General features: G+C 50.2%; 3 long non-coding RNA genes across 4 annotated transcripts; all 3 read right to left on the minus strand.

Moving 5' to 3' along the window:
- Positions 1 to 27,838: 27,838 nt before the first annotated feature.
- LOC123392192 lies at positions 27,839 to 30,143 on the minus strand. The gene is made up of 2 exons (XR_006606904.1): positions 29,223 to 30,143; positions 27,839 to 28,459 (listed from the first exon to the last, which is right to left on the minus strand). It is a non-coding gene; the product is annotated as an uncharacterized LOC123392192 (long non-coding RNA).
- Positions 30,144 to 42,105: 11,962 nt separating this feature from the next.
- LOC123392175 lies at positions 42,106 to 47,232 on the minus strand. 2 transcript variants are annotated; one of them, XR_006606879.1, is made up of 3 exons: positions 46,813 to 47,232; positions 45,134 to 45,195; positions 42,106 to 44,171 (listed from the first exon to the last, which is right to left on the minus strand). It is a non-coding gene; the product is annotated as an uncharacterized LOC123392175 (long non-coding RNA). The 2 variants fall into 2 exon arrangements; XR_006606878.1 differs by having other exon boundaries at positions 45,134 to 47,232.
- A 3,951-nt stretch (positions 47,233 to 51,183) lies between these two features.
- On the minus strand, positions 51,184 to 53,890 carry LOC106005570. Its single transcript, XR_001179019.2, has 3 exons — positions 53,582 to 53,890; positions 52,767 to 52,911; positions 51,184 to 51,704 (listed from the first exon to the last, which is right to left on the minus strand). It is a non-coding gene; the product is annotated as an uncharacterized LOC106005570 (long non-coding RNA).
- Positions 53,891 to 61,716: the final 7,826 nt, after the last annotated feature.

A 61,716-nucleotide genomic window follows, 5' to 3' on the forward strand; every position in this document is an offset into this window, starting at 1 on the left:
GGATAAAGAACTCCTGTATACTTCACGAGTGAATTGCATACTTTGTGAATTACATCACACTAAAACAGTTTACTGAAAATAACCTAGAACAAAAATTGAAGATGTTGCCTGCCAGGTTAGGTAAGAGACACTGGCAAGTGAGAAATAAGGACAGAAGACTTGAGTTCTAACTAGGCAAGTGAAATTTCCGACTTTGCTCCAAACAACACTAAGTGATCATCTTTCTTTAATTTTTCTTCCCTAGTCGCCTGGCTGAGCATCCCCCTGGTACCAGCTCTGTGCTCACATGCTATTAAAAATTTAAAAGAGGGGGCTCCTGGGTGGCTCAGTCAGTTCAGATCTGCCTTTGGCTCAGGTCATGATCTCAGGGTCCTCGGATTGAGCCCTGCATTGGGCTTCCTGCTCAGCGGGGGAGCCTGCTTCTCCCTCTCCCTGCTGCTCCCCCTGCTTGTGCTCTCTCTCACTCTCTCTCTTTCTCTGTCAAAAAAGTAAATAAAAATTTTTTTAAAAAATCTAAAAGAACAACAACAACAAAAAAAATCTAAAAGAGGTGTGGTGCCTGGGTGGCTGTCGGTTGAGCCTCTGCCTTTGGCTCAGGTCATGATCCCAGGGTCCTGGGATGGAGCTCCGCATCGGGCTCTCTGCTCGATGGAGAGCCAGCTTCCCCCTCTCTCTCTGCCTGCTGCTCTGCCTACTTGGGATCTCTCTCTCTCTGTCAAATAAATAAATAAAATCTTCTTTAAATAAATAAATAGATAGATAGATAAAAATCTGAAAGAGTTTACTATGTAAAGGGTCTCCTCTTAGCTGTGAAGTCATCGTGTGGAAGACAACCAGAGCACCTGCCTACAGCCAGTCGGGGCCAGGTCTCTGGGGGAAATTGGTGAGCATAAGGACTACACTGGCTTGAAGGTAAGGAGGAAGACTTTAGTCTTCAAAGATTTCCTGGCCGAACACCAAATTCATCCAAAGTATATACATGTCTAAGTGAAATGGTGCTGTGAAAATATTGGTTCAAAACAAGCCATTTATTACATCTTCTGGCTACATCGCAGCCCCTAGGCTGCTGCTTTATGGAAAGTCTCAAGCTACTGTTGGCTCTGCTGCTTAGGGCCAGCCCAGTCAGCCCCAAAGCCCTAAAATGAGAAGAGCCCTTGGCCCCAATCTGCCCCAGGGGAGAGACTGACTCCACCTGGAGATCTTAGGAAGGGACCTGGGAGTAGCCGGGGTGGGGACAGCAGGGAGAGACCTTAAACCCTCGGTACACACACATCCCAGAACCTCATCCTTAAGCATCTTCCTTCCCAGCCAGGTCAGGCCACCATCCTGGGGCTACTCCCTCACCCCTGCCCAGCCAGCCCAGGGCCTCACCCACTCCTTGGAAGAACACAAAAGGGAAGATTGCCAGCAGCAGGACCAGGAGCAGGAACTTAGCCATCTCCCTCTGGGATGGCAGCAAGATGCACAGGCTGGCTTAAACAGGGAGCAGAGTGACCTGGAAGGGCTAGGTCAGATTGTTCTATAGCCTGGATTTGACTGCTTTCAAGCTGTGGGCAGAAGCTTCCTTTTATATGCCCACCAGTGTTGTAGTTGGCCCGGCCCTTACGATTGCAAAATAGCCTTCAGCAACAACCATCAGGGAATTTTGAATTTTTTTGAAAAAAAAAAAAAAAAAAAAAAAAAGGTTGATTACTTACAAGACCTGGACAGGACACGACATACCTGGTGCTGCACAGTGAGGGTGGGCATGGGGGAGGCAAGTGCCCACACGTGTCTGCTTTTATCGGGGTTGACTGTTGGGCTTAGGGTTTTGTGGGCTCAGTCTATTAGTCTATTAGTAAATTTAAAACATAAGAATGGGAGTTAAAGTCCAGGAAGAGGGGGGTAAAAACAGTGGCACAAATGGTCAGTTATCAAAATCAACCAAGTTCTCTTTTTTTAACATTTTTTCATTTGAATTCAATTAATTAACATATAATGTATTATTGGTTTCAGAAGTACAGGTCTGCGATTCCTCAGTCTTATATAATACCCAGTGCTCATTCCATCAGGTGCCCTCCTTAATCTCCATCACCCAGTTACCATCCCCGCACCCCCATCCCCTCCAGCAACCCACAGTTTGTTTCCTGAGATTTAGAGTCTCTTGTGTTTTGTCTCCCTCTCTGATTTCATCTTGTTTTATTTTTTCCGTTCTTCCTTGATGACCCTGTTGTGTTTCCTAAATTCCACATATCACTGAGATCATATGATATTTATCTTTCTGCAATGACTTATTTCACTTAGCGTAAAACCCTCCAGTTCCATCCACCTCATTACAAGGCAAGTTTCATTTTTATGGCTGCATAGTATTCCATTGTATGTAGGTGTGTGTGTGTGTGTGTTGTGTATACACACATACACATTGTATATATATTGTATGTATATATACATTGTATATATATCATTCGTGTGTGTGTGTGTGTGTGTGTATACACAATGTGTGTGTGTGTGTGTGTGTGTGTGTGTGTGTGTATCAGATCTCCTTTATCCATTCATCTGTCAATGGATATCTGGGCTCTTTCCACAGTTTGGCTATTGCAGACATTGCTGCTATAAAAACTGGGATGCACGTGCCCCTTCGGATCACTACATTTGTATCTTTAGGATAAATACTCAGTAGTGTGATTGCTGGGTCGTAGAGCAGCTCTATTTTCAACTTTTTAAGGAACCTCCATGCTGTTTTCCAGAGTGGCTGCACCAGCTTGCATTCCCACCAACAGTGTAGGAGGGTTCCCCTTTCTCCTCATCCTCACCAACACCTGTGATTTCCTGACTTGTTAATTTTAGCCATTCTGACTGGTGTGAGGTGGTATCTTACTGTGATTTTGATTTGTAGTTCCCTGATGCCCAGTGATGTTGAGCATTTTTTCATGTATCTGTTGGTCATTTGGATGTCTGCTTTGGAGAAATGTCTGTTCGAGTCATCTGCCCATTTCTTTATTGGATTTTTTGTTCTTTGGGTATTGAGTTTTATAAGTTCTTTATAGATTGTGGATACTAGCCCTTTATCTGATAAGACATTTGCAAATATCTTCCCCCATTCTGTCAGTTGTCTTTTGATTTTGTTAACTGTTTCCTTTGCTGTGCAAAAGCTTTTATCTTGATGAAATCCCAATAGTTCATTTTTGCTTGTTTCCCTTGCCTTTGGAGATGTGTCTAGCAAGAAGTTGCTGTGGCTGAGGTCACAGAAGTTGCTGCCTGTGTGTCCTCTAGGATTTTGATAGATTCCTGCCTCACACTGAGGTCTTTCATCCATTTTGAGTCTATTTTCATGTGTTGTGTAAGGAAATGGTCCAGTTTCATTCTTCTGTATGTGGCTGTCGCATTTTCCCAACACCATTTGTTGAAGAGACTGTCTTTTTTCCATTGGAGATTCTTTCCTGCTTTGTCGAAGATTAGTTGACCATAGAGTTGAGGGTCCATTTGTGGGTTCTCTATTCTGTTCCATTGATCTGTGTGTCTGTCTTTGTGCCAGTACCATACTGTCTTGATGATTAGAGCTTTGTGATAGAGCTTGAAGTCTGGAATTGTGATGCCACCAGCTTTGCTTTTCTTTTTCAACATTCCCCTGGCTATTCAGGGTCCTTTCTGGCTCCATACAAATTTTAGGATTATTTGTTCCAGCTCTGTGAAAAAAGTTGATGGTATTTTGATAAGGATTGCATGTGTAGATTGGCTCTAGGTAGCATAGACATTTTTACAATATTTGCTCTTCCAATCATTTCTTTGTGTCTTCCTCAATTCCTTTCATGAGCATTTTATAGTTTTCTGGGTATAGATCCTTTGCCTCTTTGGCTAGGTTTATTCCTAGGTAACTTATGGTTTTGGGTGCAATTATAAGTGGGATTGACTCCTTAATTTCTCTTTCTTCTTTCTTGTTGTTGGTGTATAGAAATGCAACTGATTTCTGTGCATTGATTTTATATCCTGACACTTTGCTGGATTCCTGTATGAGTTTTAGCAATCTTGGGGTGGAGTCGTTGGGGTTTTCCACATGGAGTATCATGTCATGAGAGTTTGACTTCTTCCTTGCTGATTCGAATGCCTTTTATTTCTCTTTGCTGTCTGATTGCTAAAGCTATGGCTTCTAGTACCATGTGGAACAGCAGTGAAAATCAGCCAAGATCTCTGACACAGAAGAGTCTCAGTGGAGGCAAGAGGCCAGGCTCCTTATCTAGTGTGTGGCTGGCTACGTGTTCATTCCAGATGAAATGCCTCATTGAAATGGATGCCTTGGCCATCAAAGTTTAAGTCAGGGACTTGAGTAACAACAACAACAACAAAAATTATAAATAAATAAATAAAAATTAAAACAAAAAAACCCAGAAAAACAAACATGATGTTATATGCCAATTATATCTCAATTTTTTACAATAATTTTAAAAGAAAATGGGGAAAACAAATGTAAACAAATGAGAGCTGCCAAAGAGCAACTTTGTTTTCCCGTGCATTGTTTTACTGAAGTCTCGCTGTTCTGTGCCAGCTTGAAGAGTGTCACGGGGATGATGCCTCACATGATACTGGGAAGGGATGCGGTATCACCTGGGGAACTGAGGTAAAGAGAGTGGGACACAGAAAATAATGATCTGGTCAGATCTCCCCGTGGAAACTCATGCTCTCCAACATCCTGCCAGTGCTTCCTAAGGGGAGGATGGTGGAATTCTTGTCTGATGTTGTACCTGTTCTGTGGTTGGCAATAAACAGGTTTTTTGTTGTTGTTGTTTTTAAGATTTTGGGGATGCGGCACCACTGGAAATTGTCCACAGTGGCTCTGTCATGACAGTGAAATACAATGACGGTGGTAACTGACTGCAAAGCCCCACCTGTGGCTCTGGGATCAGCCAGGAATCAGGAAGAGACCTCACAGACCAGCAAAAGGCGTGATCACCTCACACAGGAATCTACCACCCCAGATCCCTGGCTGGCCTTCCTACATCCGCTCTTCAGGTCCAGTGTCCTCAACAGCATCCTGTCCCATCTCTCCCTCAGGGGCACCGGAAGTCACGTGACATGGTGGAATGGGCTGAGTGGCACATGCCTGTTCCTGAACGATATGTTATGGATGTTTCTTGGCTTTTTTTTGGGGGGGTGGAGTCTTCAGAAGTCCACTAGAGGTTGAGAGCTTGACAGATGTCACATACTCAACCTATCTGAGCCCATGAGGGCCTCCCTCCATATTCCTCAAGTTGGGAAAGAGCTAATAGTCCTAATTCATGACTTCAGTCCAAGCTTACTTACTGAATTATTCCTTTTACTCCCAACATGCTCCAGTCCAGAGGATAAATTATGTGACCAGGCTAGTCAGAGGTCACCAGGCAGAGTCTCTGCCCCAGGGCAGGAACCCCCTCCTCTGCCCCATCCACACAGTCGCCTTCCAGAACTACCACACTTCCAGGCCCACCCCAGTCCTTGTTGGATCTCCCCCACAACGTGTCTAGGCCGAGACCCAACACGGCAGTGCCCCGGCCAGAGCACAGACTCAGAAATCGGCCCCAGGCGGGGTGGAAGCCTCATTCCAGCACCCACTGGCTATGAGAGTTTGGCTAGTTATGAATCTAGTTTCCTCACTGAGTTTCCTCACTGAGGAAATAGGAACTATAATAGCACTTACGTCATGAGGTTATTGGGTCAATTCTTCGCATGAAACTTGTGTTCAGTTATTCACTAGAGAACCCAGTTAAGGAAAATTTAATTTTAAAGCTGGTGCTAGGAAATATCACAAGCTTAGAGTTCATGATGCCTGGTGTCCGCCTGTGAGGGCAGCAGTCCTGACTTCACCCCTGCATACACACACGCTGACACATATACCCTTCCCCGTGGTCAGCCCCCTCCCTTCCCCCCACCAGCGCACACAGGCCACAGCTACCTTGCCTCTCCCAAAGGCAGACCCTGTCCCTGACCCACCAGCTCCCACCACGTCCATGCTCTACCTCGGGAACCTGCTGCCACTGTCCAGACCAATGACAGGTCACAGCGGCAAGAACAGGAATTACTTGGGGCACCTGGGTGGCTCAGTGGGTTAAGCCTCTGCCTTCAGCTTGGGTCATGATTCTAGGGTCCTCAGATTGAGCCCCGCATAGGGCTCTCTGCTCAGCGGGGAGCCTGCTTCCCTCTCTCTGCCTGCCTCTCTCCCTACTTGTGATCTCTCTCTCTGTTAAATAAATAAATAAAATAAAAATTATTAAAAAAAAAAAAAAAGAACAGGAATTACTTGATAAAGCAGTGAACAAGCTGTCCCCCTACCCCCACCACTGGCCCCACAGAGATTCCCAAATCACTACTGTGAACACGCATCTTCTTCCCACGCGTCTCTTGTGGATTCCGGGCACTTTCATCCATGACGTGCCACACAGTCTGATGGAAGGGCCGCTTATCCTGGAATGTTGATTATGAAACCCATATGGATTAACCTCCTGGACCCAGCCCCTAAATCTCTCTGGTCCGACTTGCCCTGCTCCCTCCCAGCACCCTCCCCCACTGCCGGCACTTTCCTCTCCACCACCAAAGGGGACCACGAATGCACGCCAGCCATTCTTCACTCCTCAATCACTGCTCAGCAGCCAAGACATGTCCTGTGCAATGCAGGCTTGGGGCGGGGAGAATGCTATGTGGTGGTGAAGGGCAGGCCTCCGGGGCAGAAAGCACTGGGGAAATCGGACTTTGAGTCTTTGTGTCCATTTCTCAGATAACATCACTGTAAACTTTCTTTCTGTTGTACCAGAGTCGGCATGAGCCCACCAGAGCTGCTCTAGTGAGAGAGCTGGGGAGGAGGCAGTCTCGTCTGCGATCCTTGTCAGAGCTCCCAAACTTCTCTTCCCCAGCTCCCTCCCCACACAGACACACCCCTTGCCCTCCCTCACCCCACCACGAGGTCCTCAGCCTGGCCACATGGGGAGGATTCCTCTGTTCTCTACCTTGGCCCCACTGTAGCCAACACTCTCTACGTTTTGTGCCACCTGTGGCTGGATGTGTAGCTGGTTGTGGGAGGTGAGGAGATGAATAACTAGAAGGAGATCGGTCAGAAATTCTTCCTAGGGGACAAGCAACCAAGAGCCTAAAGAATCTTGACTGTCTGATTTGGTCTCCCAGCTCACAGGAGCACATAGCCTCTGCTGTCCTATCTTGGAAAAGAGAAGTGTTCCAAGAGAACTCCTCAGTTCTGAGGACCTTTGCTCAAATCTCCCTCCCCTAGAGTCACTATCTGTTAAAGACCCATGCTGTTGCCCCTGCCTATTCATATGTTGAAGACCCAACCCAGCCCGGGTAGGTATTTTGGAGATGGGCCTTTGTGAGGTAATTAGGTTTAGATGAAGTCAGGAGGCTAGAGCCTCCATGATGGGATTAGCACCCTTGGAAGAGGAGACCCCAGAGAGCCTACAGGTGGTCTACTTGGAAAATTTCTTGTTGGTCCTTCTCTCACTCACACTCAGTCTAAGGGTTCTGTTCTCTGTTCCCTGGAGTTCTGGTCCATTGGAATCTGCAACTCTACCCCTTCCTGGTGCTCCTCCTGCCTTCCTGACCATTATCTCTCACTCCGTCTTAGTCTTCTTCACCGCTGACATTGACACCACTTGACACTGACATTTCCTGGGGTTTCTTCTTTAGTGTGTTTCTCACACAGTTTTTCTTACAGAATTTACCAGAGGAAAAAAAAACCCCAATTAACTCTCATAATGATGATCATCAAATGCTGTTGGGATGCACTCAACCATCTACTGTACAGGTTGAAGGTCTAGAGTCTTTTATCCATGGTCCTGACATTTTTCTGGATCCTCAGATCTCTCTATCAGGCTTCTTGGTGCCATTGCCACCTGGCTTTCCCTCTGGCCCACCATATTCACCATGTCCACAGAGAACACCTCGCCCTCCTGTGCAGACGGCTTTCCCCACCAAATTCCCAGTCTAAATGCCTCCAGTTATATCCAAACTGGAAATCTAGGAGTTTGTTCTGCCCACCCCCTACCCAAACGCCATCCAGCCTATCTGTAAGACTTCACCCGCCAAAGGTTTTGTAAATCTGCTATCTTCTTCCCATCTCTACTAAAACAGCTTGGCACACAAAGTAACCAATGGCCTTCCGCCTACGTCCTCTCCAGACCCTCTCCCACTCTTTATTGTTCTTACTTTATCCTTGAGTAATTCTGAACAGCTTGTGGTTGCCCACCTACTCCTTGCCCAGCTCCAAGTCTTTGATCTTACAGTATCTTTTTTCTAGAATGTTGCCACCCACTCTTTCCTTCAGCTGGCTCTAAATAATCCTCATACAATTCACCCAACAAGCATCTCTTAGAAACCTGTAACCCCTAGATGAGCTTCGGTGCCCCTGATCTGTGCTCCCATAGCATCTCACGTTTACCTTTGTTCCAACACATACCATGTTGTAATGAAGTTGTGTCAGACTTCCTAACTGAAAGACAAGAATGTATCTTACTGCTCAGAGAGTTCTAGCATTCACAGGATAGCTGGCAGTAAATACCCAGAAAGGTATAGAGGGAAACTGTGAGGTCTTCATTCATTCCAGACACAGTGTGGACACGTCTTACAGATTATCCTTTTGGAAAGGACCTTACCCCTTGGAAATGTCTATTGAATGAAAAGCTACTCTTTATAGCTCATCAAAACTCCCCTGCAAGAGTTCATCTAAAATGCAGAACTAGGGGCACCTCAGTGGCTCTGTTGGTTAAGCATCTGCCTTCAGCTCAGCTCATGATCTCTAGGTCCTGGGATCAAGCCCCAAATCAGGCTTCCTGCTCAGCAGGGAGTCTGCTTCTCTTGCTCTCTCTATGTCTCTCCTTCTGCCTTCCCCACCACTCATTCTCTCTCTCTCAAATAGATAAAATCTTTTAAAAAATAATAAAATAAAGTAAAATAAAATAAACAACTAGAATAAGACTCAGACCTAACATCCTGGCACAGCTAAGGGATGAATTTGGAACCACATCTGGAGCTCTTCATTCCTCTCTTAAGAGATAAAGAAAAGAATAAACGTGAATACAGTGACTGTAGTAGACTCTTCTATGCCCTTCCTTACTTGTAATTTTTAGAGGGAGGGTAGTTAAAAGCCAGCAATTGAATTAATTTGTTGGCTACTTCCTACCTCCTTTTGTTCCCCAAAGAGAGCCCAAGTCAGATGACTCTGGGCCCTTCACAAACCCTCTGAATGGCACCAGAGCACGGAATGTCATTACCTCGCCCAGGGGACAGGCGTGCTTTCTCACGGTTAAGGTGAGTAGTATGTTTCTCTTTTTGCTCTTCCCCCCAATCCAGCTCTACAAAGGGCTCAAATCTCTTAGTTCCAAGATCCCTTGTTCACAACTCTCTCAGACAAAAATGTGCAGGCAAAGCACTCCATATTAATTCATTTTGGTGAATAGCTCTGCTTAACACTCTCTAATTTGTTTTTTCAGGTACCGAGAAAACAATCTCACTGTTAATACCATGTGATCTCTCGGCCCATCCTCTAATCACGTTGTCCAGACAGCAAAACCCAGTGTCTGTTTAATGCCTGAGATGTGCTCTTGAGCCATTTTCTTTTACTTCACTCCATTCACCATTTTTTATGCTCCCGTTTATTGAGTATTTTTGTAGGCCAGGCAATGTGTTAAGCACTTCCCATGCACTGCGAGGAATCGCCCTCCCCCCGAGCTCATTGTGACTTGCATCTCCCCCGATCCTTTAAACCTCTACACAAGTGTTGCCTTCTGGGGATGTTTAACTTAAACATTGCAACTCCCATTCCTTTCCTCAGAATTCCTTATGCTGGATTTTTTTTTCCTAAAATGCATTTTGTTATTAATTTGTTTATCGTCTATCTCTTCTCGTTATGATATAACTTCCATGAAGGCAAGGTCTTTGTTTTGATGCTTTGTTTTTTGTTTGAGTTTTTTGAGAGGTCCTTTCTTTTCCATGTCTGAATCCCCGGCACTTAAGATAATACCTGTGATGTAGTAAATATTCGGTGTTTGTGGAACACATGAAGGATCACCGCAGTCGCATGAAGTTCACGGGTGAGATAACTGAGGTCGTAGATGATAAACGACTTGCCAAACAGCTCCTGGAGCCAGCGTTCCATGTCTGTGTCAGCACAGCCCAAGCTTCTCTCCACCACATACACTCCCTCGGCAACTCGTGTCCCTCTGCTACGTCATGTGTGTCTCTTCCCTGCTCCTTTCCAATTCTCCATTTCTTTTCTTTCCTTTCTACTTCCATATCTCTCTTCCCCATTCAGCTTTTTACTCCTCTGAATTCTACTTCTCCTGACTTCCTCTGTTTGAACCACTATCCCCCTCTACCTCTCTATTCAAGGAGGTTCCAAAATGTGATTCTGTAAGCTAGTTCAAAAGCAATTCATGCTGATGAATTAGTCCTCACTAAATACAAGTGAGATTTTATTTATTTATTTGACAGAAAGAGAGAGAATACAAGCAAGGGGAGCAGCAGGCAGAGGAGAGGGAGAAGCAGGCTCACCAAGCCAGGAGCCCGATGTAGGGTTGGATCCCAGGATCCCGGGACCACGACCTGGGCAGAAGGCAGATGCTTAACCGACCGAGCCACCCAGGTGCCCCCAAAAGACAGGTTTCTATGTCATTTTTACAGGGCTTTTTAACAGAATAGTAACCATTGTTTAAAGGTATCCAATGTTTGATTAGATCGCCATCCCAACAGAGATTTAACATCTCCCCTGTTGTTGGACATCTAGATTGTTTCCAATTTTTTGTGGATAAAAGAAATGTTATAATAGAGTTCTTTTGCATATAAAAACCCGGGAATGAAACACGCATGTGATTTTAGAAAGTCACACTGGGTGAGTGAGGTCAACCTCATGGGGGTGTAAGACCATCCTCCTTTCTATCCCACTTTTGGAACTGTGATTAGAGGTCCATCCACAAGCAAAAGCGCCTACGTAGGTGTTGTGGGATCTAGAACAACATGTCAAGAGACCTGGGAGGCGCCATCCACCTGTGCGTCTGGTAACAGGCAGACAGACTTCACTGAAGGCTGCAGAACCCACGGAGCCAGCGAACTTGCCCAGACCCATTTTCCCCCTGATCGGGGGGAAGTCTAGGAAGCTTTGACCTGGAGAGATCAGCCTGAGAGTTCAGCCCTATGTAGGGAAGATTCTAGCACTTCACTGGTTCCAAAAGAATTAAAGTATGAGTTTGGTTACAGCAGAGGCAACATTAAGAAACATTCCCAGCATCACCCTTCCCCTCCCAGGGAAACACTGCCTGGGGCTGATCTATCAGACAGTGGCAACCTCCCATGGAGGGTATAGGGGACCCGTGAGTGAGTGCCTAGCTACCTTAGTTGTGAGGACACAGCTGAAGAAACCCAGTTCTCTTCATCAGCATCCAGACACAGAGGTGGGACCTCCATGACTTGGAGAAGTACGAGGATATTGGGAAAGAGTCGGCTAGGAATTTCAAAAGATAATAAAGAGATCGTACTCAGTAGGCAGTCCATCCCCGAGCCTCTGTGAGTACCGTACCTGGAGACGTCTTCGGTGAGTCCATGGGTATCCCTAATGGCCCAGGTGCTCAGCCAACACCTCCCACCACTCTGCGGCTGGCTCCTTGTATTCAGTGCTCCAGCACATGGGGAAAACGGATTAGAAAAGAGGCTTTGGGGGACTCCTGGGTGGCTCAGTCAGCTAAGCAGCTGCCTTCCGCTCAGATCACCATCCCAGAGTCCTGGGATGGAGTCCTGCATCCAACTCATTGCTCAGCGGGGAACCTGCTTCTCCCTCTGCCTGCCATTTCCCCTGCTTGTTCTCCCTTGCTCTCTCAGAAAGAAAGAAAGAAATCCAAGCTTTGATTTAAGGGTGAAGAAGAAACCACAAACATGAGTTATAGCACCACCTTCTGGAAACCAAAACAGAGGTTCCCAGCAGCTAACCTGAGGAATTGGAAGAACCAGAGAAGACACAGAAACTTAAGAATTCTGTATTAGAGTGCAAGAAAAGTGGAAAAGATTACCACTACAAAGACAGAAAAGTCCATATAATGACAGCATTGAATAGAATGCACCATCCAAAGGTCATTAACAACCATTTAAGGAGATGTTTGCTACTTCAGATATGAAAGCAGCAATGCAGAACTACAAGGAACATGAAAAAAATCAAGGAAACACATCATCACAAAATAAAATAGTAATTTCGTAATAACCAAGCTCAAAGCCATAAAATTTTATGATCTGATAGAAGAATCCAAAATTGCTGTTTTGAAGAAACCCAACAAATTAAAAACTCAGAAAGACGATTCAATTAAATGTCAAAAAACACATGATCAAACTCCAATTTTTACAAAGAGATAAAAAACCATTTTAAAATAACAGAAAAATAAACAGATTTGAGAGCTGAAGAATTCAATGAATGAAATAAGAAATGTCACAAAGAGCACCTGCAGTGATCAGAACAAACAGAAGACAGAAGAAGTGAGTTAGAGGATAGGAATTTTGAAATCACCCTATTAGAGGCAAAGAAAAAAAGAGAAAGAAAGAAAGAGAGAGTGGGAGGGGAGGAAGGAAGACCAAAGAAAGCTAATATGATCTATAGGACTCCATCTAAAGGACAAATATGAAAATAATTGGATTTCCAAAAGAGAAGAAAAGGAAAATTTCTCATCTCAAGCCACTGATCCCTTCTTTAGGAGCCACCAATATTTCAAATTTTCTGTGTATCCTACAAAACATATTCTGTATATTTACTAACAGGCTTATAGATCCCCACTTTTTTTTTTAAGATTTTATTTATTCATTTGACAGAGAGAGATCACAAGTAGACAGAGAGGCAGGCAGAGAGAGAGGGGGAAGCAGGCTCCCTGCTGAGCAGAGAGCCCGATGCGGGCTTCGATCCCAGGACCCTGAGACCATGACCTGAGCCGAAGGCAGCAGCTTAACCCACTGAGCCACCCAGATGCCCCTAGATCCCCCCCTTTTTTACACAAATGGTATGGCGGTAGACAGAATTTTGTCCCCACCAAGTTCATATGTTGAAGCCCTAATTCCTAGTACTTCAGCATGTGACTGTATTTGAAGGTAGAGCCTTGAAAGAGATGATTAAGTTAAAAAATAAGGCCTAATCCCAAATGCTGGTGTCCTTATAGAGGAGGAAATTTGAACACAAGCAGATACCATAAACACACACACACTGAGTTAAGACCAGGTGAAGACACAGCAAGGGGGCCGCCATCTTATAAGCCAAGGAGAGAAGCCTCAGAAGAAACCAGACTTACTGATACCTTGATCATGGACTTTGAGTCTCCAGATCTGTGAGAAAAAAATTCCCGTGGTTGCAACCATGTGGTCTGTGGTGTGTGGTTCCAGCAGCGCAGACAGACCAATACAGATTTTTGGGTTCTGAGAGTCCAAGGCCACTGGAACAAATCCCAAAAGTGTGGAAGCAGCTTAGGAACTGAGCGATGGGTGGTGGCTGGAGGAGTTTGGAGGGACATTCAGAGGACGCGTAGATGGCCTTGAAAAGACCATTGGGAGAAAGGTGATCCCAGTGAGGTCTCAGATGGAAACAAACAACATGTTATCTTAAACTGGAGGGAAGGTGGGGCGATGCCTGGGTGGCTCATTGGTTAAGCCTCTGCCTTCAGCTCAGGTCATGATCCCAGAGTCCTGGGATCGAGCCCCGCTTCGGGCTCTCTGCTCAGCAGGGAGCCTGCTTGCCTCTCTCTCTCTGCTTGCCTCTCTGCCTACTTGTGATCTCTCTCTGTCAAATAAATAAATAAAATCTTTAAAAACAAAACTGGAGGAAAGGCAATCCTCACTATAAGGGGCAAAGAATTTGACTGACCTGTGGTTTAGTGTCTTGTTCGTAGTGTTTTGAAAGTAGAACTGACAAGGGATGACCTTGGATTTTAGCTGAGTAGCTGTCTAAGCTGAGTGTTAAAGGCGTGGCCTGATTTCTCCTCAGTGCTAATAGTAAAATGTGAGCAGAGAGAGGCAGCTGTCCGGAACACACCTCTTGTCTCTATCTTCGTCTTCCTGTTATTCAGGGTACAGCTCCCTAGCAGGCCAACAGCCTCAGAGAACAGGCCTGAGGTCACTACCAGATTACTGTCCGGTAAAGAGCACATGGTCTTTGCCCACAGTGTATCACTTTGTCATGTTCACACCTTGATCGTTTATCTAGTCATCTCCACTGGTTGCATTGACCTTCAATGACTAAGGCATTTAGCACCCCAGAACAACGATCTTCATCTACCCGTGGGTTTGCCATCAACCTCCCTCCAAGCTATGCAAAAATCGAGTAAGAAGGTCAAGCCTAACCCTAATGTCTAGATCTACTTGTGTGCAGTGCTCACTGGGCTTACGCTTCCCCTCATTCCCCACCACTAGGAAAGCTGCTCACCCCACACATTCTCACTCTCTTCCAAGGGAGAGGCCACCCCGGGCCGGTGAGCAGACCAGGACCTTCCCGACCGCAGACATTTTCGCGTTTGGTTTGAGCCACCAGTAACAGAAACCAGTGCCTGTCCCTGATTCTCAGGTCTGCTTGGAAGCTCCCACCCCGCTCTGGCTCCCCATGCTAAGCTCATTTTTACCGGCTGTTTCCTGTCTGTCCGAAATGTCAGGGTTTCCGTGTGGTTTTTAGGAAAGTAAGAATCTGGAATGTGTACCCAGCAAGGGATCAAAGGGCTGATGGCATTGGGGGCCAGCAGGGCCCCCGAGACAGGGAAACGAGTGTGGCCGACGCGGTGCAGGGGAAGGTGAGGCAGGGGGACGAAACAAGCCTCCGAGGGTCTGAAATGGTCTCTGGTCAGCTGTGCGGGTTCTGCTTGGGGAACCAGTGTCAGCCCGACCCCACTTCTCCTGCTCCCTCTGCCTTCCCTGGCACTAATGCACTCGGAGTAAGTTGACAAAGAGGAGATGAGCAAGAGAAAGGAGGCGTGAGAAGCAAGTAAGCCATGTTTGAGGCAGAAAGGAGAAACGCTGATGGGAGGATTTGCCTCAGACCTACGTGCAACAGGCAGACCTTCTACTTCTCCTTTCAGGTGCGATGGAACAGCCAAGAAGGAAGCACAGAAGGAAAAACTCCACATAAGCATCAGAGAAGACTCATTTCTGCATAGCCCTCCCCCCGCACTGTGCTGGATTTCTGCCACTTCCTCACGCTCTAGAGATGTTAAGGACACTGTGACATCGTCGAGAGCTCTTGGACTCAGGCTCAGTACCACACTGGCCGTGGCTGGCCATCAGGAAGGGTACTTAGCCCTGTCAGGCCGTCACTTCCTTTCCATCCTTAGCAGGAGGCGAGCAGGTGGACGGGCCATGATCAAGAGTGCAAGGAGCCCACCACAGCGCCCGGCAGTCAGTATGTGTTAGCAGGTAGAGGTACATCTTAGCGGCCTGCCTCAACCTGTGCTTTGAGACTTCAAGGCTCTGCAAACACCTTCCCTGACCACCTTTGGCCAAACCAGATGCCTTCCTGGCTCAGACCACAGGTGCGCCTATGGAAGCCTGCCCCGGTCTCCAGAGCTCTGTTCTCTAAGAGTGAAGGAAAATGAGACTGTGGTATATCGCAGAATACTAAAAATTGCAAGAAACCACGTGATGGCAAGTTTGGAAGTCTCTGGAGGCAGGGGCTAGAAAGGGACACACCTGGGATTTCATTGATCCCACGTTATTTATTTACTCATTTTAGCAGGAGGATGGAAAAAAGCTGAGCTGCCCCTTGTATTAAATCCTTGGAGGTGTCAACACGGGGACCCCAACACAGCCTGGGTTCCAGGGGACTCGGGGACACCCTCAACTCCACCCGCAACTCACAGTCCACTCTCCCATGTGGTGACAATAAGGGGAACAGCTTTACCAAAGCAAAGGGCCCTTGATTCCAAGAATTAAGCTTAGCAACACCAAACAAACTAACACATAAACAAGTAAATAGCAGTGGAGAGAAAAACCTTCCAAATGACTTCTGTTTCCTCAACACAAAACAACAACAACCCAAACGGAGAGAGTGGGGACTGCACAGAAAATGACCTTGTGGCCACCCTGTCCTGTTGGCGGTTGATGGACACCCACCTGGGACAGCTGGAGAACCAGTCCAGAGGCCTGTCCTGGGGCCTCACTTATGAGCTGTCCCGAGGTGCCCATGTGTGTGTCCCCTGTGGCCGGCATCCCAGGCTCCTCTGGCTTCAGCTGTGGGGACGCTGTTCTACTCTGTCCTGAGGGCCGTAAGAGACCTTCTCCCTGGCCCCTGTCCAACCTCACACGTGAACTCAGGGACTCGGAGGATTCAGCTGGGGCAGCTGGAGGAGTCTGACCTCTTCCGCGATCACACGTCGTGAGCAGGGCAGGCCGCTGCGTGCAGCCTCTGCGGGGGAGGCACACGTCCAGCCCGGCCCCGCGTCCTACTATGACGGCGCCGGGTGGGCGTCTGGCCCCATCAGGATGCAGGGCTTCTCCTCCTTCCTGGGGGGAAGAGGACAGCTCATGACCCAAGAGGCACAGCTCACTCAGATGGCCTGGGAGACTCACCCGGCCTCCTTCCCCTCTCTCCCTCAGAGCCCTCCAAGTTCTGCCCAGTCTCTCTAGAGAGGTGCAGCCACCTCAAATCTTCCTCTCAGCCCCTGGTTCTCTCCTGCCAAGGACACCCCTGGTGGTGGGAGCACCATCCTGCAGCAGCTGCTGCCTGGTGGAAGCCCAGGGTCCCTGGGAAGCAGGAAAGGCCCCAGTTTATCTGGAAATTCTGCATCCATGTCTGTGAGGTCATGACACCCCTGACGCTGTCTCATGGTCACTGTGGCTTCCAAGGGCTGCCTCTCCCTGGTCTCATGACCTTCCCCCGTTTCACCTTCTAGCCCTTCCCTTTGCCTGGGCTGATGCCACCCCACAGGGAAAGTAGCCCCATTGCTGAGTTTCACCCTGTTACCTTCAAAGTAACAAAGGGTATTTGTGCCCACGGAGATTTGGGGAGTCTAGGGCTTCTCAGAGGGGTTTTACACACCACAGTGCCCGACAGGCCTCCACACTCCTCTCCCAGGCCCCTCCCCTCTCTGGCTCTTGAGTCCAAGTAAGCATAGCCCTGGCCAGAGTCTTCCCCATATCACTAGGAGGAACAATTTTCTTCCCCAACCCTATCTTGGCCCCGGTCCTACTTCCCAGACGTACTGGTTCAGCCATCTCTCTACAAAAGCAAAGGTCTCAGCTTTTATTTTGTAAGGGCTCTATTTATTTATTTATTTGAAAAGAGAGAAAGCAGGAGCAGAGGAAGAGAGAGAGAGACAGACGACAGACAAAGAAGTGGACTCCCCACTCAGGTGGGAGCCTGTCCCAGGACTGGGATCCAGGGTGGGATCTGGACCCCGAGATCAAGACCCAAGACAAAAGTGGAGGCTTCACCCATGGAGGCTCCCAGGAGCACCGTGGCTTTTAGAAATGGAAAGCATTGAAATTCTTTTTCTTCTCCGTCATCGGCAGACACATCAGTCAGCCTAAAGACAACGCCAAGTCACTTCAAAGTCTGTGTGTGCGATGATTCGGTTTGTCTCTGTTACATGATTATTTTCAGTTAATGACCCACAGTACATGTTTCTGCCAATGCCTAGGATTCCTCAAAAAGCTTTGTCTGGGGAATTCAGAAACCAGTCTTGGAACCCCTACTCTGTAGAAGGGTTTCAGCAAATCTGAGGTGACAGGGTACAGTGGGCAGGTCTACTGCTCCCACTGCAAGCTGAGCCCAGGCCCAGGTCTGACCCCAGTTTGCTTGAACCTGTCAGGCCGCCGGCTGCTGACGCTCAGGCTCTGAACTCACATGCAGGCAGCCCCGTCCATGCCTCTCTGGAGCTTGGAATCCTCTGTACTTCTGAGCATGAACTCCTGACTCCCTGAGCAGCCTCAAACGGGGGGCCTCAGAGCCTCTCCTGACCCGGGAATGTGTCCAGACGACACAAGGGGGCGCCACACACTAGCTGCCCTGCCATGATTATGGGAGGCTAGTCACAGGGGGGATCTGGGATTATGTGAGAATTGTTCATTTGCTTCTCTTGATTGCCAAATTGAATGGTACATAGAGAAGTAACAATGGTGAAAGCAGAAATGAGAACTGTTGTTTGCAGAACTTAATGCTTAAGGGAAGCCGTCCCCTCAGAGCAGGAAGAAGCCAGAGCTTAGCCTAGAGGCTCATGGACCTCAGGCAGGGCACTTCGTGACCAGCGGCAGGGATAACTGCCCAGGAGGAGAGGGTTCCAAAGGCTGAAAGAAACGTATTTTATTGTGTCCAGGGGAGATGGGTCCTTAGGAAATGATTTTTTGGGTAAAGCTTTAGTGTTCTCTCCATCCAATGTGGGGCTCGAACTCACAACCACGAGATACAGACACGTTCCGCTGACTGAGTCCCCCAGGCACCCCAGCAACTTGATATCTTTGATTATCTAGGAATGCAAGCCTGATTGCTTATAACAGGAAGCTAATGGTCACATTATTTTCACATACATTTTCAGCATCTGCGGTGCCTGGAGCCCACCTGAGCTGGCAGAAGGCTCTGCGCAGCGACGAGTCCCAGCCTTTCTGACCACCACTGCTCGGGTTTTGAATGGAAACCCAAGGCCTTATCCACTCCCAATACCAACGGGGAACAGTCAGGGGCAGTGTGCGGTTCCCAGACTGTGGGGGATGGGGTCCTTCTGTTTGGTCCCTTCCCAGGTCTAGGGTCCATGGGAACAGGGGGTGGTGCCCTGCGGTCTCCCTCAGCCAGGACACAGTCACCTTCTCGGTTACTGCCCATACATACAGCTGCACCTGTCTGTCCCCTCCTGTGTAGATGAAGGCTCCCGCTAATCTGGCTCTTGGAGGCCAAAACCCCCCAGAATTGGTGAGCCTGGTTGAGCACTGAGAGCTGTCAGGGCCCTTGCCACCACACCCAAGAATGCTTGAGTTCAGGGCAACAGGTCATGGAACCAGTAAGATGGGGCCTAGGTCCACTGTCCCCACCTCAAGAAGACTTCCTTGTGAGGAGGGACCCTGGGAATCACCACACAGTCACCCCAGGGCACATCCCTTTTAGCGGATGAGTTCGGGTCTATGGAACCCAGAGGATTAGCTAAAGGGATAATTCTACTGTAAACATTCATAGGCGCCTCCTTGGGCCACTGCTGCTTAATTTATGTCTAAAACCTCTGGTCCTGGAGGTAGAAATACCGACCCCAATGAAAAAATGTTATTGTGTCCTGAAAGCATGTTTTGGTACTCATCAGGCTGGGAGCCCCAGAATATGGTGCTCGGCACCCATTTGGGTCCAGATATGACCAGACAGAAGTGACGGGGACAGCGTGTGTGCAAAAGCGCCGTCCTGCTAAACCGCTGACAGCCTTCAGGGTCACCACAACGGCCCTTACGAGAAACTTCCCTTCTGTAAGGAAGGATAAGAAGTGCACTTAGAAGCAACGGTTGCAAAATCAAACAAACAGGACGCTAGATGAATCGGCATACAGAAGCTTCCAGAAGGCCTCAAAATCCAGACTAGCTTCATGGAGAGATTCCTTGCAGAACACCCGTGAGAAAGTCCAGACCCGGGATGTTCAAGGTGACCGGTGACTGTGGCTGGTTTTCCCTCTCGGAAACCACAGACTAGTTCTGGGGGTGAAACTGGCCAGTTTGCAGAACCTGATAGAACAACAACAACAAAGCTCCCCTCCCCTCAGCTGATATGGCACTTGGTCCCCAGAGGGACAGAAAGGGCTCCTCCACCTTCCGCAAGGTATTGACTGAGGAAGATAAAGCAGCTGGAGGCTGGGTCCGCCCAGGACAGCATTGAAGCCACAATCCAGTTCCTCGAGGAACTGGGAGTCCCGACCCCACCTCACACATCTCTGGGATGCTAGAATGCGGCTCTGGAGGTCAGCTGACTTCTCCCAGTCCTTTTTCCCCACCCCAGACCTCTGCTGTTTACCCCCAAGGGCTTGAACTTGCCTTGTGGCCTGGGGCTCTGAGATGTCCGTATCAAAGGACAGACTTCAGGGAGGTGATCAGATCAGCAGGGGCAACCACATTTGGAACGTGGGGCCCCGGGAAATCCCAAGTGCAGGGAGTCGGAAAGTCCCTGTTGCATCCGTTGCATCCGTCTGCATCGTGTGTACGCATGCGCGGGAGGCGGGTGCTACTTTCTACCTCCAGGTGGGATGCCCCAAATTCAGGACTCTGTTCATCGACATAAATGAAGTCTTTATAGAAGTCCCCAGAACGATCCTGGGAACCAACACCACTACTTTTCTGGTTCACAGTCTCTGGGGTCATCTTCGGCAAAGGAAAGCTGCTTTCAGCTTGGTTTCATCAAATCAGGCCCGGCTTCAGACGGAGCAGCGTTAAGTATCGTGCGGAAATCCCACTTGCACTCTGCCTTCTCAGACCGGCTCATGCTCTCTCCCACAAGGTCTGTCAGCGAGAAAAATAGCTTGGGATGATGGCGACGGTGCCCAACGTCTCGTGAAGTTGTGAAGGGTGTGAATATCATTGAGAACAAGGCAACGGAATAGATAAAATAAAAATAGCATAAACATCTTTACGTAAACTTTTTCAATTTCTTCTGTCTAGATGACCAAAGTTAAAGGAAACGATAATCATTAACTGTCTAGGTCAATACCAGTGAGATGAAAGGCTGAAACCTTAGCTGCCAAACGTGGGCTTGTCTCTACAGGGACGGCTACTAATAGACCTGGGTCTATTAGTAAACATGTTACAAACCCTGAAATAAAACTTGCCTGAAGAAAGTAGGTCTTCAGAAATCATAAAACATATTCATAATATTTATAAATTTGCCATGCCCCAGAATGCAGGTGTAAAAGACTGTTCATGCTTATGGACTCCTTTATCTTCACAAAAAATGAAGGTTTCTATTTTTTTTTTAAGAGATTTTATTTATTTATTTGACAGACAGAGATCACAGGCAGAGAGGCAGGCAGAGAGAGAGACAGGAAGGGAAGCAGGTTCCCTAGTGAGCACAGAGCCGGATGCGTGGCTTGATCCCAGGACCCAGGGACCATGACCTGAGCCAAAGGCAGAGGCTTTAACCACTGAGGCACGCAGGTGCCCCAAAGAGGAAGGTTCCTAAAGATGAAAAGTTCTAATGTATGTAATTAAAACAACCAGAAGAAATAAGGGATACCTCCCCTAATGCAAGAAAAGTAGGATGTCTGTTTTCAGTAACAGAGGGTATAAAGAATGGAACGGCATTCTTTGTTTTGGGAATAGAAAGGAATTTTGTCCTAAGAGAGACTGATTATGTCAAAGCAGGGAAGAGAAAAAACACAGGACAAAATCTGAAAGTAACAGAGAGAGTTGTAGAAGGTTTATGAAAAAGGAAACTTGGCAAAGGAATTTTAATGTGTGGCAAGTCAGAAAGCATCTAACTAATTTGAATGAATTTTAGATTTATTTGTGTGCTTGAGAGAGCTGGGAGGAGTGGCGAGAGAGCGAGAGAACAACTCAATTTTTCCTAAAGATGCATTTATTTATTTTTAGAGAAAGAGAGCGTGAGCAGGGGAGGTGTAGTGGGGAAGGGAGAGAGAGACAAGCAGATTCCCTGTGTGGTGCGGGACTCCCCGCAGCGCTGGCTCTCATGACCTTGAGCTCCTGTTTTGAGCAAAATGAAGTCAGTTGCTTAACCAGCTCACCACACAGGTGCCCCGAAGGTAAATGAATTTTAACATCAGAAGAAAGTTGTGCAAACTCGGCATTGGTTTTTTGCTGGTTAAAGGATAGCGTTTCCTTGAGCTATTGTTCTGTTCTTGATCAGAGATTGTATAAGAATTTTCTCAGTCATCTTCTAGAAAGCACAGATTTGGGGTTTTCCTTAATACGTTACGATGCATGACAGTGTTTCTAGCCAACACCTTTTAGTCTTCCTTTCCTTCAGTAGAAAAACTCTGCTCCTGCCTCTGTGGGATCCAGCACGAACTTCTTCAGGAACCCGTCACTGTGGGACACTTGCCCCCACAGCGCATCCTGCCGTGGTTCCCCTGTTCACCAGCTCAGCGTCACCTGCCTTTGGTGCTGCTACAGGAGGGACGCTTAGTGGTGTTTGAATGTCTGCATCACGATGGTCCGGGTTCTGCTGTGATGCGTGTGAAACTCCTGAGCTCCTCACATTTGCTGAAGGAGTGACCTGCTGTTTGTGAATGAAGAATATTCGCGAACATTTTCCCTGCCCCGAGTAGGATCCACCATCCTGCCAAAGAGTGGAGACCTGATTTATGACAGTGACATCATGGGATTCTCTGGCTGTGGTGACAAGGCGGGCACAGGGTGATGTTCTCTGGCTGCCCTGACACAGGTGCAGACGTCACCAACGAGGGGACATGTGAGCAGGGACCTGGGAAGCAGGTGAGGGAGGCCTGAGGCTCGGCAGGGAAAGACCTTCCAGGCAGAGGGAGTAGCAGGTGTGAGGGTCCTGAGGTGGGACTCTGCTTGGGGGTTGAACAGCTGAGGAGCCAGGAGAGTGTGGAGAGGCGAGGGGCACTGCAGGTGAGGGGAGAGGGCCACGGGGACCCCGCACCCTGCAGGGCCTCGCTGCCCTCTAAGGATGTCGGCTTTCCTGGGAGCGCACGCGGGAGCCAGGGGAACGTGTGGAGCGGACGGGGGACCTGTTGCCCGTGGTGTCGCGGGAGCCCTCTGTGTGCAGGTGTGCAGGACAAAGTGTGAGGGTGAGGAGGGGCTGGGGTGGGGGCAGGGGGGCCGCTGGGGTCTGCCTGCCTACATTCCTACCTTCCGTATTCCGTTTCTTTCGTCTTTTTCCTTCTTCCTTTTCTTCATTATTTTCTTCTTTTCTTTCTTTTTTTTTCTCCTTTGGGGATCTGGTAGATTTTTAAAAAACATAATCTTCCAAATTTCTATTAAATAAAAACATTCTATGATGATTTGTGAGTCCATGAAGAGTTTTGAAAGCCTCCTCTGCATTTCTGGTTATTTCTCTTGTTAAAGAATTAAGTGTTTGTCGCAGTGAGGCAGGAATCTCTTTCCCCTGCCGTCTGGCCAGCAGGCCGCCCCCCGGGCAGTGCAGGCATGAGGCCCCTTGTCTCCAGCATCCGCTGCTCCCAACGGGAAGGCCGCCCCTCCGGTGCACTTGCAGTCCACCGGCTCGTCTCTCTCGGAAACGCTCAGACCCTCCTTATCTTGCCCACTGTACCGGGATCTCACAGTGACGAGTCCTTCGGGCTCTCACTGTTTTTCCTCCTTGATACTTGCTAGACACTTTCTGCTCAAGATATATATCTGAGCTGAGGAAAATGGGAAAAATGCTTTTCCATGGTAAATTCTTCCCATTGTTTCTCTGGCATGCTGTGGCTTTGCTTCGCACTCCGGGTCCCCCTTCCACATCTCGGGAATTCCTCAGTCACTGGTTGTCTGTGTCATCTGTGTCTGATCTGGGCCAGGGAAGGCAAGACAGGCCAGAGGGGAGAGGGAGATTACAAAGCCCCAGAAGGGGTTTCTAGAAGGAGGGGGCGGCCACTCCCCAATGCTTCCAGGAAGTGAGGGAGAGAAGGGCTGACAGTGTTGAGGCTCAGTGTGGGGAACCTCCTGCCCTTGGGGCCCCATGAACCGGCCTCCTCTGGGAGGGCAGCCAGGCCTGACGGGGTCTGACTGGGTAGAGTTCCAGGTCCTGGAGGAAACACTTTGAGGCTGGTGCTATTTCCATTTAACATCGAAATTGGAAGCACCCCCCGGGTCACATCACTCAGGTCAACTTGGGATTGGGCCTCCTTGCCTGAGCCAACATCCAGAGGCTTCCCCAGGAGGCTACTCAGCCCCGCCCTGACACAGCAGTGGTGGATTCTGTCGAGGGGAGACTCATGTTCTCTTCTTTGTCCCTGGGCCTCTCCCCACATGTGGCTGCAGGAGGGCTGCGGAGAGGAGGCTCCCTGAGTGCTGATCCCCCAGAGCCCGGGAAGCCATGCTGTGCCTTCTCAGACTCTGACGGGAGCTGTGCTTACACATGATTGGGAGGGTCTCTGGAAGCTTCCTCGGGGCAGAAGTGAAGGTGGGGTAGGTATGGATTTGTGGGTACTACAGCCTGGTGTCCCAGAAATACTTCATGGCTCCTTCTCTTGAAGTCATCCATGATCTGACCCCCGCCCCCCGCCCCCCCGCCATCTACCCAGGTGCTAAAACTTTCCATCTCTGTGGTTGTGGGGGTTTCTCCCTCCTCTCATGTCTGTGGGGAGCAGTGTCTAAGGAAGGTCGTGAGCGTTCGCCTGAACTTAGAGCAGAAATATCTGTCTTTGCTGGAGCTCCTGGTCCCTGTTTCGGTTTCATGCCTGGGGCCTCCCTGGTTCCTGCTGAGTCTGAAATCCATGCAGATGACGGGCCACATCTCTGAGGGGACCGTGTCCCTGTGAGGTCACCCGCTCCTTCAGGGGCTGACCAAATCAGGGTGGAGAGGATTGATCCCATTCTCCCTCAGCGCCCAAGGCACTCCCTCCTCTCCCCACTCATCCAGGTCATGCTGCCAAGGGCTTCAGGCCTCCAGATAGACCAGCAAGTGGGGGAGGCTGTTCTCAAACAACTTCCGTTTGTATTGCCAAAACATGCTCCTTGCGGGCATGCATCAAATGGACTGGAAACTTTCTGGAAGAAAGTGGGAGTGGGACGCCTGGGTGGCTCAGTTGGTTAAGCAGCTGCCTTCGGCTCAGGTCATGATCCCAGCGTCCTGGGATCGAGTCCCACATCAGGCTCCTTGCTCGGCGGGGAGCCTGCTTCTCCCTCTGCCTCTGCCTGCCATTCTGTCTGCCTGTGCTTGCTCTTTCCCCTCTCTCTCTGATAAATAAATAAAATCTTAAAAAAAAAAAAAGAAAGTGGGAGCTAGGTTCAGAAGGGGAGAGAGGGAAGACAAAAAGAGTTGAGTAGGTCTGCTCGAAATCCTGCCACAAAATGGTTCGTGTCCTTAGGTAAATGTTTTAGGAAAGGAAAGGTGAAGTTGTATGGGAGTTTTCTAAAGTAACAGCAGCGCGCAGGCAAAATGCCCCGCTTGTCTCCCATCTTCAGGTTAGAGCAGAGGGGCTGGGCAGAGCCCCTGGGTGGCGCAGAGACCCCTCGTCTGGTGGGAGCTCTGGAACCAGTGTGGGTGCCCTTTGGGTGATTCTGGAAGTCTGTGTGGAGGAAACGCTTGCCGTCTATCAGCATGATTTAGCATCTCTAGGTCACCCCCAACCCTGTGAACCTGGGGAGAGGGTCTTCCTGGTGCAGCTGTCTCCATCTCAGCCCCTCACTTCCTGCCACCCCCACACACAGGTCATGGAGCCGCTCTTCTCATTCTATAGGTTGTCTGTGTATTTTGTCAGTAGTCTCTTCACCTCACATGGGGCTCAAGCTCACACCCCAGGATCAAGGGTTGCATACACTCTTCCACGACCGGCACCCCAGGCTTCCTCTGCTTTAAGAAATTCCCCACGGGTGCCTGGGTGGCTCAGTGGGCTGAGAATCTGCCTTGGGCTCAGGTCATGACCCCAGGGTCCTGGGATTGAGCCCCACATGGGCCTCCTTGGTCAGTGGGGAGTCTGCTTCTCCCTCCCCCACTCTCTCCCCCCAATTGTGCTCCCCACTCTCACTTTCAAAAAAAAATAAAATCTTAAAAAAAAAATCTTCCCATCCATCTGCTAATCATAAACATGTTCCATCATGAGACCCTTTTCCCAGATACCCCCCAGGATCACAAGCTGCCCTGGGGACTGTGACAGTGACAGCAGGCAGTTAGCGGGGGGCTGGGCAAGGCGGGGGAGAGAGAGAGACAGAGAGATTTTTTGTTTTTAAAGATTTTATTTATTTATTTGACAGAGAGAGATCACAAGTAGGCAGAGAGGCAGGCAGAGAGAGAGGAAGGGAAGCAGGCCCCCTGCTGAGCAGAGAGCCCAAAGCGGGATTCGATCCCAGCATGACCTGAGATCATGACCTGAGCCGAAGGCAGCGGCTTAACCCACTGAGCCACCCAGGCACCTGAGACAGAGAGATTTTGAAGCATGGACCCAACCCTGTGGTCAACCACATGACCCTGAGATAATGACCTGAGCTGAAATTGATATCTGAACACTTAACCAAGTAAGCCACCCAGTGCCCCCAAATGCCCTTCGTTTTTAAATTTGGATTGTTCCCTGGGTGGGGAGAAGCAGTGGGACCCCATCTCCATAGCAGTGGGGGTGGAAGTTACTCTCCCAGTCTGTCCAGCTGACAGGAGGGTGGACAGCAGAGACTGACAACCACTGCATCCCCGCAATCATGCTGTTACACCTTGATGACAGTCTTCAGGAAATTACAGGGGATACTGCACTCTGCTCCCCAGCCTGCACGTAGAAAGCAGGACTCTGAAGTCCAAGGACGCTCAGGTACGTGAACCACCCTCTGTGCGCGGTGTCCTCTGCTGAGCCCTACCAGAACTGGGGCGCACAGCTAATGCCTTCAGCGGCGCCCCCCCACCCCCCACATCAAAACTCATGGATCACTTGCAGGTGAACAGAGGAGCCCTGGGAGAAGGAGGTTTGGGGGATATGCTGGGCTCCTAATGATGAAGGAAGCCACAGAGATAGAAGTGAGACTTCTGACTCTGTCCAGCCCTAGGGGATAGTTTGAGTTGAAAGAGTTCCGAGTCCACCACCTTAAAATATGTCATTTGACCCAGCATCATTTTGAGCTGAAAGTCACTTCCATTTCACAGCTATAAGAAAAACTCTCTGGCCCCCCTCTCCCCACCAGGGAGGGAGGATGGATGCTTGGTGACGGGAGGCAGCCCAAGACCCCAATTCCTAGGCATCTCTGTAATAATTTATACCAATCAGCCTTTCCATTCCTTTTCCCATAGAATCACCATCCCATATTTTGCCACCCCTGAATGTAGAAATCCCTTTTTTCTCCTTTTGTTGCTTCTGTACCAAGTTTGCCTTCTATGTGAAGAGGCTGTAGCAGTTCTGGTTTGATCACCCATCTCTAGTGAGCCCCTCGTGCATGTGTAAGTGATGCTAGCGTCAACCCACTGTTTGCACGCCTTCTTCTCCTCTGCCTTTTCCCAGTCTAGAAGCCCCGGCTCCAAAGCCGCTCCTCGCTACAGAGTCCTGTGAGGAAAGGGGCCGGTGGCAGAAGTGGGGAAGCTGTTGTCACAAAGCGATGAGCAGACAGCTGCCCGCGGACTACTCCCCGAGCTGCCGGTCACCCTCAGGACAGCATGGGAGTGCGAGTCGGGAGGACCCATGCTCTCCTGAGGGCTGGCGGCTTGGGGACAATAAGGACATGACACCACCAACAGGAATACAGGGGTTCCTGGGGGTGGCCCACAGCAAGAGACCCCACAGCTAAGCTCCTGAGACAAGCTGGGCTCCAGCTTCCTTGAGGGGGAGCCTGAAAGGGCGGGAGTGGGCTATCTGGTCCCGTAGTACATGTTTTCCTGTTAATCAGTGTATGCTGCTCTGTGTTCCTCATTTGCGCCGTCATTCTTTCCTTTGTAATGGAGGTCAAATGGGGAGCAGGTCGAGGAGCCTGAGCGGTTGGGGGGCAAAGTGGGGGATGGAAGGAACAAGGCTCCATCCACTGTGCTCACGAGAGCATCTGAATTTTCTCTCGGGCACACCAGATTGCCTGACAGATTGCAAGATTACATTTTTTACCAGTTGTTTGGGGTCAAGGAGCAGTAGAATGCGGGCAGAAATTACGTACAGTATTTCAAGTTCTGGCCCTAAAAGCCTCCGTGTGGTTCTCCATGCTACTTCCCCTTCTGTAGAGAGCTTGGACACTAGGTTAAAGATGGCAGCAGGAAAAGCTGAAAGGAACCGGAATCTCTAAATAATCCCCATTACCTGCATGGACGGTGAAGTGGGTTAGCAATCATTTTTTTTTTATTGTTTTAAGACACCAACATTTCAGAGATTTGGGTTAACGCTTCCAATACATACATCACTTTCGGCCTACTCTTTCCCTACACTTTTCAGCTTCCGAGGGCTCTTCTTCCTTCAGCCGGCTTCCTCCAGATCACCCCGAATCATAGACCCCATAGTCTCCTACAGACCCTGCTTTTAAAAATGAAAATAAGCATGATTCGTGACTCGGGCCTGGCGAGGAAGAAGGCACACTTGCCCCTGCCCATGCCCACCCCTCTTTACCCCAACTGGATTTTGAAGACTCTCCCGGGAGCCTCTCACAATGAGGGAAAGAAAAGGGTGACTGGGCCTGGCACAGAGCTAGTTTATGACTTCCCCCTACGGACAGCCCGTGGTGAGTGCACAGCAGTTGCTAGGAACGTGCGAGGAATGTGAGAGTTGCAAAGTGTGTTGATTCCGCTTCTTCGGGTCAGGGCAGGGCGGTCTCCAGCTTTAGAACTTGTTGCAGAAAGATGAGTCACTGCAACATTTCTCCTCCAAAGCAACATCCTTATTAAACATGGTCATAGAGTAGCACACACTGCTGCAGCCTTGGTACCCATAGGAAACGATGTCATCTACAGAGAGGCAGAGAATAGGCCGAATGAGACTCCAGAGTCTGGGTTGCAGACCCACGGCTGTGGGGTTCAGCGCATCCTGGCAAGCAGTGCTGTCAACATTGCAGAACGGATCCATGGATCACTGCATCCACAAATTAATCAAGGAACCAGGAGAAAATGGCACTTTCCATCCAGGACTCCTGCTCCCTGCTAGGGAGGAGGATCTGCTTCCCAGGATTGAGAGATTTGATCGAGCGGCCCCTAGTGGTCGCTTGCAGAATAGGTCTGGGGGCTCTCTGTCCTGGGATTCAGTCCCTCCCCACCCAGGAGAGGGCAGGAAGGGGTGAATAGAAATTGCCCTAATCACCCTCCCCACTGCTCTCCCCCTACCTCTACCCCCAGTTTCCCAAAACTCTATCACACTCAGGTCCCACTCAGTGGGATGTTAGCACCCTTCCTGTCAGCGCAGGAGCTAACAGAAGATCCCGTCTTCCTCTCTTACAGGTACGGGCCCAATCAGGCGCCCCTGGCAGCAAGTATCTGAAGCAGGTGACATAAATGCACAAATTTAGTTGAAAAAAGGAAATGAACCCCTGCCTATATTGGTGCTACTCCCGGGCTCCTAAGGTCCCACTTCCCTGGGTCCTAGAGTCACCTTGCCTTGTCCTGGGACCCGGCTCCATGGGGTCCCATGCGGGGTCCCACTCTCAATCCTGAACACCCACTCGCAGCACCCAATGGCACACAAAGGTTGCGCAGGGGACTGCTGAGACCCACCTACCTTTGTAGACCTTCCTCAGAAAGCACTGCTGGTAGCCTTCAGCCTGGCAGACGCTCTCCCCGGTCTGGCAAACCCCACTGGCGTTGACTCGTTGACACTGGAAACACTGAAGAGCTGGAAAGTGAAAACAGGCATCATGAGGCTCTTCTGGCTCTGTCTTCCCCCAGGTCAGGAGGGCGCACACGCTTTGGGCCACGGACAGCCCAGACAGCGACCAGATCTCAAGCCCGGTGAGGTGGCTTGAGGTGCTTCCTCATAGCTGGGAGGACTCTCGACTTCTAGGGATGGAGGACGGTAGGAGGAGATCAGAGAGAGGGAAGGAGGCCAGCCAGGGAGGACTGAGGGAAGGAGAAGAAGGCAGGAGGGGGTCGTAGCTGCCGGTGTCCCTGCAAAAGTCTGGTCTGGAGCCGCAGTTCCTCCCTCTTCTCCAGCCTTAGGACAGCAGCAGCTGGCCCCTGCCTTCACTCCACAAATACTGAGCACCTGCTGTGCGCAAGGCACTCTGCCAGGTGGTGGGGGACAGAGAGACAGGAGGGGGGAATGAAACATGCGCGTCACTTATTTCCTTAGGGCGACGAATTCATCGGGGCAGAGGCTGGCACTGGACATGCGAGGAAGAGAATCTGATCCTGGGACAGAGAAGAGCGGGGTCTGACCACGGGGACCTTAGGGTGGGAGCCTGTGGGCTGTTCTCCAACCCAGGGTGTCAGAGAAGCACTCTCAGGGTCGCATAAGCTCCCACAAGAGCAAATTAAAGGAAGAAGAAAAGGTGACTCTTTAAACACCCGTGAGGACGTGGGAGGACTGGTTCCAGGAAGACACAGGGGCAAGTGCAGAGATTCTGAGAGAAGACCCGTGTGACCAGTTCCAGGAAGGAAAAGGCCAGCAGAGGCCGAGGAGGGGGAGGCCGGCAGAACTAGGAGGTGAGCTGCAACAGGCTCCGGGGGCCGGACCCCAGGGTTCCTCCTCAGGCTGTAGCAGGTCCTCAGGACGCAAACGCATGGGCCCCAGGACTTTGGTCAGCTGTCAAAGGACTCTTCCTTGGGGGTCTTTTTCTTCATGCTCTTTTCATCCTGTTTTGCTGGTTTTTTTCAAGAGTGTCTGCGCCTGGGGCCAAAACTCCTTCATGGCCACCAGATCAGGCCCATAAGTGACACTGTTCACCCAAGGGCACTCCTGTCCACCAGCACCTGCAGATACAGTGGCTAGGCCTTGCGGGACTCCCAGTAAATCCTCAACAGACCTGGGGTAGGACATCTTGATGTCCTGCTTCAGCGGGAGGAAGTTACAGAACATGAGCTCTTCTGCCCACAGCAGCCTGAAAAGCCTAAGGGTCCTGCTTGGGGTGGGGGGGGGGAAGGGGAGAACAGAGAAAGCAGCAGACAGGGCTGTGGCTCCTGCCCCAGGCTCACAGAGAGTAACACCTCTGGGGCTCCCTCAGGGACATCCTTCACTCTGTCACCACCCTGGCTTTGCTCTCCTCAGCGTGCTTCCCTCAGCTCAGCGTTAATACCCCCTTCCAAAGGGAGGCCCTGAAGAGTGTTTATGTCAAAGAAGTTATGAAAAACCAAGTTACAAGCAGAAAGGCATTGAAGTGTCCCTACAGAAATAAGACGTCTCTGGTTAAGTCCTAACTCCCATGGGAACCTTCAGCTTTGGGTAGAAGTCAGGACAAAGCAGGCAGATACAGAGTCAGAGGGAGAAGTCACACCTAGAGCTGGAATCCCCACTCGCCTAGATCCTCCTCCGTCCCTGTTGCCCCCACCCTTGCCCCCCCCCCTGGTGCTCACCCTGTAGGAAGTCCACCTGCGAGGACAGGACCAGGAGCAGCAGCAGGAGGCACCGACCCATTTCTGCGTTTCGTCTCAGCCACAGGGACTGGTAAAAGCTGAGCCAAGCTGCAGGCACCCAGAGCCTCTGCGAGTCCCAGCTTTATATGCACAGGCTGGACGAGCAGCCGGTGGCAGCCCAGCGGAGGCTCGCTTCCCCAGGATACGGCGGGGACAAAGTGCCTGAGGACCTAGGGCGCTGCATTCCCCCCAGCAATACCAGCCCAGCTCACTGCACAGGCTTGACCTGAGGGAGCCAAGGTGGATAAGAAGACATCGCTGTTTGCATCCCACTTTCCCAATCGTAAACACAATAATAAAGCTGACATACGCAGCCTAAGCATTCGAGTTTCAAGTGAATTAGGGAATCTGGCCCTATCCAAAGAAGGATGCCATATTTAGGGGAAATACTGCAGAACAGTGCTAAGAAACATACCTACCCTATTCAAGATTCTCACCTCGTCTGCAAACACAGAGAAATAAACCCATGCTTGGACTTTGGGGAAGTGCAGGACAGAACACTTCACAGAACACAATAGATTTTGGTGTGGTGTCGTCTCATTTATTAGAAATAAAACACATCTGCATTGTTTTGTCTTGCTTGGGCCAACAGGAGGAGAGAACAGTATTTCCCCTCCCTTCTTTAAGGGCTATGTTGCAAGTAGCCCATACTTGGTTTTCCTTTTCAGCTTTTTTTTTTTTTTTTCCTAACTCACCATTTGTTCAGGATGCTAAATGAGAGCAGGTGGAGGGATTCCTTTCCACCCCACCCCGCCCAGCGAAACACTCCTAACAGGGGAAAAGTAGTTTTTAGACCATGGTTTCAAAACTTTGGGAATAGCCCTAAAGACATCAGCAAGTTCAAACAGGGGAGCTCTTTCTGCCCCAGGGCCTTGTTGACATCCTGGAGCCATTCGCCAGGAATCAGTGCAGCCTCCTAGTTTGCTTGAAGCCACAGAGGTGGAGAGCTTAACAGAGGGAAGAGGGAAAGAGACAGTCCTAAAGGGTCCCGCTAGACCACCCTCTTCAGGTCACAGGGACGATTTTCTCTGCGGGCAAGTCAACTTCACTGCCCACGTCTGGGCCAGTAAGGAAACAGAGTCAAGAAAACTACAGCTCGAAGCCCTGGGAAGTGGGACAAAAGAGCGGGATTGCTACCCAGAATTGCTACAAGGCTTTAAACCTCAAATGTCCAGTTGCCTGCAAAAAAGGCGAGGCATTGAAAGCCCCAGACACCCGGGACCCGCCCACACTCAGGAGAGAAGCCGTGCTGGAACCTGTCTTTGATGGGGGGTTGGGTGGATTCAGGTAAAGGGTTCAGAGGCTCAGTGACCAGCACACTAAGTTCTGAGGAACAAGTGTAAGCCTGGGACTCCAGATAACCTGCTCTGTGTCCTTGACATTGGCCTCAGGGCCTCTGACCCTGCTCTCACTGCAGCGGGAGAGCGAGGTTCTAGTCTCAGGGAGTCTAGGAGTGAGTGTCTCGGACAGAGGAGCCTGAGGAAAGCCATGGAGTTTTATGAAGCAAGGATACAGAAAGATCTCTCCGGAGTGAAGGGGTCCTGACAGGGTTGCCAATGAGGAATTTAGAGGGAGAGCAAGAGAGAGCACAAGTAAGGGGAGGGGCCGAGGGAGAAGGAGAAACAGACTCCCCGCTGAGCAGGGACCACCCCCATGTGGGACTGGATCCCAGGTCCCCAAGACCATGACCTGAGCCAAAAGCAGACACTTCACCAACTGAGCCACCCAGGCGCCCCCCACTTAAATCTTTTAACTTCTCTACTGGCAGCGGCATTGATGAGGGAAGAGCGATAACATCTTTAATGGCTTACTTCTTCTTAGGGTCTTGTTATTTTTTCCTGACCACAGGAAACTGTTGTAAATAAGGCTCCCCCCACTCTGAAACTTAGGGAGGGTGGTCTGATGTGTTCCCTTATCTCTGATTTCCTTACACCTCTGCATTTTGGGACTTTCTGTGAGCCTGATCACGTAGCCCCCTATCAATGTCTCCCTCTCCGGCCCTGCCTGTCCCTTACTCATCGCCACACACACAAGAAATGTAACTGTGCCAAGTGATTAATTAGCTTGAAGTGATCATTTCACAAAATATGGGTGTATTAAATCATTTCATGGTACCCCCTTCAATATATAACATTTTCTTTTCCCTTATCCCTCAGTAAAGCTGGGGAAAGACCCTTACGGTGAGACAGGCTGATGTCTGGTTTAGCCAAGGTGGCCAAGCAGCCCTGAGCGGTGTGTTCAAGAACTAAGGGAAGCCGACAGCTTCCCGATAGCACACCAGCGAGGAGACAGACATTGTAAAAAAAGAACCGAATGGAAATTCTGGTGTTGATAAGGGGTCAGCTGCCATGAAGAAGTCACGAGAGGGCTCTGGGGAACGTCTGACCGGCTCAAGAACCAGAGATGTCTAACAGGTTGACAGAGATGCTGGGATCCGAGGATAGGAAGGAAAGCAGCAGAACGAAGAGCAGCTCCGAGGGGGCAGGACGCCGTCAGGCCCCCACCCAGATGCCTGTGGAAGAATCAGGAGGGGACCGAGAGAAAGGAGGGGACAACGTGGCCACAGACACAATGGCTGAAGACGCCCCAGACAGAGTGGAGTGCATAAACGTCCATGTCAGGGATGGCCAGCTTTACGCGTCCATTTGGGAGCCTCTGTCCTCAGTAACAAGAGTCAAACGTTTGACCCGGTGTCGCTGTGAAGATATTTTGTAGATGTGGACAATGAGTTGACTGTGAGGGAGAGACACTCCCATCACTAACACGGGGGCAGCCCATCCAATTGGCCGTCAGCCCAAAGAGCAAAACCAGTGTCCCAGGGAAGAAGGAACTCTGCCCTCAGACGGCTGATGTCCAGGCTGCAGGTGGCCTGTCTAACATGTGACAGGCTGGTCAACCCCGTGATCACGGGAGTCCGTGTCTGAAAAGAAATCTATGAATCCTCGTGCACACAGACCTATGTGTCTGTGTGTCTGTGTGTCTGTGGTGTGTGTTGTGTGCACAGCCTCATACAGGACAGCATACAGTTCCCACACGGTGACGCGCACAGGTGCTCGGGTCCCAATCCCTGGAACCTGCAAATATGGTCCTGCAGAGAGAGGGACTTCACAGACGTCATTAAGGACCTGGAGATGCCAACAGGAGAGTGGATTCTCTGTGTGGGACTCGAGTGAGCACAGGGGTCCTTATGAGAGGAAGGGCCCTCGGTTCGTCAGTCGTGGGGGGATGTGGTGACGGAAGCAGACGTTGGGGCCAGGTCAGTCAGGGGGCCATTCGCCAAGGAGCGCCAGCAGCCTTCAGAAGCTGGAAGAAGCCAGGGAAGGATTTTCCTTCAGAATCTCTAGAAGGATCTGGGCTTGCCCACATATGGATTTTAGCCCCGTGAGACTCATTTCAGATTTCCAAATCCAGAAGGCTGAGAATTAATATGTGTTGGTTTAAACCATTAGGTCGCGGTGCTGTTTTTCAGCGGCAACAGGAACGAACACCGATCCTCCCTGACTTCTGAGGAAGCGATGAAATCCTGACCCATAGAGCATTAAACACACAGCTCAGCTACTGCCTCTCGTCGCTTGGCCTGGCCCACCTGCGTGCTCGGAACACGCCCAGCAGCCCAGAGGAGGGGAAATCACCGACAAGAGACCACCAGATACCAGAGGCGAGTCTGTCCTGTGGTTTACTGAGGACAGTCATCAAGGTGTAACAGCATGATGCAAGAAACATAGTGGCTGTCAGTCTCTGCTGTCTGCCCTCCTGTGAGCGGGATAGTCAGGGAGCGTGACCTGCCACCTCCACCCCTACAGAGAGGATGTCCCAATGTCTCTCCCCATCCAGGGAAAGATCCAAATTTTAAAATTGAAGGACAGGGGCATCTGGGTGGCTCAGGTGGTTAAGTGTCTGCCTAGGTCATAATCCCAGGGTCTTGGGATGAGCCCTGCATGGGGCTCCCTGCTCGGTGGGGAGCCTGTTTCTTTCTCCCTCTGCCACTCCCCTGCTTGTGCCCTCCCTTTATCTCCATCAAATAAATAAAAATTTAAAAAAAAAAAATCAAAGAACAGTTTTGGGATGCCTGGATGGCTCCGTTGGTTCAGCACCCAACTCTTGATTTCAGCTAAGGTCATGATCTGAGGGTCATGAGATTGACCCTGAGATCCAGGTCCATGCTGGGTATAGAACCTGCTTCAGATTCTCTCGCTCTGGCTCCCTTTGTCCTTACCCGTCTCACATGTATGGTTTCACGCACGCACACACACACACACACACACACACACACACTCTCTCTCTCTCTCTCTCTCTCTCAAATAAATTTATCAAAAAATCAAATCTTTTTAAAACTCCAACTTCAATTTCTACTGAATGTGTGTGGCTTTCCTGCCACTGGAAGTTGAACAATCCTAAGTGGATTCACGGAATGTAGGGCCGGTCGGTCCAGACCTGTCTGGCTTTAGGCTGAATGGGGGGCCCAGACATCACCCCCGTCTTTGGTACAAATTCACATGGAAACCATCCCAGCTGTGCTCATCACCAGCAACGCCTGCAAAGCCCCAGGGAGCAGGGCGGTTATTTCAAGAAGCTCTTCTTATTTTCTATCTTCCCCAAGGCTGCAAAGATGCAGAGTGATAAAGACTTTCATCTGATGCGTCTCCCAGCTCCAGGGCCCTGGGACAAGAGCTCCAGGAGCTCAGCCTTCTGCGCCCCTACTCCCAGGGTACTGGGCACTGCTTCTCCCACCTGGTGCGGGTGAAGACTGAGCTCAGCACTGTGGCCAGGTTCACACAGCAGGGAGCTGGCACCCAGGCCTGGGCTCTGGCTGTCTGCCACAGGACACCCAGGGACCCTGCTTGGCACAGGACTCTGCCCTGCTCAAGGAAATGCCCATCCCGGGGAGCGGGGAGTGCCCTCCACAGAAACGTTTCTCTCTAACCCTGTCCACACTTCCCTCCAGTTCACCTTAGCGAGGTGGCCTTGTGCATGTCTTGGCTTTCTGAGAGGCCTTTTCGGGCCCAGTCCGTTCACAAGCACATCAACTCAGGTACCTGTTTTATCAAGAGGTTCTTCCGACACTGCTGATCAGGATGTCTGGAGAGCTCCGACAGGAAGGCCGAGAGCACGCAGCTCTGGGCTGAGCTCAAAGGGATGCACCCCTGTAGCTCCTCCCTGACTCTCTCTGCCAGACCCTGAGCCCAGCGGACCCTTGTGGCTCCCAGGACACGGTGCTCCCTTCCCTGGATTGAGAGGGTGGTGCGCCCCTTCTCCCCACCCCACTGATGAGGGAGGGTTTCCCACTCCTCATTTAGGGAGATGGCCGAAAGCACCCTGTGTGACAGCAGACAGACTGACAACCCCTGATCAGTCTCATCCTCTCACGGCCAGTCAGGGTCCGACGGGACTGCACGTGGGGGCAACGTCATCACACAGGGAGTGTGGAGGGCAGACTCTGCAGCAGGAAGAGGCTAGGTGACCCCGAGTTGTCAGAGAGGATGGCACTGGGTCATAGGAATAACCCCACGGTGTCAGGGAATGGCCATGAGCTCTGCAGGCCTGAGCGGGAGCCACAGCGGTGCCTTGAGGAGGGGACTGGCCGCTGGGAACCTTATCCACAGGATCCGAATGAGGAGGGCAACTCATGGTTGGATCGCTCCCGACTCCGGCTACACCGATGTCATCGTGGCACATGACCGTGGTCGTGAACTTTATGACTTAGCCCAGAGGGCTGAAGGTCTTCGCTGGGTCTGCTTCTGGGATGGGGACTCCCAGCACCCACATGCGGGGGCTGGCGAGCAGGAGACAATGTTTTATGTCCTGGAGAATAAAATTGATGTAATCGCTTTCATATAAAAAACCACAGGAGGTACAACACAATGACCCTTATCTGTGGACTGTGTGCATCCCTGAGCTCTTATTAGTGGGGTTTTGGGCCTGGGGACAGAGGGAGAAAACAGTCCCCAGGGCAGCTTGTGATCCTGGGGGTATCTGGGAAATGGGTCTCATGATGAGTCATGTTTATGGTTAGCAGATGAATGGGAAGATTTTTTTTTTAAGATTTTATTTATTTGAAAGTGAGAGAGGGGCACCTGGGTGGCTCAGGAGGTTAAAGCCTCTGCCTTCGGCTCAGGTCATGATCCCAGGGTCCTGGGACCAAGCCCCGCATTGAGCTCTCTGCTTAGTGGGGAGCCTGCTTCCTCCTCTTTCTGCTTGCCTCTCTGCCTACTTGTGATCTCTGTCTGTCAAACAAACAAATAAATAAATAAAATCTTTAAAAATAAGAAAGTGAGAGTGGGAGCACAGTGAGGGGAGGGGCAAAGGGAGTGGGAGAAGCAGACTCCCCACTGAGCAAGGAGCCCCATGTGGGGTTTGATCTTGGGGTCATGACCTGAGCCCAGGCAGATACTCAGCCACTGAGCCACCTAGGCGCCCGTGGGTGGGAAGTTCTAAAAGCAGAGGAATACCGGGATGCCTGGGCGGCTCCCGGAAGACTGTATGCAAGTCTTGATCCTGGGGTGTGGTCTTGAGGCCCTGTGCGGTGAGGAGACTACTAAAAATTTAAACAAACTAACTAAAGAATGAGAAGAGCGGCTCCATGTGTGGGGGTGGCAGGAGTGTAGGGGCTGAGGTGAGGGCAGCTGCACTGGGAAGACACTCTCTCCAGACTCACAGGGTTGGGGATGACCTAGACATGACAAATGATGCTGGCAGACAGGAAGCATTTCCTCTAGTCCCCACATAGACTTCCAGTATCACCCAAAGGGCACCCCGCACTGGTCCCAGAGTTCCTACCAGGCCAGGGGTCTCTGCCAACCCAGGGGCTCTGCCTAGCCCCTCTGCTCTAACCCGAAGATGGGAGACAAGCAGGGAGTCTGCCAACTTGCTGCTCTGGCTTCAGGAAGCTCCCCTCAAACCTCTTTTCCTTTTGTACAGCATTCAACGTAAGGACACAAACCATTTCGTTGCAGGATTCCTAGCTGACCTACTCAACTCTTCCTTCTCCCTCCTCGCCTTCTCAAAGGATCTCCCACTTCCTTCCAGGATGTTTCCAGTCCATTTGATGCATGCCCTCAGGGAGCATGTTTTGGCAACACCAACAGAAGTTGTTTGAGAACAGCCTCCCCCACTTGCTGGTCTATCTGGAGGCCTGAAGCCCTTGGCAGCAGTACCTGGATAGTGGAGAGAGGAGGGAATGCTTTGGGCACTGAGGGAGAATGAACCCGTCCTGGTTCTGTCAACCCCTGAAGTGGCAGGTGACCTCACAGGGACACGGTACCCTCAGAGATGTGGCCCGTCATCTGCATGGATTTCAGACTCGGCGGGAACCAGGGAGGTCCAAGGCACGAAACCGAAACAGGGACCAGGAGCTCCAGCAAAGGCAGGCTGCTCTAAGTTCACGACCTTCCTTAGACACAGTTCCCCACAGACAGGAGAGGAGGGAGAAGCCCCCAGAACTATAAGGATGGGGTAATTAGCATTTGGGTAGGTGGTGGTGGGTGACAGATCATGGATGACTTCAAGAGAAGGTGCCATGAAGTATTTCTGGGACATCAGGCTGTAGTACCCACAAATCCATACCTACCCCACCTTCACTTCTGCCCCGAGGAAGCTTCCAGAGACTCTCCCAATCATGTGTAAGCACAGCTCCCGTCAGAGTCTGAGAAGGAGCAGCATGGCTTCCCGGGCTCTGAGGGATCAGCACTCAGGGAGCCTCTTCTCCGCAGCCCTCCTGCAGCCACATGTGGGGAGAGGCCCAGGGACAAAGAAGAGAACATGAGTCTCCCCTCGACAGAATCCACCACTGCTGTGTCAGGGCGGGGGCTAAGTATAGCCTCCTGGGGAAGCCTCTGGATGTTGGCTCAGGCAAGGAGGCCCAATCCCAAATTGACCTGAGTGATGTGACCCGGGGGGTGCTTCCATTTCGATGTTAAATGGAAATAACACCAGCCTCAAAGTGTTTCCTCCAGGACCTAGAACTCTACCCAGTCAGACCCCGTCAGGCCTGGTTGCCCTCCCAGAGGAGGCCGCTTCATGGGGCCCCAAGGGCAGGAGGTTCCCCACACTGAGCCTCAACACTGTCAGCCCTTCTCTCCCTCACTTCCTGGAAGCATTGGGGAGTGGCCGCTCCCTCCTTCTAGATATCCCTTCTGGAGCTTTGTAATCTCCCTCTCCCCTCTGCCTGTCTTGCCTTCCATGGCCCAGATCAGACACATGACACAGACAACCAGTGACTGAGGAATTCCCGAGATGTGGAAGGGGGACCCGGAGTGCGAAGCAAAGCCACAGCATGCCAGAGAAACAGTGGGAAGAATTTACCATGGAAAAGCATTTTTCCCATTTTCCTCAGCTCAGATATATATCTTGAGCAGAAAGTGTCTAGCAAGTGTCAAGGAGGAAAAACAGTGAGAGCCCGCTGGACTCGTCACTGTGAGATCCCGGTACAGTGGGCAAGATAAGGAGGGTCTGAGCGTTTCCTAGAGAGACGAGCCGGTGGACTGCAGGTGCACCGGAGGGGCGGCCTTCCCGTTGGGAGCAGCGGATGCTGGAGACAAGGGGCCACATGCCTGCACTGCCCCGGGGGCGGCCTGCTGGCCAGACGGCAGGGGAAAGAGATTCCTGCCTCACTGCGACAAACACTTAATTCTTTAACAAGATAAATAACCAGAAATGCAGAGGAGGCTTTCAAAACTCTTCATGGACTCACAAATCATCATAGAATGTTTTTATTTAATAGAAATTTGGAAGATTATGTTTTTTAAAAATCTACCAGATCCCCAAAGGAGAAAAAAAAAGAAAGAAAAGAAGAAAATAATGAAGAAAAGGAAGAAGGAAAAAGACGAAAGAAACGGAATACGGAAGGTAGGAATGTAGGCAGGCAGACCCCAGCGGCCCCCCTGCCCCCACCCCAGCCCCTCCTCACCCTCACACTTTGTCCTGCACACCTGCACACAGAGGGCTCCCGCGACACCACGGGTAACAGGTCCCCCGTCCGCTCCACACGTTCCCCTGGCTCCCGCGTGCGCTCCCAGGAAAGCCGACATCCTTAGAGGGCGGCGAGGCCCTGCAGGGTGCGGGGTCCCCGTGGCCCTCTCCCCTCACCTGCAGTGCCCCTCGCCTCTCCACACTCTCCTGGCTCCTCAGCTGTTCAACCCCCAAGCAGAGTCCCACCTCAGGACCCTCACACCTGCTACTCCCTCTGCCTGGAAGGTCTTTCCCTGCCGAGCCTCAGGCCTCCCTCACCTGCTTCCCCAGGTCCCTGCTCACATGTCCCCTCGTTGGTGACGTCTGCACCTGTGTCAGGGCAGCCAGAGAACATCACCCTGTGCCCGCCTTGTCACCACAGCCAGAGAATCCCATGATGTCACTGTCATAAACCAGGTCTCCACTCTTTGGCAGGATGGTGGATCCTACTCGGGGCAGGGAAAATGTTCGCGAATATTCTTCATTCACAAACAGCAGGTCACTCCTTCAGCAAATGTGAGGAGCTCAGGAGTTTCACACGCATCACAGCAGAACCCGGACCATCGTGATGCAGACATTCAAACACCACTAAGCGTCCCTCCTGTAGCAGCACCAAAGGCAGGTGACGCTGAGCTGGTGAACAGGGGAACCACGGCAGGATGCGCTGTGGGGGCAAGTGTCCCACAGTGACGGGTTCCTGAAGAAGTTCGTGCTGGATCCCACAGAGGCAGGAGCAGAGTTTTTCTACTGAAGGAAAGGAAGACTAAAAGGTGTTGGCTAGAAACACTGTCATGCATCGTAACGTATTAAGGAAAACCCCAAATCTGTGCTTTCTAGAAGATGACTGAGAAAATTCTTATACAATCTCTGATCAAGAACAGAACAATAGCTCAAGGAAACGCTATCCTTTAACCAGCAAAAAACCAATGCCGAGTTTGCACAACTTTCTTCTGATGTTAAGATTCATTTACCTTCGGGGCACCTGTGTGGTGAGCTGGTTAAGCAACTGACTTCATTTTGCTCAAAACAGGAGCTCAAGGTCATGAGAGCCAGCGCTGCGGGGAGTCCCGCACCACACAGGGAATCTGCTTGTCTCTCTCTCCCTTCCCCACTACACCTCCCCTGCTCACGCCCTCTTTCTCTAAAAATAAATAAATGCATCTGTAGGAAAAATTGAGTTGTTCTCTCGCTCTCTCGCCACTCCTCCCAGCTCTCTCAAGCACACAAATAAATCTAAAATTCATTCAAATTAGTTAGATGCTTTCTGACTTGCCACACATTAAAATTCCTTTGCCATGTTTCCTTTTTCATAAACCTTCTACAACTCTCTCTGTTACTTTCAGATTTTGTCCTGTGTTTTTTCTCTTCCCTGCTTTGACATAATCAGTCTCTCTTAGGACAAAATTCCTTTCTATTCCCAAAACAAAGAATGCCGTTCCATTCTTTATACCCTCTGTTACTGAAAACAGACATCCTACTTTTCTTGCATTAGGGGAGGTATCCCTTATTTCTTCTGGTTGTTTTAATTACATACATTAGAACTTTTCATCTTTAGGAACCTTCCTCTTTGGGGCGCCTGCGTGCCTCAGTGGGTTAAAGCCCCTGCCTTTGGCTCAGGTCATGGTCCCTGGGTCCTGGGATCAAGCCACGGATCCGGCTCTGTGCTCACTAGGGAGCCTGCTTCCCTTCCTGTCTCTCTCTCTGCCTGCCTCTCTGCCTGTGATCTCTGTCTGTCAAATAAATAAATAAAATCTCTAAAAAAAAAAAAAAATAGAAACCTTCATTTTTTGTGAAAATAAAGGAGTCCATAAGCATGAACAGTCTTTTACACCGGCATTCTGGGGCTTGGCAAATTTATGAATATGTTTTATGATTTCTGAAGACCTACTTTCTTCAGGCAAGTTTTATTTCAGGGTTTGTAACATGTTTACTAATAGACCCAGGTCTATTAGTAGCCGTCCCTGTAGAGACAAGCCCACGTTTGGCAGCTAAGGTTTCAGCCTTTCATCTCACTGGCATTGACCTAGACAGTTAATGATTATCATTTCCTTTAACTTTGGTCATCTAGACAGAAGAAATTGAAAAAGTTTACGTAAAGATGTTTATGCTATTTTTATTTTATCTATTCCGTTGCCTTGTTCTCAATGATATTCACACCCTTCACAACTTCACGAGACGTTGGGCACAGTCGCCATCATCCCAAGCTCTTTTTCTCGCTGACAGACCTTGTGGGAGAGAGCATGAGCCGGTCTGAGAAGGCAGAGTGCAAGTGGGGTTTCCGCACGATACTTAACGCTGCTCCGTCTGAAGCCGGGCCTGATTTGATGAAACCAAGCTGAAAGCAGCTTTCCTTTGCCGAAGATGACCCCAGAGACTGTGAACCAGAAAAGTAGTGGTGTTGGTTCCCAGGATCGTTCTGGGGACTTCTATAAAGACTTCATTTATGTCGATGAACAGAGTCCTGAATTTGGGGCATCCCACCTGGAGGTAGAAAGTAGCACCCGCCTCCCGCGCATGCGTACACACGATGCAGACGGATGCAACGGATGCAACAGGGACTTTCCGACTCCCTGCACTTGGGATTTCCCGGGGCCCCACGTTCCAAATGTGGTTGCCCCTGCTGATCTGATCACCTCCCTGAAGTCTGTCCTTTGATACGGACATCTCAGAGCCCCAGGCCACAAGGCAAGTTCAAGCCCTTGGGGGTAAACAGCAGAGGTCTGGGGTGGGGAAAAAGGACTGGGAGAAGTCAGCTGACCTCCAGAGCCGCATTCTAGCATCCCAGAGATGTGTGAGGTGGGGTCGGGACTCCCAGTTCCTCGAGGAACTGGATTGTGGCTTCAATGCTGTCCTGGGCGGACCCAGCCTCCAGCTGCTTTATCTTCCTCAGTCAATACCTTGCGGAAGGTGGAGGAGCCCTTTCTGTCCCTCTGGGGACCAAGTGCCATATCAGCTGAGGGGAGGGGAGCTTTGTTGTTGTTGTTCTATCAGGTTCTGCAAACTGGCCAGTTTCACCCCCAGAACTAGTCTGTGGTTTCCGAGAGGGAAAACCAGCCACAGTCACCGGTCACCTTGAACATCCCGGGTCTGGACTTTCTCACGGGTGTTCTGCAAGGAATCTCTCCATGAAGCTAGTCTGGATTTTGAGGCCTTCTGGAAGCTTCTGTATGCCGATTCATCTAGCGTCCTGTTTGTTTGATTTTGCAACCGTTGCTTCTAAGTGCACTTCTTACCCTTCCTTACAGAAGGGAAGTTTCTCGTAAGGGCCGTTGTGGTGACCCTGAAGGCTGTCAGCGGTTTAGCAGGACGGCGCTTTTGCGCACACGCTATCCCCGTCACTTCTGTCTGGTCATATCTGGACCCAAATGGGTGCCGAGCACCATATTCTGGGGCTCCCAGCCTGATGGGTACCAAAACATGCTTTCAGGACACAATAACATTTTTTCATTGGGGTCGGTATTTCTACCTCCAGGACCAGAGGTTTTAGACATAAATTAAGCAGCAGTGGCCCAAGGAGGCGCCTATGAATGTTTACAGTAGAATTATCCCTTTAGCTAATCCTCTGGGTTCCATAGACCCGAACTCATCCGCTAAAAGGGATGTGCCCTGGGGTGACTGTGTGGTGATTCCCAGGGTCCCTCCTCACAAGGAAGTCTTCTTGAGGTGGGGACAGTGGACCTAGGCCCCATCTTACTGGTTCCATGACCTGTTGCCCTGAACTCAAGCATTCTTGGGTGTGGTGGCAAGGGCCCTGACAGCTCTCAGTGCTCAACCAGGCTCACCAATTCTGGGGGGGTTTGGCCTCCAAGAGCCAGATTAGCGGGAGCCTTCATCTACACAGGAGGGGACAGACAGGTGCAGCTGTATGTATGGGCAGTAACCGAGAAGGTGACTGTGTCCTGGCTGAGGGAGACCGCAGGGCACCACCCCCTGTTCCCATGGACCCTAGACCTGGGAAGGGACCAAACAGAAGGACCCCATCCCCCACAGTCTGGGAACCGCACACTGCCCCTGACTGTTCCCCGTTGGTATTGGGAGCGGATAAGGCCTGGGGTTTCCATTCAAAACCCGAGCAGTGGTGGTCAGAAAGGCTGGGACTCGTCGCTGCGCAGAGCCTTCTGCCGGCTCAGGTGGGCTCCAGGCACCGCAGATGCTGAAAATGTATGTGAAAATAATGTGACCATTAGCTTCCTGTTATAAGCAGTCAGGCTTGCATTCCTAGATAATCAAAGATATCAAGTTGCTGGGGTGCCTGGGGGACTCAGTCAGCGGAACGTGTCTGTATCTCGTGGTTGTGAGTTCGAGCCCCACATTGGATGGAGAGAACACTAAAGCTTTACCCAAAAAATCATTTCCTAAGGACCCATCTCCCCTGGACACAATAAAATACGTTTCTTTCAGCCTTTGGAACCCTCTCCTCCTGGGCAGTTATCCCTGCCGCTGGTCACGAAGTGCCCTGCCTGAGGTCCATGAGCCTCTAGGCTAAGCTCTGGCTTCTTCCTGCTCTGAGGGGATGGCTTCCCTTAAGCATTAAGTTCTGCAAACGACAGTTCTCATTTCTGCTTTCACCATTGTTACTTCTCTATGTACCATTCAATTTGGCAATCAAGAGAAGCAAATGAACAATTCTCACATAATCCCAGATCCCCCCTGTGACCAGCCTCCCATAATCAGGGCAGGACAGCTAGTGTGTGGCGCCCCCTTGTGACGTCTGGGAACATTCCCGGGTCAGGAGAGGCTCTGAGGTCTGACCCCTGTTGTGAGGCTGCTCAGGGAATCAGGAGTTCATGCTCAGAAGTTCAAAGGATTCCAAGCTCCAGAGAGGCACGGACGGGGCTGCCTGCATGTGAGTTCAGAGCCTGAGCGTCAGCAGCCAGCGGCCTGACAGGTTCAAGCAAACGGGTCAGACCTGGGCCTGGGCTCGGCTTGCGGTGGGAGCAGTGGATCTGCCCACTGTACCCTGTCACCTCAGATTTGCAGAAAGCCTCTACAGAGTAGGGGTTCCAAGACTGGCTTCTGAATTCCCCAGACAAAGCTTTTTGAGGAATCCTAGGCATTGGCAGAAACATGTACTGTAGATCATTAATTGAAAATAATCATGTAACAGAGACAAACCTAATCATCGCATACACAGACTTCGAAATGACTTGGCGTTGTCTTTAGGCTGACTGATGTGTCTGCCGATGACGGAGAAGAAAAAGAATTTCAATGCTTTCCATTTCTAAAAGCCACGGTGCTCCTGGGAGCCTCCGTGGGTGAAGCCTCTGCTTTTGTCTTGGGTCTTGATCTCAGGGTCCTGATCCCACCGTGGAACCCAGTCCTGGGACAGGCTCCCATCTGAGTGAGGAGTCTGCTCCCTCTCTCTCTCTCTCTCTTCCTCTGCTCCTGCTTTCTCTCTTTTCAAATAAATAAATAAAGCCTTTACAAAATAAAAGCTGAGACCTTTGCTTTTGTAGAGAGATGGCTGAACCAGTATATCTGGGAAGTAGGACCAGGCCCAAGATAGGGTTGGGGGAGAAAATTGTTCCTCCTAGTGATATGGGGAATACTCTGACCAGGGCTGTGTTTACTTGGACTCAAGAGCAAGAGAGGGGAGGGAGCTGGGAGAGAAGTGTGGAGGCCTGTCGGGCACTGTGGTGTGTAAAACCCCTCTGAGAAGCCCTAGACTCCCCAAATCTCCGTGGGCACAAATACCCTTTGTTACTTTGAAGGTAACAGGGTGAAACTCAGCAATGGGGCTACTTTCCCTGTGGGGTGGCATTAGCCCAGGCAAAGGGAAGGGCTAGAAGGTGAAATGGGGGAAGGTCATGAGACCAGGGAGAGGCAGCCCTTGGAAGCCACAGTGACCATGAGACAGCGTCAGGGGCGTCATGACCTCACAGACATGGATGCAGAATTTCCAGATAAACTGGGGCCTTTCCTGCTTCCCAGGGACCCTGGGCTTCCACCAGGCAGCAGCTGCTGCAGGATGGTGCTCCCACCACCAGGGGTGTCCTTGGCAGGAGTGAACCAGGGGCTGAGAGGAAGATTTGAGGTGGCTGCACCTCTCTAGAGAGACTGGGCAGAACTTGGAGGGCTCTGAGGGAGAGAGGGGAAGGAGGCCGGGTGAGTCTCCCAGGCCATCTGAGTGAGCTGTGCCTCCTGGGTCATGAGCTGTCCTCTGCCCCCCCAGGAAGGAGGAGGAGCCCCTGCTTCCTGATGGGGCCAGACGCCCACCTGGCGCCACCAGAGGAGGACACGGGGCCAGGCTGGACATGTGCCCCGCCACAGAGGCTGCACGCAGGGGCCCGCCCTGCTGACGACGTGTGATCGCGGAAGAGGTCAGACTCCTCTAGCTGCCCCAGCTGAATCCTCCGAGTCCCTGTATTCACGTGTGAGGTTGGACAGGGGCCAGGGAAAAGGTCTCTTGCAACCGTCAGGATGGAGCAGAATAGTGTCCCCACAGCTGAAGCCAGAGGAGCCTGGGATGCCGGCCACAGGGGACACACACATGGGCACCTCGGGACAGCTCATAAGTGAGGCCCCAGGACAGGCCTCTGGACCGGCTCTCCAGCTGTCCCAGGTGGGTGTCCATCAGCCACAACCAGGACAGGGGTGGCCACAGGGCCATTTTCTGTGTGGTCCCCACTATCTCTGTTTGGGTTGTTGTTGTTTTGTGTTGAGGAAACAGAAGTCATTTGGAAGGATTTTCCCTCCACTGCTATTTACTTGTTTATGTGTTAGTTTGTTTGGTGTTGCTAAGCTCAATTCTTGGAATCAAGGGCTCCTTGCTTTGGTAAAGCTGTTCCCCTTACCATCATTTCTTGGGAGCCTGGACTGGCACGGGTGTCCTCGAGTTCCCTGGAACCCAGGCTGTGTTGCGGACCCCATGTTGGCACCTCCAAGTATTTAGTACAAGGGATAGCTCAGCTTGTTTCCATCGTTTTGCTAAAATGAATTAATAAATAAAGTGGGATCATGAGGTCATAGGTGTCTCCCTTCTTAGCCCCTGCCTCCAGAACCTTCTAAACCTGCCATCATGTGATTCCTTGCTATTTCAGTATTCTGTGAAATACCATGGTTTCATTTTCTCAGAAACTATAAAACCACAACTGCAGTAAACACGGAAGGCCACGACCTTTCTTTCACAGCAGAAATGAGGCCGGAGGGGCGCCTGGGCGGCTCAGTGGGTTGAGCCTCTGCCTTCAGCTCAGGTCATGATCCCAGGGTCCTGGGATCCAGCCCCACAACAGCCTCTCTGCTCAGCAGGGAGCCTGCTTCCTCCTCTCTCTCTCTGCCTGCCTCTCTGCCTACTTGTGATTTCTGTCAAATAAATAAATAAAATCTTTAAAAAAAAAAAAGAAAGAAAGAAAGAAATGAGGCTGGAATCATTCATATTAAGTCTTTAGAGGAAATAAACATGTGAGAAATTAGCCCCATGCCCAGGCACTTCCTTTTACCCCTGCTGGAGGGGATGCAGTTTGAGCACAGCTGTCTCTGGGGACTAGGGAGCAGAGAGACTCCATCTTGCAGGGCCCACAGGGGCCGAGGTCCCTGCAAAGGGAGAACAGATGTGGCCACGATGGTGGTGGAGTTGGGGGCCTGGATCTGAGCAGGAGCATCTGCAACCAGTGTCCAGACAGTCACAGGGGACACGCTGGCCCTCACCTGGTGGGGAATATCTTCAAAGGCCCATCTGCTGTACAGGTTGGGGGAAGTGGTCAATGACAGCATGATTCAACCACTAGCACTTGCTGAGGCTGAGGACATGGGGGTGGATCTCATTGCTTTTTGCCCAGAAGAACTCTTTAATCAACTCATGTCCTTTCTTTTTTAAAAACTGTGACCCAGGGGCACATGGGTGGCATAGTCAGTTAAAGGTCTGACTCTTGGTTTTCGGCTCTGATCGTGATCTCAAGGTCGTGGGATCAAGTCCTGTGTTGGGCTCCAAGCTCAAAGCAGGGCTACTTGGGACTGTCTCTTCCTCTCCCTCTGCCCCACCCGCACCTCAAATAAATATTTAAAAAAAAAATTTTAAGGTTTTATTTATTTGTCAGAGTGAGCACAGGCAGACAGAGTGGCAGGCAGAGGCAAACAGAGAAGCAGGCTCCCGCTGAGCAAGGAGCCTGATGTAGGACTCGATCCTAGGACGCTGGGATCATGACCCGAGCTGAAGGTAGCAGCTTAACCAACTGAGACACCCAGGCGTCCCAATATTTAAATCTTAAAACACACATGCAAACACACACACACACACACACACACACACACACACACACACAATCATGGGACCCAGACCATCCTTGGGAAAGACAATATTGGATGTTTCCAGCTGGGTACTGGGGATGCAGCTGGAGGCAGGGTGCGGCACAGTCTTTAAGGGCTCTAGAGGGCCAGGCTGGGGGCATGGGAACAGATGAAGTCTGAGTTCTAACTAAACTAAGCAGTGTGACTCAGAACAGCACTGGGTGTTTTGAAAGCACAAGTCCTCCCTGGCAAAGCAGACACAAAAGCCTTTCCTAGTCCACGAACCGTGGGAAAGGGTCCAGCTGAACATGTGTGTACAGAGCCTTTGACAACCACAGGGAGCTGTTCAAATCTGATGACCTCTTCTCTGTCTCAGTTTCGGCCGGGGAGAAGACTTTTAGGGCTGCTCTGTGCTTTCCTTTTAAAGATTTTATTTATTTGACAGAGAGAGATCACAAGTAGGCAGAGAAACAGGCAGAGAGAGACAGGCTAGCCGCTGAGCAGAGAGCCTGATGTGAGGCTCTATCCCAGGACCCTGAGACCAGGAACTGAGCTGAAGGCAGAGGCTTAACCCACTGAGCCACCCAGGCGCCCCCGCTCTGTGCTTTGAGACCCGCGCCCCTGAGTGTCAGGGAGATGGTTTTCAATGGGTGGGAAGACAGCTAGGGGCAAGGGCGCGGGGTCTGAAGGTGGTGGGGGCCACACGCGCAGCTCCTCCCCCCCCCCCGCCCCGCCCTGCTGGGACAGCACAGTCTTTCCCCTGCCTCACTGGGGAGCAGGGAAACAGGCCTCCCCTGAGCAGGTACAACTCCCAAATTCATGCCACCCTTTCTTTCCCTCCGCCTGTCCTCCTCTCCTGCGACTGATATGAGTGAAACCCTGGGCTCACTTTTCTCCCTCCTTCCCCCATCTTTCTCTGTCTGGATTACCTCTCCGCCTCCCTCCATCCCTCCAGGTAGGAGAGGATTAGGCTCTCCTCTGCAGCAGAGTCTCTGGTTGGGGTGGACATCTTGTATTCCACAAGGTGCAACACCCTCCATCCTTCTCAGTCTTCTCTGTCTCTCTCAGGAGCAGGACATTTCTGCTCAGACCCCTCCCAGATCAGCAGGAGTTCCAGGACTAGAAACAGAGAGACCCCGACCACAAGGACCATCCCCCAACCTCTGCCCTCTGAGCTGTCCACATCTGGGAGGAATAGGGTAGAGGAGGAGATAAGGCAAAGGTGAGCTTCCTGCTGCCTCCACGAGCAGGTGCCCACAATGGCCGCATCACTGTGGACCTGTGTTTCCATCCCTGAGCGCTTTCTTCCCGGCCTCTCCTCCTCTGAGTTGCAGTTGGCTCAACCTCCCACGGAGTAGGGGCTTCTGGAAACAGCTGGTGTGCATGGTATCTCCTTTGGCAGAGAGTCTGGGAAGACACCCCCAAACCCAAGAACCTGCACTACAAGGGAGTCCAGTCTTAGCACGTCTTAGCATGTCCCTGAGTGTAGGGGGAGGTCACGAGAAAAGTTCCTACCCCCTCCCCGTATTCCCACGGACCCATCACACAGCCTTGCTTAGCAGAAAATACAGAACCAAGGCTAGCACGGCACACTGGGGGGGCCTTACTCATCCTACATTCAGTGGAGATAGCACAAAGACCTAAAAAACCAGAAGGAGGCTCAAACTTGTCTGAGTTGAATGTAAATTTACTTACACATGTTTGGGAGGGCTCTCTGGAAGCTTCCTCGGGGCAGGAAGTGAAGGTGAGGTAGGTATGGATTTGTGGGTACTATAGCCTGGTGTCCAAGAAATACCTCATGGCTCCTTCTCTTGAAGTCATCCATAATATATCACCCACCATCACCGACCTGGATGCTAGTCACTCCATCTGTGTTTTGGGGGCTTCTCCCTCCTCTCATGTCTGTGGGGAGCAGTGACTAACGAAGGTCGTGAGCGTTCGCCTGAACTTAGAGCAGAAATATCTGTCTTTGTTGGAGCTCCTGGCCCCTGTTTTGGTTTCGTGCCTGGGGCCTCCCTGGTTCCCGCCGAGTCTGAAACCCATGCAGATGACAGGCCACCTCTTTGAGGGGACCGTATCCCTGTGAGGTCACCCACTCCTTCAGGGGCTGACCAAATCAGGGTGGAGAGGATTGATCCCATTCTCCCTCAGCGCCCAAGGCACTCCCTCCTCTCCCCAGTATCCAGGTCATGCTGCCAAGGGCTTCAGGCCTCCAGATAGACCAGCAAGTGGGGGAGGCTGTTCTCAAACAACTTGTTTGTTGCCAAAAACATCCTCCCTGCTGGCATGCATCAAATGGACTAGAAACTTCTGGAAGAAAGTGGGCTCGCTTCAGAAGGGAAGAAGGGAAGACAAAAAGAGTTGAGTAGGCCAGCTAGGAGTCCTGCCACAAAATGGTTTGTGTCCTTAGGTTGAATGTTGTACAAAGGAAAAGAGGTTGTAGGGAAGCCTTCTAAAGTAACAGCAATGAGTTGGCAAAATCCTCCACTTTTCTCCCATCTTCTGTTTGGATCAGAGGGGCTGGGCAGAGCCCCTGGGTGGTAAGGAGACCCCTGGCCTGGTGGGAACTCCTGGGACCAGGGCTGGGTGGCCTTTGGAACACTCTCAAAGTCTGTGTGGGGACTGGAGGAAAAGCTTACCGTCTTCGAGCATCATTTGGCCTCTCTAGGACATATCCGACCCTGTGAGCCTGGAGAAAGGGTCTTCCCCGGTGCAGCTGCCCCCACCTCAGCCCCTGCACCACTTCCTGCCACCCCCACACACATGTCATGGAGCCGCTCTTCTCATTCTTTAAGAACTCCCCATTCATTTTGCTAATCATAAATACTTTACATTACAGAGCCCCTTCACTCCAATACACTGTTACAGAGGAAAAAAACTTTCTATACTCTTCGAGATTCTTACAGGTGTTCTAAGAACAAATTGACGGAGACAGATTATCAGGGGAAAAATCAAATCAGATTTAATGATGTGCACATGAGGAATTCACAATAAACATGAGATTCCAAGGACAGTTAGGCAAAAGGATGTATTTATGTTATCCTGAACTAAGGAGAAGGGGTAGGGATCTGGGACTTCAAAGGGAAGGAAAGCAATTCAAGGATGGAGAAGGGTTAAGGGAGTGATGGAGGCACAAAGAGAGAAGGGAGGACACAGGAATCTGAGGAAATGCATCAAGGGCGATGGGAAGCAGAAAGCCTTGGTCTGGCAGGTGAAGCTGTGGAGAAGTCAACACCCAGAGCTGAGAAGGAGTGGGCTTCAGGACTTCAACAGTGCTGGGACAAGGTGGTCCCATTCTCTGAGGTGACAAGAGCACAGAAAAGGGCTAAATGAATAACTGAGCAGGACAAAGAAGGGTCATTTACAGTATCACCGTGGGATTCAAAACCAATTTAAGCCCTGGGTCTCAAGAAAGGCGAGAGGTGCCCATGGTGTTGGTATCCATACGGGGAAATGTCACCTGGAAAGGAAGACAAAAAAAGAGGATCTTTGATTCACGGCCTCCAAGATCAAGTGTTTCCTACATTCGAGGTAAACAACACATTTTTGTTGAAAGAATGAGTGATTCAGTCAGTGGGAAAAAACACCCCATGGTCCTGAGGAGTCAGGTTGCCAGGTAAGAAGGGACAGCAGCCACGCTGCACTGACAAAGGGGGCCCCTAGTGGGCCATCTTCCCCCAACCCCTCACCTTGAATTTTCACAGCCAGTCCCCCCCACCCCAAGTCTGCATGGAGACTCCCCAAAAACCCAGGGACCCCTCAGCAAGCCCTTTTTCTCCTGAGAACTCTGTCGGTCCAGTCAAGGGCCAGTGGCAGTCCAGCACCCGATCCAGGACACTTGTGCAGTTTTTTCTTTTCCCAACGGATTTCACAGACCTTTTAGTCACTATCATATGTGAGCTTAGACGATACTGAAATATTGCCACACTGATTTCATCCTCAGCTCCAGCAATGCAAACACTAATTTTGCAAACAGTGCCAGAACCCGCGTCTGGGATAGCTTTCCCAGTGCTTAAAGATGGAGTATGCAAGGAAGAGCCAAGCCCTTGTAAGGAAACTCCCGATTGTAAGTCCAGGAAACTGGTTATAGAGCTATGGTGAAAATTACTTTAAAACACCACCCTCGGGCACCTGGGTGGCTCAGTGGGTTAAAGCCTCTGCCTTCGGCTCTGGTCATGATCCCAGGATTCTGGGATTGATCCCCTCGTCGGGCTTGCTGCTCGACGGAGAGCCTGTTTCCTCTTCTCTCTCTGCCTGTCTCTCTGCTTACTTGTGATCTCTGTCTGTCAAATAAGTAAATAAAATCTTTAAAAAAAAAAAAAGAAAGAAAGAAAGATAGAAAGAAAGAAAGAAAGAAAGAAAGAAAGAAACCCTCAGGGAAACCATGACGCATTCTGGCCATGACCCCTTTTGAAATTTTTCCAGAAAAGACCCTCCCTGAATTCTCTGCTTTTGGCCTCAGGGACCTGAGAGCTACCCCCTCAAGATCAGGTAACGGTCACCCACCTCAAAACACACCTACCTTCATGATCTCTGCCTCAGAGCATTCCCCTGCCTCTCCACAGCCGGGATGGTCCTTTGCCCTTCATGGAAAACCTGACCTTCATTGATACCCACTCCGGTGTTGAAAGACATGTGGGCATTGAATCTCACAGCCTGGAAATGTGCTAGAATTGGATAGTGAAAACAGGCATAATGAGGCTCTCCACACCCTGCCTTCCCACAGGTCAGGAGGGTGCATACCCTCTGGGCCATTGGCAGCCCGGAAAATGGCAGGCCTGATGAGGTGGACGGGAACAGGATTTCTGGGGGCTTGGCTCATACCTGGGAGCGCTGAGAGGAACCCCCTCTCTTCCCAGGGACATACTGTACTGCCCAGCGAAGGTCAGGTCCTACCCTGGAGTTCCAACAGCCCCACTCATATGCCCCAGGGCCATCTTCCCAATCCTTCCCAAGAAGCAGCCCACATTGCCTTCACCACCCCTAAAACTTCCTTTGCTCCTTTTCAACTCAAATTTAGAGCTCTGGGCAAGAAGGCCCAAGGAGCGGGGAGCGGGGGGGGGGGGGGGGGGGGGGTGGGAGAGGGGGTTGGGGGGTGGTCAGGAATTCTAAATGAGGTGGGAAGAAGGTGAAATCAAATTGGGAAGGGGGGAGGAAGGAGAGAGGGAAGAGCAGGGACAAAAGTGGAGGAGGCAAAGGAGAGGGCAGGCAGAGAGGGAGGAAACACAGCGGGTGAGGGAGAGAAGGCTGTGATCACCTCCGTGCTTAAGGTTAGACCCTTGTGCCTGGCTCTCCACCTCGCGGCCCCTCCCCGTGGCCCACCATTTCCCAGCTCACTTGAATTCTGTTCCCCAGATCTGTGGTGAAGCTCATACTGATATCCGACCCGGCCTCTTGCTTGCCAGCAGCCGTACAGGACCAGCATCAGCAGTGGGGGCAGCAGCATCAGCAGCGTTGGGGCGAAAGGTCCCATTTTGCATGCAGGATCAGGGAGCAGAAGAACGCAGGGCAGAGCCACAGGTCTGACTGAGGACGGGGCGCTAGAACAGCAGCTGGGAGGAGCGCCAGTGGGAGCCGGGGCAGAAGGCTGCACTTCTTCCCCTACAGCGTGCCGGGAAGGGAGCCCGAGTTGTCTGCCGCCCGCCCCCGCAGAGGCGGGGCACACACCACGTGATTTCTCCTAGCCCAGTCTCCAGAGCGTGCTGGGAAATCCGGTGATTTCTCAGAAACGGATGGTTAAAAACAAGCATAAAGCCACACCCCCATTTCTTTTTAAAAAGATTTTATTTATTTATTTGACAGAAACCACAAGTAGGCAGAGAGGCAGGCAGAGAGAGAGGAGGAAGCAGGCTCCCTACAGAGCAGAGAGCCTGATGGGGGCTCAATCCCAGGACCCTGAGATGATGACCTGAGCTGAAGGCAGAGGCTTTAACCCACTGAGCCACCCAGGCGCCCCTCACACCCCCTTTTGATTAAAAGGCAAGTCTAAGGACAGGCGAGCCACAGGAATTTCCCCGCTGCAAGCCCGCATTACTCACTTCCGCAACCCCACCCCGCAGGCAGCCGGAAGCCGCACCCGGGGCTCCACCTTAGCGGGGGACATTCTCTGCGGGTTCCTGCCACCACCATAAACACCCCTGTTTGCTGTAGAGCCGCTATCTGCCTCTGGCTCTCTCTCACTTCTCAGTCCCTTGTCCCGGGGGTTAACATAACAGGTTTATCTTCCATGCAGGCTGAAGACTAGAGATTTGGGTTTGTGTATATGCTGAGGAATGTAATTTAAAAACACTGAACTGGAGGGACCCCCGGCTGGCTGCGGCGGAGGGGAGTGGGGAGAGCGGTGGGTGGGAGGTGGAGTAAGCAACGCTTGACCTTGGGAGTTGTGAGTTCAAGCCCATGTTGGGTATAGCGATTACTCAAATAAAAATTTTTAAAAAGCAAAACAAAACATTGATCTGGAAAAAAGAAAAGTTTTGTAGCTTGGGCTTCAGGCTCCTCTGTGCCCCCCTCCCAGGCACACCCCAGAATTTGGGGCCACCCTTACCCTAATGCAGACCTCAAGAATGAATGGATCTGCTCCCCCTCCTGCATTAACCTTCTCTCCCAGCTTAAGAACAGGAAACCCACTGAAACGGAGAGATTACTCCATAGGCGAATATATTCCCCAGCCCACCTCTGAAGTCTGAAGACGCTGAGGCAACTACCTCCTCCCAAAATAGCAAATGACATTGACAGAGAACTTGCTATGTGCCAGACCTACGTTGAATACTGGAACAATACTGTTGACAGAGCAGAAGGCAAGCTGAGGACAGAGCACAGGCTGACAGCACAGGTGGGATCTGTGTCTCACCTTCCTCAGGTTATCTCTGCTGCCGTAAAGACAAGGGGAGGAAAGACAAATGGTTAACGTACAGAGATTACAGTCCTGCAGGACAGGAGTCTCCCTCAGTTTACAAATGTCTTAGTGATTCACAGGAAAAAAGCATTCTTATCAACCATCTAACTTCCAGAAGGAAACTCCCAAGGCTCTTAAGGTTAATGCTTTGCTAGAGGGAAAAACAACCTTAACTTGACAGTGGCAAGGCCTCTCATATCTTGTAGGATAGGAAAAAAGTTCATTTGAAAACCTCCCTTTTGGGGCGCCTGGGTGGCTCAGTGGGTTAAGCCTATGCCTTCGGCTCAGGTCATGGTCCCAGAGTCCTGGGATCGAGCCCTGCATCCAGCTCTCTGCTCAGCGGGGGGGCCTGCTTCCCCCTCCTCCACCTCTGCCTGCCTGTGATCGATCTCTCTCTCTCTCTGTCAAATAAATAAATAAATCTTTAAAAAAAAGAAAGAAAGAAAAAGAAAACCTCCCTTTTCCCTTACCTCCCCCAACCACACAGTATATCATCAGCCACCCCTCACAGCCCTGGGGCAGCAGCTCTTAGTGCTCATGGGTCCCATTTCTGTGCTTTAATAAAACCACCATTTTGCACCAAAGACGTCTCGAGAATTCTTTCTTGGCCATTGGCTTCGGACTCCGCCCCACCAAATTTCACCTATTAAAAACCACATCATGGGGTGCCTGGGTGGCTCAGTGGGTTAAGCCTCTGTCTTCCGCTCGGGTCATGATCTCAGGGTCCTAGGATAGAGCCCCACATGGGGTTTTCTGCTCGGTGGGGAGCCTGGTTCCCTCTCCCTATCTCTGCCTGCCTCTGTGCCTACTTGTGATCTCTGTCTGTCAAATAAATAAATAAAATCTTTTTAAAAAATAAAATAAAACCCACATCATTTAGCATCCAATGTGGGGCTTTGAATCTTTATATCTGGACCTAGGGCTTTGGTTAAAACTTGGTGAGTACTTTCCTTCTCATCCTTTGCTCTCATTTCAGGAGCTTGTCAGGGAGTGCGGTCTTCCTGGAACACTTTTTTGCCTGCTGCTCAGGCTGCAATCCTCTGGCCCATGGCTACTCTACCGGAAGGAGAAGCCTGCCTTTTGGCTGGAAGTTAGTACCCTGCCCGGGGTGATAATAAGACCCAGAAACTTGATGCCGTCTCTTTACTCCTGTCCTTGGGCAAAGTCCTCTGTCATGGGCTGGGGACAGCTGCCAATCTTAAGATTCCTTTGTGTGGTTTCCTCCTCCTTGGTCTAATGTGATCCCCTTCACATCCCTAGTCTAGCTGCTTCTGGCTGCAAGACCTCAGTGTGGACCTGGCTGAAAACAGTACCCGACTGAACTTTAACCTAACCAGGGACCATTTCCCAGGGACATTGGCTATGAGGATGACATATGTTAGAATGTTGCTTAGATCATGATGGCTTTCTCTTTGTACTGCCTTCTATCAGTGTCCTCTACTAACTACTTAAGTCACAAAATTGGGTACTTTCCTCTTATAAAACATCTCTAGTATAGTCCATGGGTTTAAAAAATAGATTCTAAGTGGCCTTCACAGCAAAGCAAGCCAAAGTACATGTGGTCTTCACAGCGGGGTCTTCAGCAGGGCAAGCCAAGGCACATTGTGACCTTCACGGGGAGACTTCGGCAGGGCAGGCCAAGGGGCAGTTGGCCTTCACCTTGGGACCTTCATGTCAAGGGAAGCCAAGGTGCACGTAGCCCTCACAGCAAGGCAAACTCAGTCCATACACGGCATCCATCACAGTCTAGAATGCGATGGGGAAGTAGGGGGAGGGCAGGTCTCTCTCCTACAGGGCCTTTGTGGCAGGCAGTAATCACAGAGATTTCGTGTGAGGGATACTTCAAGTCGCTATGACTCCAGGAACCTCCGACGTACCCTGCATGTAGGATGCCACCCGGGAGTCAGGGTGGGAGGGCTGGTTTTCTTGGTAATGGACGTTCTCTATTCAGCCCCCAAGGACTCTCCCCTGGGATGCCTTTTCTCCCACTGGAAACAATTCAGACTGCAAAATTTTAAAAAGGTACTGCATGACCTCAGTAGGATCTATCAGATCTCTTCTGCGGGAAACAGGACAAATGGATGTAGGGTACCTTCATTGCTCGTACCTGGGCCATCACTGGTCTACACCAAGAACTGAGGGCCTCTTACAGAATGTGTTTGCCCAAATGTGTCAGCTAGTAAACTCCGTCCAGACATGTCGGATGATAATTACCTAAATAGGCCTCCTGCGAATAAAGCCTGGTTGCTGGAGGAAACACTGGCCCTCCCTGGCAAAGGGGGCACTGACTTTCTCCCTCTCTCATTATTCATCCTAATAGACCCAGGTTACTTTAGTGGTATGTGGGGGCTTCGCCCTCATTCATTTCCTGGGTTAATGGCTGTCATTGCTTAGTCTACCTCGGGGTGGTGACTTTCAGAAACATTCCCAAGCAGCTGCTGAACTCCCTTTGTTTCAGGGAAATTCCCTGTCTCCTCCAGCCCGACAGGAACCATCTGTTTCCTTTGGTTGGTGGGGAAACATGGCGTCTGCCGCTCTGTGGAGCTGATGAGCTCTAGAACCGGAAATCCTTCTTCTGCCGTTAGGCAGCTCTTCACCTCCTCCGTCTCCCCCTCGTCCTGTTTCTGCACCACCTCGGGTGCAGCCTGCATAACTGGCCTCTAGACCATCCTCGCTGCCTCCTGCACCACGGCTCCTCCTACTCCCCACTCCATCAAGGAGCAAAGAGCAGCTGCTGGACTTACCACTGCCCACCTCAGAGTTCCCCACCAGCGTCCCAGGTCAAAACTGACAGCGGGGAACAAATTCACTTCTATTGCAAGGAGCAGTGGGTGTTGTATGCAAACAATGAATCGTGGAGCATCACATCAAAAACCAATGATGTACTATATGGTGACTACCCTAACATGATAAATAAAATAAAATCCAGGTGAAACATAGTTTTGTATTGAAACTAAGTTTGTTGGTTTTAATAAAGACAAACATGTGTTTATTTTCTTTAAAGATTTTATTTATTTATTTATTTATTTATTTGAGAGAGAGAGAGAGAGCATGAGAGCAGGGAAGGTCAGAGGGAGAGGCAGACTCCCCACAGAGCAGGGAGCCCCATGTGGGACACAATTCTGGACTCCAGGACCATGACCTTAGCTGGAGGCAGTTGCTTAACCAACTGAGCCACTGAGGCACCCTGATAAACGTTGTCTTTAAACTTATCAGCATTAAGTGTGAAACTTTTATTCTATCAAGGTTTGCTGAAAGTTGAATAAGCTCGTTGTTACGTCTGTTGCAATTTGTTAGCAAAAAGATGACTTAAATGATTGTTAATTGTCTCAAAGTTTTCGTGGGTAATTTTTAAGACAGTTTCAGTGGGATTCATAAAAGAGACTTTCAGGACAAATACAGGTATTTAATATCTTTAAGATCCCAAAACGGAAATTGGTAAGAATTTCCAGAACTAACTAAACTGAGGATGATTATAGTTTAAGACTCTTGTCTAAAACATTGCTAGTTCTCTAATATTTGCTTTTCCAGACTATGGACACTTTCTCTTAAAACATCAGTGATATACAGAAATAATAAGACAATTATTCCTCTGTGAACAAACTGAAGCCTTTAACTTTTCTCTCTACCTGAACCTTCTGAAATTCAGGAGGTCTCAGTGAGTGGTCTTTCTTCCATGGCAATTACGGTCATTAGCGTAAGTTCCATAAGAATTTGTTCTCCTTGCTAACAGGACGCCATTGGAAAGAAACATTGGTGATTTTACCAAGGCTTTGACTGGAATGTCATATTTGAGAGAGACAAGCGTAGACTAAGATATGGCCAGACAGCTTAAAGGAACTAAGGTTGACTTTATGAAACCCAGAGCCATAAAGACCCTTGGAACTGTGGGCCTGATACCTTGCTTACAGAGTTCCCAGCAGCCTCACCAGGTGAGTAAAGAATGTCACTTCCTAGCAGGTGCAGGAACCTCAGGATACTTTGGGGACCTCGAGAAAGAAACCCACCCAATCTAACTGGTGGTTCAGGCATATCTGGCAAGCCCTTGGCTTGACTTCTGGCCTGGAAAGGCTACCAAAAGTTCAACCTAGAGGTTCCTTGTAAATAGTTCCAGCAAAGCAGATTCTGAAACAGCTGTATGGTCAAGCTCTATTCCTGCTCAGCTTATGTAAATAATTAGGCCAACTTTGTTAAAATTGGACTTGTTTTATGAATAAATTAGTCTTGATTTGGCTATCTCTGATTAAAAATGAGGGTTACTGGGGCGCCTGGGTGGCTCAGTGGGTTAAAGCCTCTGCCATCTGCTCAGGTCATGATCCCAGGGTCCTGGGATCGAGCCCCACATCAGGCTCTCTGCTCAAAAGGGTGCCTGCTTCCCCCTCTCTCTCTCTGCCTGTCTCTCTGCCTACTTGTGATTTCTGTCAAATAAATAAATAAAATCTTAAAAAAAATGATGGTTACTATAGAGAGAAAATATTTCAATTACACATATTTGTAGTTACCAGATTTTAAGCATTGAGACTCAAGAAAACTGGAATGAGGATTTGCCCCAAAACAGCCAATAGGGTTAAATCTTTTTGAGTTACTATATGAAAACCCTTTTCTCACTATAGACCTAGCAATTGATGGAGACTCTAATGTTCTGTTAATTACTCCCTTGAAGCCTGGGTTAATTCGTAAATCTCTAAATGAATATGCAAACCATATCCTCCCTAAACCTGATCTGATAAAAAGTTACTAGCAGCCCACCCCATACAAACCCTGGAGACCCGGTTTCTTTAAAGGAGGGGAAGTCTAACACAGTAGAGGATTTAACTCCAAAATGGAAGGGTCCCTGGGGGGTCATATTATATATTCCCACTGCAGTAGAATTAAAGGGACACTCTTCATTGGCTCATATATCTAGAATAAAACCTGTAACTCCCTCACAGGAGACCAGGAAGCAAACTACCGTGCCTTGTTATTCCTGTGAACCAGTGGAAGACCTCAGTTTTCTCTTCAAAGGACAACAAAGAAAATTTCAGTGAACTACCGAAAGTCTCTTTATTGAGGTTCCTCTTTCTCATATTAACCTTATTTTGTTGTCTTTTCTGGTGTCTCCCTGCCTGCTGCTAAGACTCCTTCACTGTCATAATCTCCAGCTGACGGAGGGTTCTTTTTTTTTTTTAAGTTTTTTTATTTATTTATGTGACAGAGAGAGAAATCGCAAGTAGATAGAAGTAGGCAGAGACGCAGGCAGAGAGAGAGGGGGATGCAGGCTCCCTGCTGAGCAGAGAGCCTGATGTGGGGCTCAATCCCAGGGCTCTGGAATTGTGACCTGAGCCAAAGGCAGAAGCCATCCAGGTGCCCCCAGAGGGTTCTTTCTACTCAAGAATGGGTATTATTGTGGTAACCTAATGAGATTTTTAGTCTGCATGCCATATGCTAATATCCCTATGTTAGATACCTTGGATCAGCTGCCTCTGCCTTTGGTAATTCCTGTATATGAATTCCCCAACTGACCAACCAACGTTGACCCATAGGTGGGGACAGCTCTACACCCCTATTCAGCAGGAAGAAGTTCCAGAAGCTAAGACCTTCCACCCTCATCAATCTTAAAGACTTAAGAGTCCAATTGTTCAGAGGGGTATGATGTGGGAAACCAAGGCAGAAGGAAGTGGTGATAAAATTAAATGTCAAGGAGTGCCTGGGTGGCTCAGTGGGTTAAAGCCTCTGCCTTCGGCTTGGGTCATGGTCTCAGGATCCTGGGATGGAGCCCCGCATCAGGCTCTCTGCTTGGTGGGGAGCCTGCTTCCCCCTCTGTCTTTGCCTGCCTCTCTGCCTACTTGTGATCTCTCTCTCTGTCAAATAAATAAATAATAAATAAATAAATAAATAAATAGATAAATAAATCCTTTTTTAAAAAATGTTAAATGTCCATAGCCTATAGCCCATTGACAAATACTTGAGCCAGGCAGAGTCTCATGTCCCTCCAGGAAGCTCCCAGCGATCTTATCGTTAATGCCTCGGTAGAGGGAAAAACAACTTTAGTTTGACGATAGCAAGGCCTCCTGTATATTGTGTCTTCTTTAGCATGTGAAAATTCCTTTTGGAACTTCCTTTATCTTTACTTTCCCCCCACCCCAAAGTCTAGAATCACTAGCCCCTCACAACCCTGGGCAGCAGGGAGCAGCAAGGAGCTGAGGACAGCAGCAACTCTTTTCTGCCCACGGGTCCTGTCCCTGTGCTTTAATAAAACCTCCTTTTTTGCACCAAAGACATCTCAAGAATTCTTTCTTGGCCATCGACTCTGGACTCCAAAACATGACTCTGAAAACTCGTCACCACAGCTACATTAATATCTGAGGACCGGAAGACAGGATTCCCACCGCCAAAGACGGCTCCTTCCCAGGTCCCCAGGCCCTGTTCTGCATCATGCACATGTATCAGCAAAAATAATTTTCTGTACTCTACTCATAAGGTTTTTACTACATGGTTCTTCTGGGACTCCCATTTAGTCTTAATCCTAGAATTCTCTGGAGTGGGATGAGGGCCCTGCTGTTTAGGCCAGCCCCAGGAGATTCTTTCCTTTCTGCTC

This window comes from Mustela putorius, unplaced genomic scaffold, assembly GCF_011764305.1.
Source record: "Mustela putorius furo isolate JIRA1106 unplaced genomic scaffold, ASM1176430v1.1 tig00000460_pilon_pilon_pilon, whole genome shotgun sequence".
Lineage (NCBI taxonomy): Eukaryota > Metazoa > Chordata > Mammalia > Carnivora > Mustelidae > Mustela > Mustela putorius.